A 72,089-nucleotide genomic window follows, 5' to 3' on the forward strand; every position below is an offset into this window, starting at 1 on the left:
ATTAATAAATGAACAAATATTAGATGATATTTTTAGGTCAAGTTAAATTTTTTTGCGTGTCGAATAATTATCTACTTATTTGTCTATTTCCTATCTACTATAACACCATCTACTTGTTTGTCTATAACTTATCCAGCCTACGACCATCTACTTAAAACTCGCTTATGTTCATAGGTCTCCAAGTCTAGGTTATGTCTTGCGCAATATTTTATTCAAGCTCCCTTCCTAACAATTAACCTTTGTCTCTTGAGTTACTGATAGTGAACATTATCGTTTGTTGCAGCAATTAATTTATCTGTATTTTGTTGTGCCAGAAAAAGATTTTTAAACAGTTTTTGATGAAATAATTTTTTAGATATTTTAGGACATTTCAAATATTTTTTGTGTCTTTACTCTACAGGTAAAAAAACGCTTAAAAAATGACCCAAAAAAATAGGTAGCATAATAAAAATTCAATTTAATTCGAAATTTATCTTTTATAAATACAGAGAAACTTTATACTGAGCAACTGATAGAAAAATGTCCTTGTCCATCCGATCTGATGGGGAAAATAATCATCAAAGTTTGTTCACGTTCATTATTTATTTCTTAAATATAATGTTATACCAACTAACTGAATGCAAAAAGCAAATTAAGTACAATTGAATAAGCTTATTATGTATGCTATCACAAAATTACCACCGTCAATCGCTGATCATTTAAAATATATATTTTGTTATATGACCATTCCAGGGGGCCAACCTCTTGTAATCATTCACCAAATTTTTCAGCTCTCACTTTAATGCATTACAAGTTTTTACTTATATATATATATATATATATATATATATATATATATATATATATATATATATATATATTACATTTCTCAATACTTCTAAGCAAATTCTTGACGTCATTATTTATTTTATTAAAATTAGAATAATATACAGTTTTCCAATTCATTCGCGTGTGTATAGGACCTATTTCGATCATCTTCAGCACTTGTATATATTTACAAAAAGAACAACAATAAAATATACTGATAAAACCAATGGTATCGATGAAGACACTGAAAAAAGTAACACCGACCAAAGTGTATCAAGTAAATGATACCAATAAAATTTGCAAAATAAAACATTACACCGAAGCAATAAAACATAACATTCAAAGCAATTAGTAAAGAAGATAGTAAAATTATTAAAGTCACTTATGACAATAAATGCTAATCACAGGAACATAGGTCTGGGTTATACAAATTCCCTATCCTATATAAACTGCAAAAAATACTGATGATGATCGAAAAATCAAAATAAATCCTACACACTCGAGAATGAATTGGAAGACTATATATTATTCACTTTAATAAAATAAATAATGACGACAAGAATTTGGTTGGAAATATTGAGAAATGTAACAAAAAACTATCCAACGCTAAAAATTCGGTACATTTCATAAATTACTGCATTAATTATGGTCTTTTACCAGTATATATATATATATGTATTATATATATATTATATATATATATAAATATATATATATATATATATATTGGATTAAGACTGTCAGAAATGCAATAATTGATAAAAATCACAGCATTTCGGCGTTAGTTAACTTCCAATCTAACGTTTCGATTTTTCTGACGGTTGATCGTAAATCATTTTCAAGTTTCTTTAGTTCAAAACCAAAGTTTTTGTTTTATGATATTATATTATGACTTAATATTATGTTGAATATATTGGTATGACGACGACCAACTGGCGCTATAAAGAATCACATGAAAGAGAAACACAAAACTAAAATTACTAGACAAATCTTAGACCACAATGTTGAAATCTTACATTACAATAATAACCATTATAATTTACGACTAGCAGAATCCAATACTCATAGAACAAAGACTTCCGATTATAAATATTCAGCAACGGGCAACTGGAATTCTTTCTATCAATAAATTTAGAAACAGGAATTATCAATAATAAAACGAATTATAATAAAATAATTATAATATAATAATAAAACAATTATAATTAACGATGTCGAAGATTGGAAAGCTAAGTATTCACTTTAAACAAACAAGGAATCAACAAAGTATAGTAGAGGCAAATATATATATATATTTGAGCATCTGGGCACAAACACAACATATCAATTTGAACACAGAAGATGGTATAGGAATACCGAAAAAAGCTTTTCTGTTCTATCATGCATAAAATAAACAAAAATTTTAATTTTAAACTAAAGAAACTTGAGAGTGATTTACGATCAACCGTTAAAAAAATCGAAAAGTTAAATTGGAAGTTAACGCCGAACATGCTGTAATTTTCATCAATAATTGTGTGTGTGTGTGTGTGTGTATATATATATATATATATATATATATATATATATATATATATATATATATATATATATATATGTATATATATATATATATATATCAAATCAAATATTGTATTTATATAGCGCCAATTATAATTGCTTCTCATCAGCGTTCTCCTCGTATGAAGCATGTTGAAAGCGAAGCCATCATTGGTTGAGATCACTAGGAGTTATCAAATAGGTATGTCTTTAGACGTTTTCTAAACTCAGCTAATGATAACCCGGATATACGTAGTTCGATAGGTAGGCTGTTCTAAAAAATAGGCCCAGCAACTGCAAAATCTGCTGTTTTCAGATTCCGATCTCTAACATACAGCGTGTTTGAATCAGTAGACCTTAGACGCCCAAGTGATGACATAGTTGAAACTCGAATACACTTATCTTCTAAATATTTCGGAGCCAGACCATTCAAAATATTTTAAATACCATTACACCCAACTTGAACATGATTCTTTGTTTAACACGCAGCTAATGCAGCTCCTTTAAAATTGGTGATGCATGATCAAATTTTAATTTGCGATATATCATTCTAGCAGCCTGATTCTGAACCATCTGAAGTTTAGACAACAGTTTATCAGCTATGCCATATAGAAGACTGTTACAACAATCCAATCTATAGTTGACGAAAGCATGTACTAATAGAGTCATTGTATCTCTATCTACCGATTTTGTGACTTGACGTAATTGACATAGTTGGAACATACATTTTTTAACCAATAGACTGACTTGTGGACCCATTGTCATATGGTAGTCCATCACAATTTCCAAATTGGTAATCGTTTTACTATATATATATTACGGAAATTTATATACAGCGTTTTTTAGTTGTTGAAACTCAAAAGCGCTACTGAATCATAGACAAATAAGACGGACGTTCATTGTGCAAAGAAATAAGTTTTAAGCTGACTTCGAAATTGTAAATATGGTAGGTTAGGGTCACGTAAGTAAGGAGGTAAGCTATTCCAAACAACCAGGCCAAGAACCACAAAGTTACGGGAACTGGTCGCTAACTTTGTAGTCAGGATAATAATAAGTTGTGCTCAGTTGATTGAAAAGAATATTTTGAAAAATGAGATTTGTATGATTCCAATCTATCAATGAGATAGGGAGGTGCTGCATTATTGACACATTTAAACATCAAAACTGCTAACTTGTAGGAAACACGTTTCTCAACCCTCAACCAGTGCAAATTTTTCAACATGATCGAACCACGAGCCACCCAAAACCAGCTCGGCCGCACGATTCTGTATTGACTGGAGCTTTGAAAAAGACCTTTTGGTGACACCATATAAAAGGCCATTGCAACAGTCTGGAAAAAACGAAAGAGGAAATCAAACTTTGAAAAACAGACATGTTTAGTGATTTTTTGACATTGCGTAATAAACGCAGTTGGTTCGAGCAGACCCTCACTAAATTATTAATATGTAAATCCATCTTTAGGTTTGAGTCAATAACAACTCCAAGACTACGGACAGATGTGGAAAATTCAATGGTGTCATTGCCAATACAGATTGGTGAAATTTTGACCTTTGACAGCTGTTGCCATAAACCAACCGTTAATATTTGTGTCTTAGATTGATTTAACTTTAACTGTTTCATACTCATCCAAGAGTTAATTTCGATAAGACAATCAATCAGTCTATTCAGAGAAGCGTCAATCGAATCAACATTACAAGATACCAATAACTGAATATCATTAGAAAAGGCGTGGGAGCTGAACTCATATTTTTGAATAATATCAAAAACATCAGCAATGTACATAAGAAACAACAGTGGTCCTAACACAGATCCCTGGGGGACACCAAAAGATAGTTTGTTTACGTCAGAGAGAGTGTTGTAAGAAACCAGCTGAGTGCGGCCTAAAAGATAGGAAGAGAACCATGATAAGACTGAATCAGAGAGAAAAAAATTTGTGGAGAGTTTATACATGAGACGTGTATGATCGACACAATCAAATGATCAAATGCAGCACCCATATCAAGTAATGCCAAAAAAGAAACGCATTGACTGTCAATTGAAGAAAACAACTGGGAGAAAATATCAATGAGTGCAGCTTCTGTGGAAAAATATTGGCGATAGCCGGATTGGTTCTTTGGTAACAAATTGTTTTTGTTTAAATGCTGTATCAATTGTTTGATAACAACTCGTGTAATGACTTTAGAAATGATTGAAAGATTAGAGATAGGACGGTAATTTGATAAAACGTTGTCGTCCAAATATATATATATATATATATATATATATATATATATATATAGTGTGTGTGTGTTTGTGAGTTTGTGTGTGTGTGTGTTTCTAACCAATGATGGACTTGGCATGTTTATTGATCTCAGAAAAGCTTTTAATCTTATTGATCACACTCTTCTCTAACGTAAACTTGAAGCGCTTGGATTTCGTGGTAAATCCCACACATTATGTCTTATCTACTCAATAGATACCAGTATATAAGAGTTAATGATATAAATTCCCAAGAAATCTTGGTACCTAAAGGTGTCCCACAAGGGCTCTTGCTTTTTTATATTAATGACTTGTTCTCTATTAAAACCATATTTAAAATTATTCTTTATGCTGATGACGCTAGCTTTTTTAATCAACTAAATCACTCCTGAAGGATATGGATTTACTCAATTATAATCTAAAACTTATTGCTTACCGGTTTTATACTAATAAACTAAAAATTAATTATCAAAAATGTAACTACATGTTTATTGGTCCGAGAATCCTAACCAATACTTATGGTCCCTTAAACCTTCGTTTGAATAATTATTTAATGGAGAGGACTTTCAGTACTAAATTTTTGGGTTTAATTATCTTAGGTAACTTTTCTTGGGCTGAACGTATTGATTCTATTTCTTCTAAAATAAACAAAACTTTAGGTTTCCTTTACATAATAAGATACATACTTTATAAAACTATTTTAATTTTGCTGTACAATGCATTTGTTTTTCCACTTTCATTTGATTAATGCCAACCGGTAGAATTCATACAATACCGTCCCCTGTATTTATATATATACATATGTTTAGTTCATTCTTGATGTTGATTGCAATATATACATATATGTATATAAATATTTATATATAAGTGTTGATAAATATCACTGCATTTTTGGCTTGGATCAGTTTCTGGTTCAATTATATATATATATATATATATATATATATATATTAATATATATATATATATACATATATATATGTGGGCAGATTGCATATGTGTTAGTGACCAGTTAGTGACGCATAAGATAAACGTCATATGTTGTCTACCAACGTTCAAAATGGCAACGATTTGAATTTTGGAACTACGAGGTCACCGTGGTTTAATGCTCGCAGCCGACCTCTGTATTGAGTTTCTGAAACAGGTTGGATCTTATTCCTCAGATAGTTTAGATCATCTCCGGCCAAACAATCAAACGAGTAAAGCTAACTTGAATGTTATTCTTTCTTGCATATGGATCCAGTATAGCTCATCTTTGATGTATTAAAATATTGGATCGAATTTCGAGAGGGATCGAACATCATCTTGCAGCGACGGGTTGATTCCATACATCATAACATTGCAGAATCGATCCTATTGCAGACGAAGCTGCAGACAAGAGCTTTTGCTGACACAGCTGTCAGATATCGTCTTACAGCCCTTAGTCTGTGTAGTTGGAAAAAACATCGCCTGCAAAGTTGATTTACTTTTGGTTTCATCAAGAAATCTGGATTCAACACAACACCGAGACTCGTTACTGGATTTTATTAATCATCTACCTAACCAACCAAATGTACTAAGTTTATTTAATTTAGTTTAAATTTATTGGCTGTCATCCATTGGCCAACTGCATTAACTGTATTTGTGACGACTGTGGACAGATGATAAGATGAAATTATTATTAATAGAATAAAATATAAATTTTCTAAAAATATCTGTCTCCCTTTACAACACTGTTGTTCAATCTTATTATTTATAGTACGCAACAGTCCTTCCACGCATATGCAGGTTATCGAGAAAATTCAAAAACATCGTATCAGAATTCTGCTGAGATTAAAAAATTCGATAAAACCATTTATCTTTTCAGTCTAACTGAAGCAAAAAATATAGATCACAAATTTTTCAATATTATCAGCTAACAGCAGCCTATTCTTTGATAATCCAGCGCAATTTTAAGCTTCAACAAAATCATCCAACATCACGTGAATCCTACTGAAAAACTTTAATGAAGCTTCCATTGTTTTTATTTTTCTAATGTCAGAACTAACATAAATTTTAATAGTTCTTTGAGGAATATTTTGAAACTTTCTAACAAATTACTATAAGGAATCATGCCATAAAATAATCTTAGATATTTTAAAAAGCGATTAACAGTTTTTATCAATAATTTATGACTGACTACTTTCAAAGGACACTTCACGTACATTGTAATGCAAGCATGTTTTTTTTTTTCTGTATTGTTATTTAACTGATTCTGTTTTTTAACCGTTTGTATTTCTTATATGATCTCATTTGCATATTATTTTTGATTTTTGTAGCTCTACGCACGCGTGTATGCTCTTCAGTCTTTAATAAAATTTAAATTGAATGGAATAATCTATATTGTCGACTCCATTTCGTATATTTTGGTCCGTAAATTATGAGAAAATAAGTTATAAGGTTGAAAAAGAAAATAAATTACCAGAAAAAAAATATTAGAAAGTAATTTGTAAGTAAAAAAAAACAGTGCTTATTTTTTTCAAGCTATTACAACGTTTGGCAAATGAAAGAATTTGTATGTCTAATTTTATCAATGCTTTTGTGAATTTAAATGTCCGTTTAGCATGTTTAATGTTCCTTTTTTGTCATGCAAACTTATTTGGTCATAAAACGAAAAATTCCCTATTTAATTAGCACTTTTTTAGTGATTAGGAGAAAATGAGTGTAAATCGCCATATTGAACAAGTACAAAAAACACGAAGCCTTTGTTAAAACTGGACTATACCGTACGCGATAACTAATACATTGAGCAATTCAAAAGCGGATTGCACGGATGTTCAATTTTAACAAGCAGCCTAATATCACTTTTATTTAAAATTTACTTCTTTTCTGTAAACGTTACTGTGTATTTTACATTTCTACTAGTCATTTTTTGCAAGAAATTGATCATAGTTTATTTAGTTTACCATTCTCTGCGAACTGATCAGATTAAACTGATAATGTTAATATTTTTTAATAATTTCCTCTCCAACTTCATAATCTCCGGCCCAACTAATTATTTTCATATTTTACTTTATTCTTTTATTTTAAACCTGCCAGTATACTTGTGTTACTTTATAATTTATGGTTTTCAATGTTAACTTATCACAAAATCATATCATATTGTGTAAGGTATAATTTTTTTCTATTCTATCGTTTTTAGTGTAAAAAAAACATTGCGAAGGAAGCGTCAGAAGATATGTTCGATGATTCTGAATTTGATTTCAATTCTGCGAACGTACCCTCCAAAGGAAATGCATCAAAAATTTCAGCTGAGTTATCTGATTTAGTTACCATATGTCAGTCAACGAGCTTCACCAGTTTCAACCATTCTGCTTCCCACCGTAAATTTGTGATTTGCATGTTATCAAATATTATTTCCATGAAAATAATTAAATTTATTTTTAAAGATTCTTTCCAAAATATTTGTTCTTTTGATGAAAACAAAGCTTTGGAACTGGCTCAAACTGATCTGAACGGTTTTATAAAGCACAATATGACAGTGATGTCGAGGACCTATCCGTCGGGCACCAGGTTGAAGTCCAGTAATTATGATCCAATGCCGCTCTGGATGGCTGGTTGCCACATAGGTTTTTAAAATGTAATTTCATTAGAAACTAATTAAAAGTTTTGTTAATGAAAAACACATCAGTTTCGTTGAACTATCAAACGCCTTCTCAGCCTATGTATATTAACAAAGGCATGTTCAATGATAATGGCAACTGCGGTTTTCTTCTGAAGCCTCAATTTTTAAGGAAAGGTTTGTCAAGGCACATTTTAAAATTATTATGGTTTAAACTTATATACAGGAATTACTGTTTTTATGATTTACTTACCTTTTCCATCGATTTATATTTCTACATTTTATATATTATTTTAATTTTCATCCGTCAGAAGAGGAACTAGTTAACGTTGTGAATATTTTTCGAAGTTCGTCAACTAACATAGAGATCATGGTAAGTATTGGGTTGTTCAATAGAAACATGATATTTATTTTTCTAGGCTTTTGCAATGATTCCAAATCAACAACCTTATTTGTAGAAATACTCTTTTTAGACATTAGTTACTTTGAGCCGTTCGAACATAGAGCTTTGTCATAAATCTAATAAAGGAAATAAATAAATGAACGTTAAGATATAGCATCGTTTTGTTACCATAACTAACTAATTATAACAATATTTTGTTATAGTTTAATTATTTTAACAATTTTGATCAACTCATCTCAGACACAATTGGATTTTATTTTTGTTAACAATTAAATGTTGAATCATAATTATTGACTTTCGGTATAACACCTAGATGATGGTTGCTATTAGTTGTTTTTACATAGCCAGCCGGATCTGCCGAAAGCCTTTTTTTAGATTCAGGTGACGCCTCGGCCTCGACTTGAATATATCTTGTTACAGTTTGGTAAGATGCGCTAAATATCTAAGATTCGTACTAAATCACCAATTCTAAAAACTACAACTACCTACTGTGGATTGCAACTGATGTACTAAAAATTTCTGATTTACAGTATTTTCGATCTCAACAACGGGAATTAAATTTTTCAGTGCCAATACCAATTTCGATCATTGGTACTAAATTATTTTTCGAGTCCCAATAATTTTTTTATATGTTCTATGCAAATATTTTTCATTCATCTATTGTCATATGTATCACGTGTGTGTCATCTATTATCATGCGTTTTATGTAATCGTGTGTGCGTGTTTGTGTGTGTTTGTGTGAGTGTGTGAACCACCGAAGCACCTTTCCACACACTCACAGGCAAGCCATACATGCAAATTGGCGGTTTAACCGTGGGCTTCTTGTTCAGACCTCAACAGAAACTTCGGAGTTTAAGAAACTTCATTCCTTGTCAGCTAAAGTGACATATCCCTTGCACGGGTTTCAAACAATTTGAATAACAAAATAATTGGCTTTCCTATTAGTGGCTGCGTAGCTGAAATCTTGTCTCTGCCTGCAAGACTTGGTGAACACAACTTAGAATCACTGAAACAATGAGATTCAAAACACGCAACCACCTAAAACAATTGAAAACTATAAAATAAGATGCCTTTAGCGACAATCATCTTTCAACTACAGCATAATTGACAATGCATTAAATAACGCAGACTCCCTGAAGGCAGCGATGGTTAACACAAAAAACAAACGAATAGAAACATTACAGCCATGTTGAAGCGCTTCAAAATCAAGAGGTATTAATCAAATCAATTAAAAAACACATACAAGCCTTTCAAATTTGTCGATGGTCGATTTCACTAGAAGAGATCTTCTCTCTGATTAACTTGAAAGTATCTAATTCAACAGCTAACAACTAACTTAAACCTTTTTAGATGGGATGAAGTAAAAAGCCAATTGTGTCCTCTTTGTAAAGCCAATCTGACCAATAAACATGTTTTATCCAATTGTGGATCAGTTGCAGCTTTGGCTCGATATACGAAGAGGCATAAAAATTTGTTAACGTTAATTGTTATTTCATTAAAGCTTCATGAATAACCAGATTGCGTTATTTATGCTGATGTGAACATTGAAGTCGAACTTAACGTTCAATATCAACTATATTTGACAGCGCCAAGAAGTTGCCATCGTATACGGAAATACCTCGAGGTTCTTGAATCAAACCAATTTGGCCAATTCAAAGGCTTACAAGGTCAACAAATATGAAGACACTCTTAGGGCAAGCCTTAATGATAGCTTCAAACAACGTAATCTATTTATAAAAACTTTGAAATATCGCCAATTGGTCATTTTAATAAATTCATTTTGTATTTTTTAAATATTTCATGGGCAGATTCTTCTATAAAAGAGTTAATTTTGTCAGCAATAACTTCATCATACAATATATACTAAGACGTTTGAGTTGATTTGGGCTTTTTTGAACCCTTTATACTTGTCTTTATTAATGAGTAAAGAGTTTTAATTGCTATCATTGACAATGGCACATTATTTTTGTTGTTATTAATATTATTTTATTGTTCTAAAAATTTATTACTTTTTCACTTAACATTTTATTAACTCTATATTATTGATTTTATTATTGACAATTTTTATTTCTTTCATTGTGTTTTATGATATTTGATTGAATAAAAGAAGTTTTCCCATCAGTATTGTTATGACCGTGCTACCGAACGTACTAGATTTTAGCGTATTCTAGAATGTTCTAGTGACTGGAGCATTCTAGAGTATGCTAGAATCGGACCATCTAGAAGAATCTAGAAACGACGCTTGCGAAGAGTATATAAGCGCACGTCGCAAGAAGATTAGCGATTAGTGAAATTCGTGATTTTGTAAATTCGTGACTCTGTGATTTTGTGAATAGCGATTCGGTGAATTATTTAAAGCGATATTTGATTTGTTTTGTTGACGTTGTCATAGCGATAGATTTTGAACAATTTAAAAGTTAATTGTTGTGTTAATTTGAATTTGCTAGAAATAAACGATTAGTTGATTTCTTCTGTAAATAAAGTTTAATAACTAATAACTGTTTGGAGTATTTTATTCAATCGAAGATTTGAACCCGTCGCATCGTAAATCGGTTACAACAGCGAGTATTATAATATTGGTGTCAGAAGTGGGATCTTCGACTAGCGAATTACTACTCATAGAAAAAGAACACGATGTCCAAACTGTGTGGTTTGAACGTAGTTCAGCTACGAGAAGAACTACAGAAACGAAGCCTTGTCACAAGTGGCAACAAAGAAGTACTAGTAGCACGTCTGAAAGAAGCTCTCATTGACGAAGGTCAGAACCCAGACGAATTCAAGTTTGATGGTGCTGACGAAGACAATGAAATTAGCACAGGCACGTTTACAACCGCTAAAATGTTGGAACTTCTGCTTAGTATGTCAACTGAAATAAAACAACAGTCCGAACGACAGACAGAGGAGTTAAAACAGATCAAAGAACAGTCCGAACAACAGTCCGAACGACAGACAGAGGAGTTAAAACAAATCAAAGAACAGTCCGAACGACAGTCCGAACGACAGACAGAAGAGTTAAAACAGCAGATCAAGGAACAGTCCGAACGACAGACAGAGGAGTTAAAACAGATCAAGGACCAGCTAAAACTCGTAAAATTGGAAGTGGCAGAACAGATTGAAGAACAGTCAACAAGAATAGAAATGATCGAGCAGAAACTTGATCGTCAGACCGTTGAGGTCGATCATAAGATAGACAAATTGAAGCGAGAATTGGAGCAATCCAAAAAAATGGCCATGCCGTTAGATCACGCATCCAGAAGAACTTTGAAGGTACCAGAATTTGACGGAGAGATGTCCTGGAACGTTTATAAAACCTAGTTCGAAGCAGCGGCAACTAGTAACTGTTGGAACGGAAAAGAACGAGCAACAGCACTGATACTGGCCCTGCGAGGTTCAGCAGCAGAGGTTCTTCAGACGATTCCGGCGGAGAACCACTTCAACTATGAAGTTCTGATTAGCGCGTTGGATTTACGTTATGGTGAAGAACACATGAAACAGATTTATCGGTTTCAGCTTAGAAACAGAACGCAACGATCTGGTGAATCCATTCAGCAGCTGGCACAAGATATCGAACGATTGACATTGCTGTCGTATCCGACATCAGATCCCGAGCATAGAGACGAAACTGCCCTGGATACGTTTATCAAAGTCCTTTGTGATTCGGAACTCAAGCAATCCCTTCTCTTGTCAGATAAACGAAAACTCAAGGATGCCGTTGCGCACAGTCTTACTTTTGAATCGGCAAAGCAGGTATCAAAAAGTGACGTACGTCTACGCCAAGTACATGAAGAATGCTCTTGCCAGAAGGTGGTTGTGAAACGCGAACCTCAACAGCATGGTGTACCCCAATGCTGGATTTGTGGTGAAAAAGGCCATCTACGTCGTGATTGTAAACACCGCCTAGAAGATAACTACTGCCGAAATTGCGCGACAAGATGGCGCAAAAGAAGAGAAGATGATCCTGTATCACGATCGGGGCGGAAAAGCTAATAAGAGCCAACTTTGTGGGGCAGAGGTTGGCTAGTAGAATTGACGCCCCCAGTACCGTAATTAACGTTTCCAGACTACATCGAAATCGAAACGACCTATGGCTGAACGGAAAAGTTGATCAACGAGAATGTGTAATTACAGTCGACACCGGAGCAACAAAATCGATTGTAAGATCTGATTTGGTACCCAATCTGAAGAAAGAGACTTCTAACAAATACATCCTTCGAACAGCTACCGGAGGAACAGCACCAGTCTATGGAAAGATTCTCCGTACTGTTCAGCTAGGCGACTTGTTATTCGAAGGTTCATTCTTAGTCGCGGATATCATCGACGAATGCAAAATAGGTGTCGACTTTCTGACAAAATGTGGGTTCAAAATTGACTTAGATAAACGCATTCTTAGATGGAGAAATACAGAAGTGATAATGGGGATAGCGACGAAAAATGCATTCGAGTGACAGTCGATTGTGACATAGAACTACCTCAATCATCTGAAAACATCGTATGGGGCAAGTTGAATTGCGATCCGAGGGGCCACCAGTTCTATTTGATGGAGCCAACCTCAACGACAAATGTACAGAACGCGGTCATTGGAAAATGCCTGTAGAAGCGAACAAAAATGGTCTTATCCCTGTCAGAATAATGAATACCGCTAAACACACTATTAAAATTAAAAAAGGCGAGGAAATAGGTAATTGCCAATCAATAAATTTGGTGAAATCATTAGATATGGAGCAACAGGAAAAGGTTCTACCAACTGACAAAGGTAGACTCAAAGAACTTACCAAAAATCTACTGGATGAACTCAATTTGTATCAAGAAGACCGTCTAAAAGCCGAGGCGTTGATTGCTGATTTTACAGAATACGTGGATAATCTTCGACAGCGATTAAACCATATCCACCGTTACGTACGCCTTAAAATTATGAAAAACACGGAGGCGGCCAAAACCAGATACGACTTGGAAGGAAGCAGTGGCGGTTTTGCTGTCGACGAGTTAGTTTGGCTGTACAACCCACAGCGAAAGAAAGGACGTTCTCCAAAGCTCCAGCGAGGGTGGAAAGGACCTTATCAAGTCATCACCCGCTTGAATGACGTCGACTACCGTATTCAGGAATATCAGAAGCCGAGAGCAAGAATGAAGATAGTTCATTTGGATAGACTGGCTCCGTACCATGCGGACACTGGAACGAAAGCTGTTCGGGACGAACAGAACTAAGAAGGGGGTAATGTTATAACCGTGCTACCGAACGTACTAGATTTTAGCGTATTCTAGAATGTTCTAGTGACTGGAGCATTCTAGAGTATGCTAGAATCGGACCATCTAGAAGAATCTAGAAACGACGCTTGCGAAGAGTATATAAGCGCACGTCGCAAGAAGATTAGCGATTAGTGAAATTCGTGATTTTGTAAATTCGTGACTCTGTGATTTTGTGAATAGCGATTCGGTGAATTATTTAAAGCGATATTTGATTTGTTTTGTTGACGTTGTCATAGCGATAGATTTTGAACAATTTAAAAGTTAATTGTTGTGTTAATTTGAATTTGCTAGAAATAAACGATTAGTTGATTTCTTCTGTAAATAAAGTTTAATAACTAATAACTGTTTGGAGTATTTTATTCAATCGAAGATTTGAACCCGTCGCATCGTAAATCGGTTACAACAGCGAGTATTATAACAGTATCATTGTTAATGTCATTATTTTTTTTTTATTTATTATTTTAATGATACTGTTGACAATTAGGAAGTAGCATGAATAACGTCGGTTTAACGTCGAAATAGATCTATCTTCAATAATTTTAATAAAATGTTTGTTAATAAAAATAAAGTTTCAATTTTAAAATTTTAAACAGGAATATAAGTTGATAAACACCAATAAATCTGTGGAATTTATTTTATATTGTCAATAATTCGGTCTTCTACCAGCATGCATTATATATAATATTTGTTTGTGATTTTTCTAAATTTTATTAGTTTTCGTACTTTAAAATTGTTTTGCATTGAAATCAAAATTCTCTCGTTGCGGTATTTTGCAAATATAAAAAATATTTAATATTCATGAAGCATATTTTTCATTAATAATAAAATTAATAATTACTAATTTTAGATTCTAGATGGTTATATGTTGCCTAAAAAACCCAAGGACTCAGAAAATAGCATACTCGATCCTTATGTTCAGGTGAAGGTCGTTGGCACACCCGAGGATTGTTCTTGCCAGAAAACACCGATCATCATGAATAACGGCAAGTTTCAGTATTGGTATAATGATTGATTTTATTTTAATTGCCATCACTGACATTACTAGGTTTCAATCCCACATGGAATTTCAAAATGAAATTTCAAATAATGTGTCCTGAATTAGCAATGTTCTTGTTTGAAGTATACGATTATGAAAATTTAGGCAAAGATGTCCTTGTAGCTCAATATTCAATACGTCTAACGAACATCGCTCGTGGTATGGCTTATTTTTTTCGAAACTTTGTGCATTTTTACAAAAATGTATTTTTACATATAACCAAAATTAAACGAAAATTATAGATTTTTCAAACTAGCCAAATTATTATTTTTTCTTTATTACCTTTTACATACGCAAAAATGTTTATATATCGTACTATTGTACTATCGCGTATTGTTATGTTCGCGCAATTGATTGTCATGATTGTTAATGATGGGTTTTGGACAGAGAGCATTCGGACCACGCCATCCTGTTACATGGTACTTCTACCACCTGAGCTAACCCGCACTTGTTAACGAAGAGAAAGGCAATTATCGAATGATGTTGAAGATGATGACGAAGACGTAAATGAAGGTTTTGAAAATATTAGAGAAGTTGGCTACGACAAAGAAACTTTTGACAGGCAATGGGACTACTACTCAGATTCTGATGCCAGCTACTCGCCTGCTTTCATTTCTAATGCTTTTCATTACTATCGTAATGGTGAAGATGATGGCGAAGTGGACGGTGAAGATTTTGAGAATAGTATAGAAGTTGGCAGTGACAAAGACATGGAAACTTTTGATATGCAGTGGGACTCGGATCTTTCTGCTAACTCGCCTGTATTCGCGTGTGTGTTGGCGACGTGATGAATGAGGTTGAATTGCCGGGAATTGCTGTGTTGTTGTATCGAAGAAAAATTCGCTTTAGAGTGGGAACTCTCGTTGCTTGTTTCTTCGATCACGTCGGGGTCACCAATTTGTTGCGTAATTTCTTTCAATGCAAGAAACAACAAGTAAAATGTTTATAATGCATTTTATTGACGTAATACTAAAATAAACAAAAACATGTCCGGCTATACGAATTGACAAAGAGAGGTTCGGTTGTAAAACATAGCGAGAAGGGAAGTTGCTTTTTATTTTCAAGGTACATATAGCAAGTCGTCACATGCTTAAAATATGGATATGCGGTTCAACAATATCAACCACTGCTTCATTGCTAATGAGGATGAAATTTTCATCGCTGCATCACTGATCTACAGGAAGGATGTCAACGACTAATCTTACAACATGCCTCTAAGTATCATAAATTCAATAGAAAAAAAGCACTTGCTTCAACTGCCCATACTTCTGGTAACACTATTGATTTTATTATAGCTTCATCTTTTTCTAAGCCTATTAATATCTCTGCTAGCTCTGTTCCTTATTCTGATCACCTTCTTATTGAATCGGTATTTTCTTTAGATTTTCTTCCTTCTAATTTACCTATGTCTATTTCTAAAAGACGCTGGTCTTCTCTTAATAAAGATATTTGTCTTCAATCTTTTACTGAAACTATTTTTGATACCTTATTTTCTGATATTGATGATTTTGTCTATGCTTTTAATATCTGCATTTCTTCTATTCATGATGAGCTTGTTCCTCTTAAATCTTTTACTTATGGGCTCTATTCTTGTAAGGCTTCTTGGTTCGAATATGCTTGTGTGTTAGCTAAGAAAAGTCTTAAAAGACTGGAGAAATCTATGAATCTGAATTAATTAATTATAAATATCTACTATTCTCTAAACATTCTACTTTTTTTTAGAAATTCTATAACATTTGCCTCAACAGCTAAAAATAGGTGGTCTGTTCTATCTAAACTTCTTCATAAGAAATCCTCTCACTCGTCTTTAGTCTCTTAACAGTTTCATGACTTTTTTGTAATAAAATTACTTCTTTAAGAACATCTAATTTAAATTTTTTTTCTCATAACTTTACTAAACTTACTACTGAATCTTTTTCTGTATTTACTCCAATAAATCTTCTAAAACTTACTAAAATTATTAATTCTATGTCATCTACAACTTGTTCTCTAGATCTACTTCTTTCTAATTTACTTGAAGAATTTTTTTCAATATTTTATACTATCATTGTCAAATTAGTTAATTTTTCTCTTTCCACCTCCAAATTTCCTACTTTTTATAAGAATTCTATTGTTATTCCTATTCTTAAAAACTCATCCTTAGATCATACCTCTTTATCTAATTATAAACCTGTTACTCATATTACTTTCATCTCTTAAATGATAGAAAAAGTAGCTTATTTAAACTCTAATTCTTTGCTACCTGTATCTCAATCTGGTTTCAGACCTGCTCACATTACTGGAACCTCTTTACTCAAAATACATAATGATATCCTTCTCTCTAGTGATAATAGTAATCTTACAATTCTTCTTGCTCTTGACTTTTCCCCTGCTTTTGATACTGTTGATCATACTATTCTCTTGAGGCTGCTAGATCTTTCTTTTAATATTACTGATTCTTGTCTACCTTGGTTTTTTATCTCTGTAATCGTTTTTCTTCTGTCGTTCTCAATAATTTTACTTCTAACTCCTCTACTCTTACTTTCGGTGTACCTCAGGGTTCTATCCTTGGCCCTCTTCTATTTATACTCCATACTTTTGAACTACCTCGTATTATTAATAACTTTCCTTTCACTAGTCAACTATATGCTGACGATTTTTATATTTATACTTCTTTTCCCCTATCTAATCTCAATAGTGTTCTTCATAATCTATCTCTATGTTTTTCTTCAATAATCGCTTGGTCTGACTCTATGTGTCTCAAACTTAATCCTTCTAAATTTGAATTAATTTGTTTTACTGTTACTATTACTATTCCTCTTATTATCTTACCTGATTCTAAAACTCTTGATGTTTCTTACAAGTTTCGTAGTCTAGGCTTTATCTTTGATTTTAGTATGTCTCTTTCTTTTCAGATTAATAGTGTTGTTAGAAGTTTTTACTTTCATCTACGTAGAATAAAAAAACTTTTGCATTTTCTTGACGATCCTACTCTTCTCCTTCTTGTTACTTCGTTAGTCTTATCTAGGATTGATTATGTAACTCGCTCTACTATGGTCTTCCTGATTCTACACTTTATCCTTTTTTAAAGTAAAGCTTTTAACTCTGCTGCTCGTGCCCCTTTCTTTTCTCATATATCTCCATATCTTGTTCTTTTGCACTGGCTACCTATAAAATATAGAATAATTTTTAAAATTTACACATTTATGTACAAGTCTCAATCTAAATAAACCGATCATATTGAACTTGCTCAATGCGCACGGCAACGTTTTAACTGATGTACAGAAATAAGTGAACACCACGTTACGCTGCAAAACTAATAGTTACACGGTGACCAGTGATATGCGCGTCGATATTGATAGCGAAAAATGGTTGACGAACGTATATCTGATTACAACAACAAAGGTAATTTTAGTGAAAACTATGTTGATAAATTTTTAACAATGCGATGTAAAATGAAAAAAACGACCTACTCCTGTTCTTTTTCAGAGATAAATACTCAACAGAACTAGCGATAGTAAAGTTGATTCGGAAAATTGGTTTCCATGCCGAATGTAAGAAATATATAATCGGCACATGCTTGTTTCTATCCAAAGCATTTGATTGCAGCAGCCACAACATCATGTTGAACAAGCTTGAAAAGTATGGCTTCAGAAGCACGACACTCCAATGGCTACGAAGTTATTTGACCGGCAGAAAACAATTTGTTTGTGTAAATAACGAAACGTCTGGCATGCTCAACAACAACCATGGTGTCCCTCAAGATAGCATCCTTGGTCCGTTGTTGTTCATCCTCTACGTGAACGATTTACCAACTGCATCAACGTTTTTTGATTACATCATTTACGCGGATGATACAAACGTCTTCAGTAGCGGCAAATCAATCAACGAGCTCATTGAAAACACAAACGAAGAGTTGAAAAATATTGTCTGTTGGTTTGAAGCCAACAAACTCACGATCAATTCATCAAAAAGCCAGGTAATGATATTTGGGCCAGTTCATTACCTCAACTACAAAGAACCCTACAAAATCAAGATAGGTGATGATACAATTGAGGAAACAAAACGCTTGAAATTTTTATGCGTTTATTTTGAGTCAAAACTTTCGTTCAAACATCACACAAAATATATTGCAAATAAGTTATCAAAGACAATAGGAATGATAAATAAAGTAAAATCATTCCTTCCTAGGAAATGTTTGAACTTGCTGTACAATTCTCTGTGCACGCCGTTGATAATTTACTGTAACACAATCTGGGCGTCATCGTATCACGCAACCACGATGCCAATAGAACGTTTGATGAAACGAGCAGTTAGAATTGTGACAGGATCAAAACGAAAGGACCACAGTCAACCGCTCTTCAACATAACGCGAAATTTGAATTTTTCGAAGTTGAACATATATTTTGAGATGATCTTCGTGTACAAACAATTGACGAACAGATTGCCAGAGTTGTTTCAAGATTATTACAGTATGAAAAAGCAATCTCGAAAACCCAACAATCTCGTCTCCAACAAATCGAAAACGAATATCATGTTTTCACACATTTTCTGTAAAGGGCCAAGAACTTGGAACGAAATCGTAAACAGCGGTTTCGATGTTGATTTCAATTCATTGCATAGTTTAAAATAAAACTGAAGAACATACGTGACTGTCATAACCTTACTCACAAATACTATATTTTATCCTGACATCGAAAACATAAAACTTTTTTGTTAAAAACTGCCAATTTTTACTTATTTCTGTTGTTCTATTTATACTACTAAATAATTTTTGATAGATATGATTCATGAAATAGAATTATTATTTTATTTACTGAACATTTTCGTTTATACACGGAACATTTCTGATTAGGTGGCCATACCAGATGAATTTCTATACAAATTCTATTATGGTCTTCCTGCTTTCTTATTATTTTTGAATATTTAGAAGCAAATAAAATTTCGTTTCGTTTTGTTTATTGGTTAAATATGGTTGAAATTGGTTAAATTCAGACCATCTACAGATAAAACGTCTAAAAATACTGTCGACACACGCTCACCCAACCAGTTTTAAATTCCTGCCAGTAAAGTTTTGATTTTAACAAAAATATTTAATCTGTCAAACGTTTCAAAATGCTTTTATTTGGGTATTGTTGATCACCTTGAGTCAATCAATGTCTAGGTATTATCATACTACCCGGTGTTCAAAAAGGCAGATGGCAAAATCTAGCTGGATGAGACACACCCATCAACTTTGTTCTGGCTGTGTAGTGATGCTGATGTAACTGAAGGAGTCAGTTCTTGGCCCGATTATGTTCTGGCCAGAAAATGGATATTTAACAACAACGCTATAGCTGCTGCTAACAACAATGCTGTTGAATATATATACGTTTGAGAAAATGGCTATTTTTGAATTATTGAAAGAGTGACAATAATATTGACCATGATCAATTTTTTATGTATTTTCTATTTGACACGATTATTTGCAACTTGAATTATGTCATTTATGTAAATTTATCCGCTATTATTGTACCATAATGTGTTTGAATAGTAAAAAGCGCTGTATACATTTTTCTTAATAATAATAAACAAGATCAATGATTTAGACTTTCTTTCTAGATTTTGAAATAATAGCGTCAACTAAAATGTTGGTGCGGACAAGGTACATTGCTGAATTCATCTCTTTCAAATGATTTCAAAATTTGATTGAAATACAGAGACGACCACGTGCTCTATGAAATTATTTTTCTATCAACATTGTTATGCACAGAAGACATGATAAAAAATTTGTCAGAAATTTGTGAAAATGTGAGACTAAATGGATTCGTGTCGGTGTTTTTTATTTTTTAGAATTAGAAATAGACACGTATGGAAGATGTTCCAAAAGCTGCAAAGCTCACTCGCATTAAATGATTCGGTGTTCAACTTGAATACACAATGTGCCTTTGAACAAGCAATTTTTAGTGGTTGTCAGCGCAATCAAACATTTTCACAAAAATCTTTCTGGGCAGAAATTTCCCAGACCAATCGTGCAGCACCTAGATTATTACTCAACTCCATAGATTTAGAAGAAAAAATGGCTGAAACAACTACCAAGGAAATGACTCATAACGTTGACGCCCTTTCTTGCCAACTTTGTTCACTATGAGGCAAACATTGCTGTTGACAATAAGAAAAAATAAAAAGGGAAGACAACCAAAATCAAAGAAACGGAAGATTACGGATGGTCATTACTCGCTACTACTCTGTTTCCAGAAAAGAAAATGGGAGTCTGGAAGTGGATTCATACAACGAATACAAATTGTAATACATGGAAGCGAAACTGGCGAAATTCTGAAATAAATGCATGGTAGACTGTCAGGAAGACATCTAAGAGTGAATAAAACTCTAGATAGAATACGCAAAAAATTATATTGGTTCCATCTTCGAGAAAAAGTTGAAAGCCGTGCCGAAAATATAACACGTGCGCAGCGATAAAAAGAACCCAGAAAGAAACTCGGAAAAGCAATGCATGTTTATTGTAGGCGGGCCCTTTGAGAGAATCGCTATTGACATTGCTGGACCATTCTCTGAATTAAATAATTGGAAACATTTAATTTTGATCGTAGCTAACAAAAAAGCAACGTTCAAATTAATAACAAATTCGCAATAATTAATTCGCAATAACTGCGTCTTTTTCACTTATTCAGCCGACGTCTAGCAATTTGAGGTGTTTTTCAAAATAATTAACAAAAAGCAAGTAAAAATAAATGTTATAATTATTTTAAATTATTTTTTAATTGTTAAAACTAAAAATGGTCGCATGGTATGTTTGGTAGCATCTGTTATCAGTATATGATTAGTATTAGATTAGATAATTAATACGCATACATCTTCTAAAAAATAAAATTACTTTTAGAATACAATTACAAATTTTTCAAATACTTGACATTTGGCGGTGTCAGGCGAAAAACATCCGACTACGGCCTCTAAAAATTACTTACTTGGGCGAAAGTCTCCTACTTCTACTTCGACATTTTGGTTTTGACTAGAAAGTTTTCAAAGTTTTATTAAATGTTTTTAGTTTAGTTAAACTATATTTTAAAATTTAGGGTTATTTTTTAAATGAACTAACTATTTTTAGCTTAAACTCGTTTAAGTTTAACTTGATAAAATTAGTTTGGTTCTCATCACTGCCGATAAAGAGGCATTGTTTAAGCAATTTATTTTGCAAATACAATTATATTTAACGGATTTTTATCAAAGGCATTTTTAATGAGATTATTTTTATTTAGGTTTTTATAGACGCTGAGTGAATGTTCGGCCCGGCCAAATATTCGGCCAAAAATTAACATTCGGCTTCTGCCATTTTCAGGCCTAATAGCCAAGTGTTGCAATTTTCGTTTAAACCATTTTTGGATTCCAGAACAAATGTTGATTATTTAGCGAAAATTTTTTTGTCATCATAGCTGTTGAAGTATCTGAATTTGAACTAGAGAAGAAATTGAACATTATCTCGATAAAGAATTGTGGAATGAACACGATTCGCCTGCTTTTTTGTTCAATAACTTCTTTCTCATTCGATTTTATTTCCAAATTTGCAAGTTTTATATTACTTAGTCTTCGACTGGCCAAATAATGAATAAACTATTCGGCTTTTGGCCAAATTTACTATTCGATGCATTTCTAGTTTTTTTTATAGATTAACTTTCATTTTGGCATTAAAATTTGGTTTGTTTTTCATTGCTGTTGATTGGTTGTAATTTTGATTTATTCTCATCAAATTTTATTTTTCATTAAATTCTAAACGCTTTGTTTATGATACGTTTTGAAGGTTATAGAATTCTACATCTGAATAACAGATATGGAGAAAAATTGAATTCAAACTTGTTTGTACACTTCAAAGAAGTTGATTAGAATCCTCATCATGAATTATATCAAATTTTTTACGCTTATCCACTTAGATTTATTTCCTATCAGCCTCAGATATTCCATACACTATATTTTTTCTTGTTTTTTTTTTTATAGATCATGTTAAATATGCTATTTTCTATATTTCAAATTGATTTTTTTTAATTTTTAAAGCAAAAACGGGTTTTAAAAAACTGTGCAAATAATCTCTGTTCTATCATTTACAAATACCTTCGTTTTCTTCAGTTGCAGTTATAGTTTTATGAATAAGACATGACGAGATGAAGTAAAGCCACATCGAAGTTATCTACTGTGAAACTTGTATCATTATTTTAAGTTTTTGTCAAAGTGAGTTAGTTGATTAGGTCGACAAGTTAGCTTAGATGAGGAGAGATGCCTAATCCTGATTAAATTATGGTACTTAATGTTGAACATTTTATATATCTGGGCAGTATATAAAATAATGACAATAATTGTTCGAAAAAAATTGATAGAAGAATAGCAATCGCGAGAGGAATGTTTGCATCTTTGAAAGTAATATTGAAAAACGGTAATGTATCTACAAAAACAAAGTTAAAGATCGTTGAAGCGTGTGTGTTTTCTACATTGATGTATGCATGTGAGGCTTGGACGTTGAAGAAAAGAGACAAAGACAAACTGGAAGCATTCAAGATGCATTGTAATAGAAAGCTGCTGGGAATCAGTTGGAGACAAAAAATAAGAAACGATGCCATAAGAAAACAACTTGGAAGACAAAAAACTGTGTATGAAAGTGTCAAGGAAAGAAAGCTGGGTATCTTTGGGCACATCTGCAGAATGACAGACGACAGACTGATCAAAAAAGTAATGTTGAGAAAGATGGACTGGAAGAAAAAAGTTGGAAAACCTATGAGGAAGTGGATGGATGATATCACGGAATGGACGGGGGTTGGAACATTGGGCTCAATGAAGATGGCGAGGGAAAGAAAAGGATTTTGGAGAGATAGAAGAATACCATCGGCCTCGACGGTCCCTTAAGGGGTTACATAGGATCAATGAATGAATGAATGAATGTTGAACATTTACACGAGAAAGAGATTTTAAAAAATTATATTCCTTTTTTTGCTCTGACGAGTCACAAAAAATGATTCAATTTCTAGACGGCTATCCATTTCCTTTCACGAATTATAATAATATGCAACGTCTTTCGTTGCTGAATGAGGGGAAACTTGAAAAGAAAGCGTCTGCTCCTGATGGTCAGTTTTTATATAAGCATTTCAAACAATTCATAATAAATGATATAAAACAAATAATATTGTGTGAACGATAAATAGCAGTAAATGAAAATCTGTAAAAATGATTACCAAACTGGAAACAAATGAAAAAGAATAGGACAAAGGAAACAAATTTTAGTTATATATCTCTGTCAAAACGTTAGTTTCGAATTGTTATTTGCGATTGCGAATTGACTCAATAAAACGGTTGTTGAGATTTTGAAAGAAGACTCTGATAGTACTTACAGCCTTGAGGCACAAAGGTTTAGTAACAAGTATCGAATGACGAAAGCAGCACTGCGTTTGACAATTGAATTAAAAAACGAGGTGGCGACATATATGATATATAATTTTAAAATTTTCACATTTTTGTAGTTTATTAATAAATAATTATTCATTTTTTAAAGATTTTATTAATTTTAATTATTTTCTAATTATTTTTACTGAAAACATTTAAGTAAATGTAAAAATTAAAATGAAAACACTAAATAAATGAAAACATTAAAAACAAGTGAAAAGAATAATTGTAAATTATTATACCTCTGTAGTTAAAAGAAATATATGAATTTCGTTCTAAAACTAGGAAAGGAAATGTAGTACAATGTCTGAAAGAAAGATACAAATCAATTCAAGCTAAATAAAATGAAATAAAAAATATAAAAGAAATGCTGCAGGCTGACAAATACAAAAATAAAATGATCAAAATTTAATCCGGTGAATTAAAAAACCAAAAATGCGCAGACACAACCATATAACTTTTAAGGCACATGTAAAATTTTAATAAAACTTAAAAACAGAATATAAAATCCAAAAATATGTTAAATAAAAATAATTAAGATAACCATTGTAGAAAATTTTTAATGGGCGGTAAACCATACAAGTTGTTATAGATATTGGTAGTTTATTCTATTTAATTAGACCGTAAAAACCTATATTTATATTAAATTAAGAAATTGGTTTTTATCATCTACATCCGCCATCATCCCTCTTACTTCCACAATAACATCTTTCCTTAAAAATAATAATTATGTTCATCTTATTGCTCTCGACTTCTCTAAAGTTTTTAACATTCTCAATCACTTCTCACTTTCAAATAAGTTAGCCTCTCTTCCTCTACCTGACAACATTTACAATATTATAATGAATTTTCTTTATAATAAGAGTCATTCTACTTTCTTTAGCTCTACTCTTTCATCTACCTATTAATTCCAGCTTCTACTCTCTAAACTTTTCATAGCTCTAATAGTCTAATCACATCATCAAATACGCTGACGACATCTACCTTATCATCCCATCATCTAACTCAAACACCATCCAATCAGAACTCGACTCATTAACTACATAGTCAAAACGATGCAATCTGTCATTTATTCTCAATAAATCATTCGAACTCATCATTCAAACTCATCATTCACAATAGCCATAAGAAAATAAAATTACCTCCAGAACTCACATCAATTATTACTTGCACAAGTCAATTAAAAATATTAGGCATCACATTCACCTCCACACTTAATATAACACCTCATATCAACCACATCATCGCAAAAGGCTTTCAAACATTACACGCACTCAAAACACTCCGCTCACATGGTCTCAGTGGCATCAAATTATTTGACATCACCGAATCACTCATAATCTCACGCATCAAATATGCAGCCTCCTTCTGGCCTGGTTTTGATTAACAACAACAACTTCAGCAACTACAATCTCTCATCAAAAAACTAATCCGCTTCAACTATTTACCTGCATCATATCCTACCGTCACTCAGATATCCAACATACCCGATTCAAGACTGTTCAAGAAAGTAGAAAATACAAAAAACCACGCCATCCATCCTCTACTACCACCAATTAAAACTAGAACACACAACCTTTGTCAGCGCAAACATAACTATCAACTCGCCACCCATTCTGCATAGCGGGAAAAGACTTTCATCACAAGACACCTCAAACATATTAACACTCAATAAAACTTCATCATTCACACAACTAGTTTTTAATTAATAAAACTTTATCATTCGCACAAGAAGTTTTTATTTATCGATCACCTCACTAACTCACCAAGTCATCATCTAGTCTGTTAATTAGCGTTTTTATGCCATTACTTCATTTTATTGTCAATTTATTTTCTTTTATTTATGTTATTATTATTATTTAGTTTATTCTATTTTGTTTTATTTTTCATGTTTAATTTTTTTTCTCCGTTTATTTATTTGTTTAATTTTGTACTACTGCCTTGCATGATGTAACAGTTTCTGCGTCTGTCAGATCCTGATTTTTAAATAATAATAATAATAAAGTATTATTACTATTAGTAAGACTATTATTATTATTGTTATTTATAATATTATCAAAATTAATAGTATTATTATTAAAAACTGCTGGTAGAGTGTTTTTGGTGGTGGTGATATTGAAGTCGATGTTGTTGAGATATTGAAGGCAGCAGGGTTGTTATTAGTGGAATAGCGATAGCGGCGCGCTACTTTTTCAGTATCGATAGCGGTAGTAACGACATCGGTAGCGACGCTACCTTTAAGGGCAAAATAAAATCGCTACCGCTACTTTTGATTAAAATAAAAAATTTGGTTTAAAAACACGTTTTTTTAACGTTTACAACTAGCTCTCGAATGTGACACAAATAATTAAATCTTTTAAATTATAGAGTCTTTGGTTAAGTAAAATGCTAAGTCCGTTTTTAGCTTGCTTTCTTTCTTTGGTTGTTCTCGTTGTGTGTAGATCTCGTGTTTGCTAATTTCCTAAAAATGAACAAAAAGAATGACTTTAATGCCGGTGTTCATATTCCGGAAAGTTTTTCTAACTATTTGGGTCCAGCTGAAAAGACTGGAAATTCTCTTTACCAATGTGTTCTTTGTCCACTTAGTTTCCTATAATGATTGGACTGCATTGGACATCCATCATGGTGACCATGGCTATGGTTATTTATTACCAACATTATGTCTTATAAAGAAAAAAATAGAAAACATAATTGAAGGATCAAATAATCCTCTTTTGTTGTGTGAACCTCTAGCCAAAGCCATACTTAATGTCGTTAACATGAGATTTTCAAACATATTTAACGATGACAAAGCTAAAATGGCGGCATCCAAAATTCAAATCTGACTGGGTAGATTATTCTGTTCAAAAAATAAAATTATACGAGCCACAGAAGAATTTAATTTGTAATGATTCGGACTAGCGGTAGCGGTAGTGTCGCTCCTTTTTATGAGTAGCGTTAACAACCCTGAAGGCAAGCACTACTCTGTGAAGGGTGACGACGGCCAAATGAGAAGTGAGATTAAATATTTTCTCCGTGATACCAACGCAATTAAAATGACATCTTTTACCGCATATTTTACAACTTATTAATTCTTTGGTTGGTACAATTTTATCGCAGTCAATACATGGTGAGCATTGGTATTTATTTAATAAAACGTAATGCCTGTGGATATGAGTGTATAGCTTGGAGAGGTAATACAGCTAAACACGAAGCCTGTAGACGAACGAATCAATATGACATAAATAAGAAAGAAAGAAACAGGCCGGTTTTAATATAAAATAATCGAAAAATTTCAATCAAACCGTAATGAACGGCGTAAATAGATTAAAATTGTTATTTTAACAACGATTTTCGTCATGTTTAAGTGGATTGCTAAAATCGTACATTAGCTTACTGGGGAAGGAAGCTAGGCGTTAGGGGCTACTGGGTTTCACATTATGTTATTTTGTTTAAATATCGAGATAAATAAATTAACATATCCATTCTAAATTTATGTTTCGTCATTTTGATTGAAAATATTGTTTATTGACTGAAGTTATAGGTTGGCTTTTTTTGGAGTAATTTTATAGTAAATTCAGTGGTCTACCAAGTCTCATAAAACTTTTATTAGTACGTTATTTTTGTTCAAATATTGTAATAAATTAATCAAATTATTTATTTAACAATTACTTTTGTCTATTTAAACATGCTTTTTTTACGAATTTCGCTATTAGTAAATCAACGTCTTTCGTTTCACATTTGTTATTTTATCAAATTGATTGAAAGTTTGCTAATCGACGCAATATTAATGTGGCGTACTGAAGCCATTCATTGGCATATTAGAGAAAGAAAGTGACTTACCGGGTCTTATAAACTTTATTGTATTTCTTTCTTTTTTTATATAAAATAAACGGCATAAATAGATCAAAATTGATACTTCAAAAGCTTCTTTCATCATGGTCTATAAATATTTTACATTCTGGTGTTCATAAAATGTGAATTGGAAGAACGATGCGTTGGCTAACAGTCTCATGAAACTTTATGACAGCAGTTGTTTGTGCATATATTGCTTTAAAATTTTAAATAAATTGGCATAGCCATTTAACAATTGTTTTTGTTAATTTAAATTTAAAAATTGCTTTATCTGAAAAACACTGTGGCTTACTGAAGCCATAGGTTGGCTAATCGGATACTGATATCCATCTTTTCAGTGTTTCACTGCGTTTCATAGTAGTTTATTGAAACGTTCTTTCGCTCAAATGTTGATATAAATAAATTAACATACACGTTTTACATTGATTTTAGTCAATTTGAATATAAAAATTTTGCTTATTATTCTGAAAAGTATGTGGCTTACTAGGATTGAATTATATTCATTTATCGTCTGGCTCAACATAACATAACAGGGTTTAAAGAGGTTCAGTGGACTAGAATCTGTGTGAGAACCACTGCGAGATAAGTGTCCTAATATCCTAACTTTCCGAGCTTGATCTTGAAGTTGTTGATTGATTCCACGGAAACCGTCTCATCAATCAATCACTCCACGTGTTTACCACACTACTGTTGAAGAATCTTTGCTTGACGGCACTTTTTATTTTTTGGAGAGCTTGTATTTGTGGCCACGTAATCCAATTATATTCTCCAGGTGAAAAAATCTGTTGAAAAAGTTGACATTTACAAAAATTGGTGAAAGCACAAACTGTATAAACAGTCTGGAAAAACAAAATTAAACAAAATCTCTGACTCCAAATGCAGGGTTAAAAAATTTGGGCTTACAATTCTCGAATGTAAACAGTGCACCTGGATTATGTGCAACTACAACTAAGATTGTATATACGTATGTGTTTTATATTAATATTTATTATGTATCAATTTGAGTAGAAATTACTGAAAATAATTTAGAAAAAGAGCTTTTAATGGAAAATATAACAACTACCATGAACTACACAACAATTTTCCGACTAGGTAATCCAAATTCCTATAAAAAATTGCAAATGCAACGTTTATAACATTATAAAACAACTATAGTACTGCACAACATGTACTGTACTATTATGTTATGTATGCACATTTACTCTACAAGCTCCTCAGCATACGGCATAAATACAGCATACAAGTTAATTGAAAGTAAAGCATTGTGTTTGCCATCAATAAGAACTTTGATAAAAGTTACTAGAAGAGTTAATGTTAATTGTAAACTGGACAATGCAGATTACTTACAATGAATTGTTCCAAAAAAAGAAGAAACGTTTATTTCAAATTTAAAATGACCAATGATTTGAAAGTTTTGATAAAGCAAAAGCATGTAATTTGGAGGTTGATCTATAGATATGGAGAAGATGAAATTCAAGAATTCCGAACAATTAGAGACAAAATTAAAAAACATACAAAGTTGATGAAATTTCAGTCGCAAGAAAAAATTGCTCGTGTGATGAGGTTGCTAGTTCATTGACTGAAGATGGAAGGGTAATAACTGATTCTAAGGTGAAAGCTGATGCATTTGCTAATTTCTTCTACTCTGTGTACAGAGAGGATACTCCTTTTGATGGACGGATCTACTTTGACTCCACTGATGTATTATCCCCAATGGCTGATTTGCTTATTGACGAAAGCATGGTATTATCAAAACTTGAAAAGATAAATACAGGCAAATTAGCAGGTAATTGAGGTATCCTGTTGCGAGTTTTTTTAGATATAAGAAACAACAAGTAAGAATGTTTATAACGTATTTATTTATGTAATACAAAATAAATGAAAACGTGTTCGGCAATGCAATTAGACAAAGAGAAATTCGATCGTAAAATGTCGCAAGAAGAAGGGCTGTTGTCTTTGTGTTGAAGCTATATAGAGTAAGTCGTCACATGCTTAGATAAGGGATGTGCGGTTCAACAATCCAGTTTTGACTTAAACATTATTATGTCAAACTTAAACTCACTGTCTTGCAAATTTGAGGAGTTGTGTTTAATTCTGTTGTTGTTAATAATAGGGTTGTAATAAATGAGGATATGAATGAAAATATGAATTTTATTTTAAATGCTACTAAGTTTATTGATGTGAGTGTTAGTCCCAGCATACATATGAATGCTGATGTGAGTGTTGGTGCGGACATTGTTATGAATAATGCAATGGTACTTGATGTATGTAATGGTACAAACACTAATATAAATGATAATGTGAATGTGGATATAAATGAGGATATGAATTTTGCTATAGATAATGACACAAATGTGGATGTGAATGATGAAATGAACCTTATTACAAATAATGTCATAAATGATGGCTCCATCACTAACATGAATGATGTGACCTATGTTGCTGGGAAGATCTCTAATTCAATGAATGTGCTTACTTATAGATCTTGTACATTGAATAATTTTGGTGATATTGATACAATAATTAATCGTGACTTTTATTATTCGGATGGGTTTGATCATTATTTTAGCTTCTCTGATCTTGTTAAATCAATATGTAATGCAATTAACATAAAATTCAATTAGTTTTTAATGCATGTTATGTTAATATTAGAAGTCTGGCCTCTCATGCTGGTAATCTATCCTTGTTAATTAACAATCTGCAGGTAAATGCTAAAATCCCTTTGATAATTGCCTTGAGTGAAACATGGATGAATAATAACACTTCTTATGGTCCCATACTTTCATATTTCCCTAATCATAATTTAATCCTAAATAATAGAGAAAGTAAAAGGGGTGGAGGTACTTTTTTAATTGATACTCATCGTGATTTAAATTTCAATTTTTCTCATAATTTAGGGGTTTTTGAATGGTCAGGCTTCTGGTTACACTATGTTAACAAAAAATATATTTTCTTGTGCATTTATAGACCACTCAATGGCAAGCTTGCTGTTTTTTTGATGTATTCTATGAATTTCTTTATAACCTCTTTAATTGTCATTCCAGAAATATTAATTTTAAACGATTAACTATAAAAATTTTTTTTGAAAATAGATTAAATAATAATCCTGATTAAAAAAGTAAATGAAGAATCATAAATAAGATATTAGGTTCCACTTCTAATGCACCTAGTAATAAATTATTTCCAAAGGATGCAAATGAATCTACTAAATTAGCAAAGGTGAATGAGTTGAATAAATTTTTTGTTGAAATAGGCATTAATACCAGCAAAATGACGGACATCCGCCTAATGCTGATCTTACTCTCTTACGAATTAAGGATGATCCAACATTTGTTCCACGTGAATTAACATCTGAAGAGGTTATAACTGTAGTCAACCAATTAAAGTTAAAAAATAGTTTTGATGGTAATTTCTTGTCAACCAAGATTTTGAGAAGCACTGTTTGTCAGATAGCTGGTCACATCTCTTTTTTGTTTAATGAGTCTGTTAGAACGGGTATATTTCCGTCTTTTTTAAAAATAGCCAAGGTTTTACCAATTTTCAAAAGTGGCGATCCGACTATGTTTGGTAATTACCGACCAATTTCAATATTACCGGTATTTTCTAAAATATTTGAAAAATTAATGTTAAGTAGAATGTGGAGTTTTTTAATCGAGCATAATCGGAAATAAATATAATAATATTTATGAAATGTGGGATTCTGCCCAGGTCAAACAAGCGATCCAAGTAGTCAAAGTAATAAAAGACTTGGGTGTGTTTGTTGATGATAAACTCACTTTTAGAGATCATATATATAGTAAAGTTAAGTTAGCCAACACAATGTTGGGCATCATAAACAGGCATTTTAGACTTATTGATGAAGAAGCTTACCTATGTTTCTACAAAGGCTTGGTCATACCACATCTAGAGTATGCGGTACAGGTTTGGTGCCCACATCACATAAACCTAATACAAAAGATTGAAAAAGTTCAAAGAAGAACTACTAGATCTATCCGTTCTTGTTATGGTTTAGAGTATATTGATAGATTAAAAAAATTGAACTTGCATTCTTTGAAATATCGAAGAACTAGAGCGGACCTGATTTTTTTATATAAAATGTTGGTGGCCAATCCAGATACTGATCATTCGTTCATGTTGCTCAATAATGATGGGAGAACTAGAGGACATCATAAGAAGTTGTCAACAGGTTTATCTCACAAGGATGTTAGAAAATATTTTTTTTGTAACAGAGTGGTCGCGGACTGGAATAGACTCCCACAATCTGTTGTTGACTCTCCAAATACAAGTGTTTTTAAATCTCGTTTGGATTTGTTTTGGGGTGATGCTAAATTTTGATGATACTTTTAAACTGATGGTTCAATTGGATGTGTGTGTTGATAAGTAGGAATGGTTTGAGATTTTTAATCTATTAGTATGATTGAATAAGAATTTTTCATGGATGGATGGGAGTGGATTAATGAGAGAATTACTTATGCAACATTTATAATACTCATTATCATGAGGTTAATGTAATAATTATCATATGGTAAAAATATGAGCATAAATATAGATAAAAATATGTACTTGTTTTATTTTTTATCAGTAATGACTGGGAAGATGTATGATTGACTTGGATTGATTATTTCATTACCCATTTTATGGTTGAATGCATGTGCGTATTTCATTTATAAATTTTTTGGTTAATTATATTTTGTATTGATTTCATAACTTTCTTATTATTATTATTGTTTTTCATATGATTGTTTGGTTTTTTTTTATTGATTGGTAAATAGTTAAAGAAATTTCTAGGTTCTAATATAATTATCTGATATAATAATTAATGATTCATGAGTAGGTGGGTATATGAGTTGGTATATGGGTAGGGGAGGTTAAGGAAATTAGATGGATGCATGAATGTTTGTTTATTTTTTCTATTGCATGGGAAATGTGTAGTTAATTTTATGCTATTCAGGTGTAGGATGGGATTAATGGGGTTAGATGGATAAAGTATTTTATTATATCTTGGTTTATAAGTTTGCATTTATGGTGACACTCAAGACACTGTTAGTGTTAATTTATTGTTTTTGGAAATTATTTTCAATCTGCCATGGTATAATGCATTATCTTCGTGGTTATACTTGTGAAGCAATTGTACGAATGTATCGTGGTATGCATGTATAATACTATGTATTTTTTTCCTGTAAATTCGGTAATGGGCAATAGCCCGTGCTTTGTTCAAATAAATAAAAATAAATAAATAATGTGATTAATAAACACCAAAACGGTTTTGTTACGAAGTCCTCTACTGAGAAAGCCATTGCAGAGTTGCACTTGTTTCTTTTGGAGAACTTTGATAAAGGTAATTTCAGCTTAGGTGTTTTTATCGACCTGAAAAAGGCTTTTGATGTGATTGACCATGAAATTTTGCTTCAAAAATTGTTTAAATATGGGTTTCGTGAAATTGTTCTTGATTGGTTCAGATCTTACTTAACTGATCGTAGTCAGTATGTTTCTGTTGACAATGTTGTGTCATCCCCTTTAAGGATTCTAACAGGTGTCCCTCAGGGTTCCATATTGGGACCTTTGTTGTTTATAATATTTGTGAAAGATATCTTTTCTGTATTCGATAGATGCACTGTGATGTTATTTGCTGACGATACCAGTATTTTTTCTGATCGTAGTCAGTATGTTTCTATTGACAATGTTGTGTCATCCCCTTTAAGGATTCTAACAGGTGTCCCTCAGGGTTCCATATTGGGACCTTTGTTGTTTATAATATTTGTGAACGATATCTTTTCTGTATCCGATAGATGCACTGTGATGTTATTTGCTGACGATATACAGTATTTTTTTGTCAGGTAAGAGCCTGCTGGACTTATTCACAGAGATGAATAGCCAGGTTAGTTTGATTTATGATTGGTTTTTGTCCAATGGGCTGACAGTGAACATATCCAAGTCTTGTTATGTCATCTTTGGTCTCTCGATAAAAACGAATAAGGTGCCCCTGAGTGGCTTGGAGCTAATTATCCAGGGCATATCTCTTCCACGGGTTCATTCGGTAAAGTTTTTGGGAATTGTTATACAAAGTGATCTGAAACGGAATGAGCACATCGACATGATCGTCCATAGGCTGTACCGTGCGGTTGGGATTCTATTTAGAGTGAGAGACAGGTTGAATGTCAAGTCAATGATCTTACTTTATTATTCTTTTTTTATCCACATTTGTTATATGGAAATGTGTTTTGGGGATCCGCCAGTAAATATTGGATCAATAAAGTTTTAGTGATGCAAAAACGTTTAATGCGAATAATTTTTTCTTTGAACTTTCGCGATCCTACTGATGACGTGTTTCGTAACCATCAAATTCTTAGAATAGAACAATTACATAATTTTATTTTGCTGGTGTTTGTTTATAAAATACTTATTAATAAAGATTATTAGCAGTTGAATTTCTTTGATAGGGTTCAGACAACTACCAGGCAACGTGGTCAATTGTTGTTAAAAAATTTAAAACTTCCACCTACCAACGTAGCTGGATAATAAGGGGTCCAAAATTATGGAATGATTTGGCCATGGATGGTCAAACACATCTGTCTTTGAAGAGATTTAAGCTATGTGCAAAAGACGCTGTGATGACATACGGGCGTGCTAATTGACTGTGTTTATTTATGTATGACCTTCATTTGTTGAGCAATACAGTACTCTTTTTTTACTTTTTTATGCAATGTATTTGTTTTTTAACATGGCTGCTAAATGTATTTAACTAATTTTATGAATGTATTTTCTGTTTCTTTTTCTTTTTACTAATGTCTATTATTGTAATTTTTTGTTTGATTTTAGTCATGGGTGGTCTTCGCAAGTACTTTTGTTACTTTTTTGATCTCCTGACTTTTTTTTGTCAAATAAATTTGGAAAAAAAAAATTGTATCTGTTTTATTTTGATGTGTTGACTTGTGTATTATTATTTATATATATAAGATAAGTTTATTATGTACATTACCTATTTTATTTATTCATGGTTTATATTTTCGAATTTCTATATTTTTGTTTGGCAAGGGGCTCTGCCCGTGCTGTTTTAAGTAATAATAATACACACATTATAAACAAATATATATATATATATATATATATATATATATATATATATAGTTTGGGACAATGCCTTCGTTGATGCATATTTCATTAAATTTTCATTCCCACTCTGCGTTCAAAAGTTTATTGATAAGAACTTCAACACTACGTAATTTTTTGAATTCGTATTTATTTAAAACATCCATAAAATTTGTCAGCTGACAGCGCTGTCTCGGCTATTTAGCCATCATCGGAGCTGAATATTATTGTAAATAATAATGTTATAATACTCGCTGTCGTAACCGATTTACGATGCGACGGGTTCAAATCTTCGATTGAATAAAATACTCCAAACAGTTATTAGTTATTAAACTTTATTTACAGAAGATATCAACTAATCGTTTATTTCTAGCAAATTCAAATTAACGCAACAATTAACTTTTAAATTGTTTAAAATCTATCGCTATGACAACGTCAACAAACAAATCAAATATCGCTTTAAATAATTCACCGAATCGCTATTCACGAAATCACAAAATCACGAATTTCACTAATCACGAATCTTCTTGCGACGTGCGCTTTTATACTCTTTGCAAGCGTCGTTTCTAGATTCTTCTAGATGGTCCGATTCTAGCATACTCTAGTCTAGAATGCTCCAGTCACTAGAACATTCTAGAATACGCTAGAATCTAGTACGTTCGGTAGCACGGTTATAACAATATTAAAATATTAAAATCATTGAAATGAGATAAATTAGGAAGATATAAAATAATATTAAGATGAACTTAAATTATATATTTAATGTTGATAATAATAGTGTAATAATGTAACGTACCTTTAAAATATGGTTAAACATAAAATTGAACATAAAATTAAATAATCAAACATATTTATAGTTAAATTGATCGTCTAATTTGGCGCAAAAAGTTGATGGCAAAGAAAACAACGTCCTACCTCGGGAAACCGGGTCTCTGGACGCAAAACAAAGATTGATTGATTGATTGATTGATTTATAGTTAAATTTTTAATATCAACAATTTTTTATAAAATTTTAAAACCAATAGAGACAGGTGTGTATCAAAAGAAGTTGGTATATAACGCTAATATTGCGTTTATATTGTGTTATAGCGTAAATATCGTAGAGAGTTAGCGTGTACAAATATTTTAGTACAATATATATTAATACGTGAATAATTGTCAAAATATTATATCTGCATACATAAATGGGCACATGGAAGGGCTAAACATCAGTATCAAACAAGGCCGCCAACGACGTCACTACGGATGTCGGTAGTCTATAAGTGACACCATTAGCCTGATTGACTTAAGGTGAGCCGAATCTAGGCAAGTAGCTATGTCGTTGTGTTGTGCCATCATTCAATGCGGGCCACATTCATTATAATATTGAGAGAACAGCTAAAGAGTATAGTCAAAGCTATTAGTTTGTTTATTGAGGGTTGGTTTGTTCTATGTATATATATGGCTTCTTTTATTTTCAGCCTTATTGGATGTGGTTCGTAATCAATTATCTTAGTACCAGCTACCAGTGTAGCACGGGTAAGATCTTGGCCATGCTCATTCAACATGTGGTCCTTGATTGCACCGTTCTGTTTATGCATTGTGAGTTTTCTTGAAAGAGTTGTTCGAGTGTGTCCAATATAAGATTCCACAACACTGTGTGGCAAAGGGCATATAAATTGGTACACCACGTTCGTTCTCTGAAGACTGTCGCTAGTGTGGTTGTTGTGGTTTAGAATGATCAGGCATGACGTACGGTTAGCATGACGTACGGTTTGTAGTATATTATTAGTTTAAGCTTGTGGTTTTGGTTGACGGTAGTGATGTTAGACATGATGATGTTTTTTAGTTGAGTTTCGTTTATTTTATAATTGTCGTGCATTGGATACTGGTAGTATAACGTTACAGTTGTAGCTGTTGGTTGTGCTGGAGTTTGTTGTGCTGGATTACTGATCTTATCTCGGTACTTTTTAGTTACAGTATCTATTATTTTATTAGGGTAATTGTTGTTAACTAGGAGTTGTTTGATGCGTGTGAGTTCATTGTTAAATATTTTATTATCTGACGAAATTTTATATGCACGATAAATTAGGTTGTATATGACGTTGTTTTTATATTTATCTGGACAGTCTGAGATATAATTTAACACCTGACCTGAGTTATATATATATTTTGGCTATTGTGCTTTGTTTTTTTTCCACGTCTATTTTTCAAATTTTGCTGAATTTTACGAAGAAGTTTTTGGCAATTTTTGACTTTTTTTGGAAGATTTTTGTTTGTGATCATCAGGAAAGCGTTAGTGTTTAAGTTTTTGTGGTTTTTTGTTGGTTTTGGGATATTTGGTTCTGTTGAAAATCTTTTTTTTTAGTTATCACCTGCCGAGTATTTAATTACTGGCTGTGATTATAATATTTAATTCGTCCTATTTTTAACACAGCTCATTGGCACATTGATATTTTATACTCTAACTAGTTTTCGTTTCTAAGTATCTCATTGGCTCAAAGTTTTGGCTGTGAGATTTATAATCCTTGTACAACCTGTGTTGTACTACTCGTTCTAGTTATTTGCAGTTATTGCTGTGTTGGCATTGATTCATTGTTGGTTCATTCATTGTTAATTGGTTTTCTCAGTTTGTTGATTTGTCAGTTTGTTTTTCGTTCGTTTATTCATTCGTTATGTCAAAGTGTTGTAAGTATCCTCCTAAGGGTAGCAAAACAATTACCAATTCCGCTGTCACACAATGTTCGACTTGTGGTTGTACTTTGCATGCCACTTGTTATGGTATCAAAGATGATTTTTTGGCATTTATGAATGGCTGTCATAATATAATGATTTTTTGTGATTTTTGTTTACCGCTTTTCAAAAGTCTTGACAAATTAGAGGATGTTGATAAAATTAGTGGGAACATTAATAGGATCTTAAAAGATGATTTTTTGTGATTCTTGTTTACCACTTTTTAAACGTCTTGACAAATTAGAGGATGTTGATAAAATTAGTTGGAATATTAATAGGATCTTAAAAGATCATCAGTCCATGCAATCTGATATTGCATCTATCAAAAAGACCTTAGATAACATTGGTTCCAATGTTGTTTTTGATGTAGGTATCCAGAATAAAATTGATTCATTCAGTAATGCCATCAATGGTGAAATTTCATCTGTCAAGAATATTTTGTCTAATATTATTTCTACGATTTAAGATAAACCAAATTTCAATGATGATATCAATTAAATATTAACAATGTCATTCAAAATGAAATAGGGTCTATTAAAGATTCACTTACTGAGGTTAGCTTACATGCTCTTTCAGGATCAAAGGTTGACGATGAACTTACTTCCCTAAAAAATGATATAAAAAAAGCTGGTCAAGCTTGTTCAAAAATGAAATTGATAGTAGTATTAAGTTGATTTGCACTGAAGTTAAACAAGTGGTCATGATGCTGAGCTTAAAAAGCGCGCTAACAACATTGTTATTTTTAATTTCAGGGAAAACTGTTTTTTGGTCTTCTGATATATGCTAAATGAGCATACATATGTTAATGAAATTATTATTGATGGATTGGATATTCTGGTTCTAACTGAGACGTAGCATCGTGCGTCTGATGACCCATCCATTAGACTAGCTTTGCCACTCAATTATTCTTATATTGATTTTTTGAGATATCGGTATCATGGTGGTATTATTGTTTTTTTTTAAAGTTCTTTTAGAGCCAAAAAAAGTTGAGTTAGCTGTTTTTCATACATTTGAGGTTGGTTTTATCAAATTTGTCTTTAGAAATACATCAGTCATTTTTCTGGCAATATATCGCCCTGGGTCTAGGGCTATTTCATCATTATTTTTTGATAAATTATCATTGTTGCTTGATGACATTTTTCTTTTGGCTGACAATATCATTACTGCCGGTGATTTCAACATACATGTTGAGAAATGTGATGATCTAAATACTGTCAAGTTTTTTGATATTTTTTCTTCATTTAATTTAGACAATAGAATTAATTCACCCACCCATAAATTAGGGGGTATATTAGATTTGGTGGTATCTTCTGACTGCTTAAAGCCATTGTCATGTGATATTGATCCAGTGGGCGTAATTTCAGATCATGGTTTTATTAAAATATCATTCCCTCTTTGTAGTAATCAGCATTTTTTGTGAATAAAATGGTTCGCTCATGGCACCACATTGACGGAGTCAAATTTTCTTCACTTATCGTTAATTCATCGTTTCTTCACTTATCGGAAAGTTTGAATGTAAATCAATCATTGCAAATATTCACTAACGAGTTTCTTAAAATTGCTGATCGAGCAGCTCCTCTTAGGCTTCTTCATTATCGTTTTGTTCCTGCGGTCCCATGAAATTTAAAAATTAAGTGTCGGCAAATTGAGAGATCACTTAAGAGTCAGTCTGATAAACATTTATTGATACTGGCGTTTACTGAGAAATCAAAGTTATTTGCTACAAAAGAAAAATGATTATTGGTCTAATCAGGTTTGTCTGCATTTGAATCAGTCAAAAAAACTGGTCCTTTGTTAACAAAAATGATTATTGGTCTAATCAGGTTTGTCTGCATTTGAATCAGCCAAAAAAACTGGTCCACTGTTAACAAAATTTTTTGTAAAAAGTCTGTTGTGAATTCTGCGGTGTCTGGCGTTGATGTTTCGGTTCATGATTTGTCTAAATTCTTTTACAACAAAATTTCTTTCATGAGGGATTCAATGCAATCTGTTCTTTGCTTGATTTGGTGCCACCCCATGTTTTTAAGAAATATATTGACTTATTCATTCCATTTTTATTGCATATTGTCAATCTATCCCTTAGCTCTGGCTAGTTTCCCTCCTTACTGAAAATGCTGTGGTCATCCCAACTCTGAAAAAACCTAGCCTTGATAAAAGCACATTGGCTAACTATCGCCCGGTCTCTAACCTACCGTTTTTGGTTAAAATTATTGAGAAAATTTTCAACAAGCAGTTGCTTTGCTATTTGGTAATGGTCTTCTTCCGTCTTGCCAATCTGGTTATCGGCGATTCCATTCGACTGAAACTGCACTCATCAATTTGGCTTCAGAATTGTTTATGGCAATTAATGAACAAAAGATTTTGCTCCTTGTTCTGCTTGAAGTGCGGCTTTTGATTGTGTCGATCATGTGATTTTAATTGATAAATTACAGCATTTATTTGGTTTTTTGGATATCGTCCTTTCTTGTTTGAAATCTTACTTGTGTGATCGTACTCAGCAATTTTTGTTCAGTAGTGAAGTATCTGATGTTGAAAGATTGTCGTTTGGTGTTCCTCATGGATCTGTGTTGGGTCCGTTGCTGTTCTTGTTGTATGTGTCTGATCTTTTTGAAGTTGTTAATAGGCATGGTTTTAAATGTCAAGCTTTTTCTGATGATGTCTAAATATTAGCTAGTTGTTCTCATTCTGGTTTTGCTGAGTTGTTGGATAATCTTGTTCTTTGCTTGTCAGATGTTAGTAAATGGATGTCATCTAATCGCTTGAAATTAAATAATAGTGAAACACAAATTTTGCCCATTGGCACATGGCAGTAGTTGTCTAGAATTGTAATTAAGGGTTTATTTTTGGAAGGGATACGTATTGATTTTTGTATGAGTGCTAGTAATCTGGGTATGATATTTGACACAAATATGTCTATGGAGCCACATATTAAGCGTCTTGCTAAAAAATGTTCAAATCAACTAAGGTTGTTGAATTCAGTAAAACATTTACTTGATGTTCATACACTGAGTTGTTTGGTCCATGCTTTTATACATTCTAAAGTGGATTATTGTAATAGCCTATTCTATGGACTGTCACAGAGTTATTCAGATGTTGCAGTCCATTCAGAATAGAGCTGCTAAACTTGGTTCTGGACGTTCTAGGTCTTCTGGTCATGTCAGCCCCATTTTGAGCAACTTACACTGGCTGCCTGTTAGAAAACGTATTACTTTTAAAATTGCTATGCTTATGTTCAAATGCTTGAATGGTATTGCACCTGGCTTCCTAATTGATAGGTGCCCTGCACGCCTTGTTCCAGAGCATTCCTACAAGTTGCGTTCTAATGATCGTGACTTACTTTTTGTGGCACCAACAAATCTTGTTACAGGTTCAAGAAATTTTTCAGTCGTTGGGCCATCTGTATGGAATAGCCTGCTTTTGGAACTGCGTGCTTCGGGGCATTCAATTTTATCTTTCAGGAGGGAGCTAAAAACATTTCTGTTTGCGCAATGAGCGCCTTTGTTGTTGTTTCCTTGTGATTTGTTTCAGCGCCTTTGAGATTTGATGAAAGGGCCTATATAAATCTACCTAATAATAATAATATATAAATATCTATATGTATGTAAATATACATATATATTTTTAAATATAATATATATATATATATATATACATGTTTATATATACACAAAGTTAAATATATATAAATTTATATATATATATATATATGCATATTTATATATAATATAAAATATATATATATACAAAATATATATATATATTTATATATAAATTTATATCTAACTTTATATATATATACACGTGTATAAATATGTATATATTGTTCGATTGTTAGATTATATGTATATATATATATATATATATATATATATATATATATATATATATATATATATATATGTGTATAATTGAGTTCGGCATATAACAACTAAATAGAGAAACGATTTTATTATTAAAAAATAATAAATTAATTAAATCAATTTAGCCTTAATTAAGTAAATGTCGTACCTGAAAAAGAGAAACAACAATTAAAGCATAATAACCAATATTAACTAAGAGCTAGAAGAAATATTCAAAATATCCAAATAATTTCAACTCAAACAAAACTTAAATTTAATCTGTCAAACGTAAAACTTAAGAAATATTCAAAATATCCAAATAATTTCAACTCAAACAAAAACTTAAATTTAATCTGTCAGAGGTTTAAAGTATAAACAAAGATTGGTCCGAGAACCGAGCTCTGTGGAACACCAAATCTTATCGTTTGAACCGAAGAGGTTTTATTTTTGTAGATTACTTGCTGAGTTCTGTCTGTTAAGTATGACCGAAACCATTGTTCGACAGAACCAGTTATTCCAAATCTATGATTAAGACGTTTCAGAAGAATGCAATGGTCCACACAGTCAAATGCCGAACTCATATCTAAGAATACAAGAAGAGATGGTTTGCTGTAGTTTATATTTTTTAAAACTTAGATAACACATGCAACAAAACAGTTTCGGTAGAATGATGTCTTCTATAACCTGATTGATATACCGGTAACAAATTGTTTTTATCTAAGTGTTTCATCTCTCTCAAACTTGTTCAAATGAGCTGTAAATTTACCAATTTAATTATTGTACCCAAGAGACACTTTTCAGAGGGTGAGACATCAACTATTTTTAAAAAAATTTTCGTGCATTTCTGGGACACCCTACTTCTTAGAAACTAATCTTTCAATTTTGACAAGAACGACAGATTTGAAACCGGTCTATAATTATTATGATCAGAATTGTCTAATTTTTCCTTTTTCAAAAAGGAGAAATTGTAGCATGCTTTAACATAGCCGGAAACTCACCGGTACGTAAACATAAGTTTATAAAATCAATCAAATATTTTGAAAACAATCCTACATATTTTTTGAAAAAGTGTGAAGGAACACAATTCAGTGAACATGTTTTAGATGGAGAGTTCAAAACTGCTTCAACAATTTCACTTTTACCATAAACAGGAAAAACTGAAAACAAGTTGCTGCAGCAGACACCAGATGAATGATTAAACTTCTCATCATACACCATCGATTCTCGTACATTTTTAATTTTGTCATAAAAGAATGTAGCACAATCGTTCGCTTCAAAATTGGTAGATGAATTTGAAGAAGTTTTTTCCTTGTTTATTTATCACAGTCCAAATTTTTTTAGGATTTCTGTTATTTTCAAAAATGATTTTTTTCCAAAACAAATTTTTTTCTGGGCGAATAAAATATTTTTTTTATCGCAGAGCATTTTTCCCGTGTTCTGGAGCTATTATGTCTGCAATTCTCCTCAGTTCATTTACAAAAATCTCTAACAGCGTTTCTATATTATCATCTTGGCATGGCCCTCCAATCGGGGATTTCGAAATTAACAATGCAAGATTTTCTTTATTTATGCGTCGCCAGGGTCGAACCATTTTTTTACTTCTCGTACCTATAACTTGATTGATTGACAAACAAACCTGGATTAATCCATGATCTGATAACACTCCACTGGGAAAAATCAAACTATTAAAGATAGGAAAAGAGCGAGAAGCAACGATCAAGTCCAAAACACCACCTAATTCATGCGTTGGTTCGTTAATTCTGTTAACCAACTGAAAATAATCGAAAACATCATTCAATGAGACTGTGTTTGGATCATCTTTCCTTTCCATATGAACATTAAAATCTCCCGCAACAACGATTTTACCACATAACAGCGATAAAATTTCTAAAACATTCGCTAGCTCTGAAAAGAACGATGGTGAAGGAGGAACCGATCCAGGTCTATAAATTGATAACAAAATAAAATCAGATTTGTTTACTCTCAATTTAATTGCAACAGCTTCAAAAGTTATCACGGCGGGTAATTCAACAGGTTTATAAATAAAATAGATTATAATTATAATTTCTTGAAATAAATTATAATTCCGCCATGATATGGATCGTGAGGTCTAACGTAATCTACAAACTTATAACCCCCCCTCATCGCGCATCGAACAGCAAACTCATCTGACAACCCATACCAAGTTTCGCTTAATACAAGGATATCCAATACTCCACAAATTATATCACAGACCATTTCATACTTTGACATTATAGATCTTATGTTGAGGAGCCCCAGGCCAATTTTTAAATCATTGTAATTTTTCATGGTTAATTTTTGAGCTGTAGCATGAATCATCTTCCGACTGGCCCTCCCGTCAACAACACCCTCATCAGTTAATTTCTGAACTTCACAACCTGCCATCTTCCCACAGAACCTCTGACTCTGTATAAAAAATTGTCTTTGCTTGCCGTTCTATCGATTTTGCATCAGCTACCAGTTTCTTTAATTCACTTCTCTGCCCAGATGTCAGGTCATTGCTAATCCAGACTTTACTCAGTTCAACCGACATTAATTTCAATTTGTGTGCATTTCTCATCAGAGTCTCTTTAGACATCAAACTATCCAACACTATCAATATTGGACACATGGATGATTCATTTTTCTTTCCAAGTCATATAACATATTTTATATGGGAATCTTTCATATCATCAGACAATTTTAGCAAAATATTTTTAACACGAATTTTATCATCTTCACCTTCTTGTAAATTGTAAATTATTATATTTCTTTCTCTGTCTTTTATATCGATTGACTCATTTAATTTTCTTTTAACCGTTTTAACTTCCAGATTGACACACTCAATGTTTTTCTTCACTTCTTGGCCAACAACAGTAGCAAAGAAGATTTCAAATCACTTTTGAATGTGCTGATCTCGGCAGATAACTTGCTATCAGGCCTATCAAGGTTATCTAATTTTGCACTGTTATTGTTCAACATCTCTTTTATCAATTTAAGTTCATTTTTTAGCAAACCGTTCATTTCATTTTTTTCGACTTTTAAGTTGATTTCATCATTGTTGTCACTGACCATTTTAGAGAGTGTTTTAACTTTGCATAACTTCTTCAGACAAATATTACAAAACCATTTAAAACTATCGAAACTACGTGTCACTTCAATAGCTTCATCACTCAAACCAAACCATTTTATGTGAAAACTATTTTCACACTGAAAACATTGAATGCATTGCAAATATTCTTTACCTGATTTCACACATTTTGTTTTTGTACATTTTGAAGCCATATTAATTTGATTGTTGTGTTTGTTCATTGTCCAAGTGAGCTTGAAACAGAAAACAACAACTATCTCAACTAGAAACAACTCTTTAGCGTATGTATATACAGATTGTATATGTAAGAATGTCACGTGACAATACAACTTTTCAACAAATTTTCAAACAAACCAATAAATAACGAAAATTAACAAATATTTGAAACTAAAATTATATTAAATACAATCCTGAAAATAAACTAAAACAAATTTTAAACTTCCGAAACGAAAAAACAGCAAAAAACAGCTTTAAATTAAACTTTTAAACGGAGAAAATATAATGCAGCAAGAATTAGAGAAGCGTAAAGCGTATATATCAATATATATATATATATATATATATATATATATATATATATATATATATATATATATATATTGTATGTGTGTGTGTGTGTGTGTGTGTGTGTGTGTGTGTGTGTGTGTGTGTGTGTGTGTGTGTGTGTGTAGTTTGGCACAAGGTTTGTTTTCGTTATAACAAATTTGGTTGAATGTTCTTGCCCATTCTGTATTAATTAATTTCTTTTGGGTTTGTTCAATAAGACGCAATTGTTGTAACTCAATTTTATAAACTCGTCAAGCATTTCGAACGGCTGACGACGTCGTTTCGACAGTGTATGTCATCATCAGAGCCTACGTTTAAATTATTAAATATGAATTGAATATTTAAAATTGTAAAATCAAGAAGAATAAACGAACCAAATTGGGAAAATATAAGCGTAAAATGATTAAGGAAATTAAATTAAAATTAAGGTAAAAAGTATACGAAATTTGAGTAAAGGTACTTAACTTGCCAATGAAATAAATTAAATGTTAAGATAACTGATAATAAAATATACAATATACAAATGAATTTCAAAAGTTAAATACTGGAAGTGAAGGTAGAAGTACGAATATCGATATTGCAAATTTGGAATGACAACGAAACGTGTGCGGAGTGGTCGGATGGTACGAGTGTATATGAATAAATATATTATGCTAACGTGTGAATAGGTGGAATAGTAATGCAAGTGATGTTAATTATTGATTGTAAATGAAGCAAGGCATGGATATTAATTATCACATAAGGTAGTGAGTGACGCGACGACGTAGGATTTACGACGATTAGTGACAAACTGCGTATTGGCAGGTTGGAGTTTGTCGATTGTGGAACGATATTCGTATCGTTGTGGTACCGTCACCTGCTGTGGATTGTTTCTGACGGGGAACGTCGGCGTCGAATCACTATATTGGGAGAATAGCTGGAGAGTGTGGTCGAATCTATTGGTTTGTTTGTTCATGGCTGGTTTACATTTGTTTATGTGCAGGGCCTCACGGATTTTCAACCTACCCGGGTGGGTTTCTGTGTCGAGTATCTTGGTATTCGCATCAAGTATGGCTCGCGTGAGGTTCGTACGGTGCGCATTAAACATATGGTTCTTAATGCCACCGTCCTGTACATGTAAGGTGAGCCTGCGGGAGAGAGTAGTACGAGTGTGACCGATGTAGTTATCCACAACGCAGTGTGGCACAGGACACGTAAAACGGTACACAACGTTTGTCCTCTCCAACGCAGGTAATGGTGGGTTATTGTTGTTTTTTATAACGATGTTTGATGAGCGATTTGTGTTATAATAAATGATGAGTTGTAGACGCTTGTTGTTATCACAGACGGTAATATTGTTTTGAATGATGCGTTTAATTTGCGATTCATCGACTCTATAGTTATAATATGTAATATAATGGTAGAACTATTTTAGTTAATACTTCTTGAGATTTTTGCGTGAGTGGATTACTGTTGACTTTTAGGAGATATTTTTTGATTGTGTCGTCGACTATTTTGTTTGGGTAGTTGTTGATCAGAAATTGTTTGATGCGGGCTAATTCGACGTTAAAAATATCGTTGTCTGAAGAAATTTTGTATGCCCTGTGAATGAAGTTGTAAACAACGTTGTTTTTGTAACGTGTAGGGCAGTCGGATGTGTTGTTTAGGACCTGACCAGAGTTGGAAGGTTTGACGTACACTTTGGTGAGTAACTGTCTGTTCTACCAAACAGTCAAGGAACGCAAGACGTTTGTCAACACTCAATTCTATTGTAAATTTTAGGTGAGAATTATTTTGAAATATATTTTGTAGATTGTATATATAGGTGATGGTTAGAGAGATGATGAAGATGTCGTCTACGTAGCGCGCATATATTGATGGTTTATTTGTCAAGTCGTTAAATATCTTAACCTCGAGGTCGGGCATATAGAACTCAGCAAAAAGGGGTCCAAGAGGAGAGCCCATGGCAACGCCATCGACCTGAAAGTAAAGAGAGCCGTCTGGAGCGACGAAAGGGCTTTCGACGGTACATGACTTCAGAAGTTCGACCAATAAACTGGAGGGATATCGAGTTGTGGAAGTGTGGGATGGTTATACACGTTCTTGCAAATGATGTCGATTGTATATTCTATGGGAACGTTAATAAATAGGCTCCCAACATCCAACGAAGCCATATGACCTGTGCACCGCTTGTTATCGTTAATAATCTCGATGAATTCGAAGCTTGATTTACGGAGAAGGTACGAGGGACATATGGCTGAAGAAGTTTGTTGAGCGACTTCGCTAACTGATATGTTGGTGTGGGACACAGTGATATGATGGGTCGCAGTGGGTTATTTGGTTTGTGAGTCTTTACGTTGCCGTAGATATAACCAGGGTTGTAATCACCCACTATTGGAGTGAGCTTAAGCGAGACTGATTGTAGGTTAACTTGGGCAATAAGTTTATTGGTAGATGTTTTAATGGATGTTGTTGATCTTTACTAATACGCTTGAATTTTGTTGTGTCAGACAGCATGTTGTGAATTTGGGTGTTGTAGTCAGTTCGGTTCTTATTAGATTTATCGGATTTACAGATGACGATGTCGCTGTTATTTAGCAGCGGAGAATAAATCATTAGATAAAGCTATTTTACGACAGGCGTTGCAGTAAATATATATATATATATTTTGGTAACAGACTGTTGTTAACGCAACATTTCAAAAATTTAACACTACTTTCAACATTGTTCAACTTTTTACATTTTTTTTTAATTTATTAATGTCAGAAAAATTAGACATTTTATTGTTTTAAAAATTTTATTAAATTTTTCTGACATTAATAAATAAAAAAAAATATAAAAAAGTTGAATAAATAAATTTAATAAATATATTAAATAAATAAATATTTAATAAAATTTTTAAAACAATAAAATGTCTAATTTTTCTGACAATAATAAATTAAAAAGAAATATAAAATGAACAATGTTGAAAGTAGTGTTGAATTTTTGAAATATATATATATATTGTCGGAAATTTGAACTGGAAGTGAGGTAATCTCTTCCTCTATCTTTCTCAGGGAATTTTTTTTATGGTCCGACAATAATTTTTTGTATATTTTTATCGTGAGTTCGACCAGTTCTGTGTGGCACTGGGCTTTTTCGAATTATATGATTTTACTGAGTAACACACGAACGCGAAAAATATTCCATAACAATTTTATTAATCGACGGAAGTAAATGAAAAGGAATTGAACTAACTGAACTCGAGAATAATGTTAAAAATAATGTCAATGAACAAACTGGAATACAGGAATTAGAACTTCTTGTTGGGTCGGGCAACTTGGAATATGTTTCTTGCCGTTCAATCGTACAACCTCGACGTGTGTGACCGATGGTGGTGTCGATACAACTCCGAGAAATAAATAAAATGAATGCAGAAAAATTACAAAAATCGGAGCCTATGGAAATTCCAAGCTGCGTGCGAAACTATACCAATGAGTATAGAATCCAGCAAAGAACCCCAGGTCCACAAATAGCACAAGAAAAACAAAACAACGAGGCGGATTCGTTTTCACAGAATCCAAGGCCTGTTTTCACTGGGCCTGTCAGTCAGTAGGTCGGCTTTCGCACAACCCTGGCCTGTTTTCACTGGGCCGTCGAGTCTGGCTGGTTTTCGCACAACCAAGGGCCTGTTTTCACTGGGCCTGTCAGTCAGTCGGTCGGCTTTCGCACAACCCTGGCCTGTTTTCACTGGGCCGTCGAGTCTGGTTGGCTTTTGCACAACCAACACAAAACAACAAGAGTCAGAACAACACTGGAAACAAATTGTGTGACTTTAGTACGCGTGCGAAACTATGCCAATGAGCATGGAGTCTCGTACCAAATCCACTTTTGAGAACTTAAGACGTTTCTGAAACTATGCCAATGAGCATAGAATCACGAATTAAGTTTCTTAGATACCAGAATAGGCACCGATTACTCGAAGCTGCCTAACTGGTGAACCCAAGGCGAAGACGTTTCCGTGCCAATGAGCATAGAATATCAAATTAAGTCTCTTAGAGACCAGAATAGGCACCGACTACTCAAGGCTGCCTAACTAGTCAACCCAGTGCGTACTCCCTCCTTCCTCCAAAACTTAAAAATAAAGAAACTCTATATCAAAGCAATATTAGATTTTGTTTCGGGTGTTTTTAAACATAAAAATTTCCAAGGTATGTCCAATTAATTAAAAAAAACTACTAATTAAATTTTAAAATAATTTGTAATAATTTGTGACGTCATCTAAATTGCAAAACAAATAAAAAATCGTCGAGTAAATTAACTTGCAGCCCCCCTATCGAGTGAATTACTTTGGATCAAGCTACCTATCGAGTGAATTAATTTTGCATTGAAGGACTTTGAAGTATTTTTAGTCAGTATTATTTCATAATTCTGACACTTTCCACACCCCCCTCTTTCTGGTTAAAAAAAAATAAAAACGAAAATAAAAAAATAAACGAAAAAAAATAAAATAAAAAATAAATAAAAAAATATAACAAAACGAAAAAAAAATTGCGCGCATGATTATAGGAAAGGAATGCCATAACCAATGAATAGAAGGCACGCATTTCGTCCGCTTGCAAAAATCATGTTTTGTTTTTCTTCTGTATGAATAAAATATGAATCAAGAAAAAAAACAAAACCCCAGTGACAAAAAAAATATGCGAGTGTGGATTTGTGGCGCAAAGGCCTAGGCATCTGCTTAGATATAAGAAATACAATTGTATGGGGAGGAGGGCTAATAAAGCAGACATGCCAGCACAGAACGAAAGTGCGAGGCCAAGCGCAGAAGATCAGAGGGTCGTCCCCAATCTCAACAACGACGTTGTGGAAGAACTCATCACTCTCGAGTTGGACAAGACAGATGTGCAGGCGCTAATCCGGGAACTTGGAGACATTCCTACTTTTGAATTTTTTTAATTTATTTAAAAAAGACTGTTTACTACTTCATTTCCAATAAAAGTTTTTAAAATTTAATATGGCGTCTGTTTTATTTTTACTAACGAAAGATAGTTTAGTAAGTAAGACGAGTATATAAACGTAATAATGATTCATTGTATGATGTACCATTGAATGATGTATTTGCAATCCGACACCAATTTTATACGTTGTGTGCCAGTTGCCGAAAAATTGTACATGTTAAATAATAAGTCTCTATATAATGGCATATGCATACAACAAAACAAACAGAATTAAATTAAAATTAAACAAAACACAGGAAACAAAAACATTGTTTTTATACATGCTTCAATTTATTTATGTGTACGACAATGGTTTTATAACCATTACACTTCTTAATCTCAAAATTTACATCACTTATTTTCTTTGAAATCATGTCATATAATGTCATTGTCCACTTAGGATACTTATTTTTAGTGCGCTTTGGATTATAATAATAAACCATTTGTCCTTCTAAAAATTGTTTATTCTTTACTCTTAAGTCATAATTATGCTTAGTTATTTCTACTGATCTCTTTAAATGATCTCGCACTAATTCAAATGCTTGTGTTAAATTTTCTTTCTGTTCCTTTACAAATTCGTACATTTGCTTTGGTGATGACTTCTCCGTGTTATACGCCAAATCAATCGGTATTGTCGCTTCTCTACCATGCATTAGGAAAAAAGGTGAAAATCCAGTACTACTCTGCACTGTTGTTCGGTATGCAAACATTACGTATGGAAGAATCTCGTCCCAATCTCGATGATTCTTATTTATCACTTTTCCTATCATTTTATTGAGTGTTCCATGGAATCTTTCTACCAGACCATTCGTTGAGGGTTTATAGGTAGTGGTACGGATTTTATCTACGCCAAGTTGTTCACAGATATCTTTAAATAACTGAGATTCAAAATTCTTACCTTGATCAGTTAGTATCTGTTTTGGTAGTCCGTATCTACAAAATACATTTTGAATTAATTTATGAGCAACATAAGATGCATCTACGCGTTTCAAAGGAATAGCTTCTGTCCACTTCGTGAAATAATCGATGACAATTAAGATGTATTTATGCTTCTTACTTGACTCTGGGTGTGGCCCTGTTATGTCGACTCCTAATCTTTCCCACGGCTCACCGACCAACATTGGCTGTAATTCACTTTGTTTAAAATGTTTTTGTCGGTTAAATTTGCTACATTGTTCACCTAATTTGTGGGTTAATTCAAAGTCCTTCCTCCATCCAGGCCAATAAAATCTTCTTTCAAATTGCCATGTTAGCTTTTTGATTCCTAGGTGGGCTCCATTCATCCCACTGTGCAAATCTCTAAGTACTTCTTGCCGCATTGTGTAGGGAACAACTATCTGATCAAAATTGTTAATTCGTCTCTTCAATACACCTTTATCTGTTAAAAACAAGTTGTCATACTGTGCAAGTAATATTTTAACATCTTTTCCTTTATCAACAAATTGACTCAAATCTGGTACTACTGAATGTTTGATGACGTCTTTAATAAAGGATAGGTCTTTGTCTTTCTCTTGTTCTGCAACTCAATCAACACAGTTATCTACTTTATTTTCTGTTATAACACCACATACTGCTCTCGACTATCCATCAGCGTTTGTATGTTTATTTTTGTATGGTACCGCCATGACAAACAAAAGTGGTCTTATTTCTATCTTTAGGATGAACTTCAACCTGATGATATTCTGATCTTAAATCAAATGAACTGAACCATTGGGATCCAGACAACAAATCGAGACATGAGTCTATTCGAGGAAGTGGATACACATCTTTAATCGTTATTTCATTTAACTTTCTATAATCTACACAGAATCTGTAGGAATTATCTTTCTTTTTAACTAATACTAAATTAGAAGCCGACAAGGTTCTATAACTTTTTGCTGTAACATCTCTTCTAACAAATTGTCAATGATTGGTAGATGTGCTCTAGGTTGCGGTCTTAAAGCTTGGCGAAATGATCTGTTTGCTCCGGTATCAATTTTATGTTGCGTTATATTAGTTCTTCCTAAATCAAACTCGCTTAATGAAAGAATATTTTTATACTTCAACAACAACTTTCTCAAGTTACTAAGAATATTATCTGGAACACTGGAATGTACCTCATCAACTATTGTGTTTATAGTCTCATCATATTCTTTGGTAGGTTTGTTATTTGATTCTTGAATTTTATCATCAACTACAACAACTTCATGTAATTTGGTGATTACTTGATCCTTAGGTATTTCAACTTTTTCATCTGATATGTTACATACTCTAATATACGTAGACGGTTTATTGACATCAATTAATGATCTTGCAGTTATCAAATTGGTTTTGATTTTATTTATGCTAGTTGACCATGCTGTATCCTGTCCTAAAGGCTTCAAATTTGATTTTTCTATAAACGTCTGAATGAACATTTCACTGCGGGGTGGAATAACAGCCGTAACTTTCGAAATGTATCTTATATCTGTTTCTTGTCTAGATTTTACGAGGTTGTAACTTTTTCCGTTTATTACAATACTACTTCTTCCAAAATTCCAAATGCAATTGTTATCATATAACCAATTCTTCCCTAAAATTATACGATCAACGTTTGGTGACACATAGAAAGTTGTAAAAATCTTCTGATACTTAAGTTCTAATGGCAGTGTAATTGTTCCGTTTACTATTAACTCCATGTTATTAACTGCATACAATTCCTTATAACTTTTCAAAATTTTCAAATCATCAACAAACTTCTTTGGACAAAGATTCACATCTGCACCACTATCTAGTAGACATTTTAACTGTTTAGTTCTAAATACAGCTTCTACATGAACTAATGCTTCCTTATCATGGTTACATTTGGAGGGTGTTCTTACTGTTTGTACGTTTCGATTTAATCTTGTCGTATTTTTAAAACTACCAACTTTTTGCCTGAAGTTATTAGTGTTCGCTTGACTGAAGTTTCTATTATTTTGCTGGTAACTACTTTTTCTTTGGTCAATCGCACTGTTGTTTCTGATGAAATTATTATTTCCAAACTTATTGTTAAAATCTTTTCTCTGACTGTTATTTCTGTTTTCAAACTTATCTCGTTTAATCTCATCAATCATGCTGAACAATTTTTCTATTCTGTTATTCATATTTGTAATTGGATCATCTTGTTTAACAACATTGGATTTCTTGTCATCAAACTCGTCATTATCTTGAACTATCTGAACTAAAGATCTCGAATGATTTCTCTTGCCATCATCTGATAAAACTTTATATTTCTCATATAGCTGACATACTTCATCTAATGCTCTTGGTTCTTTGTCTTTTACATAGAACATGATGTCTTTATTACCAATAGCATTAATTAAATGTTTTACTGCAAACTTTTCTCTCATGTCATTACTTAACTCTGGATAGGATAGTCTTGATAGTCTTTTAACTTCCTGAGACACATCTCGAATGTTCTAATCTTTTTGTAATCTAAGCTGCGATAAACTATACTCGTGTGTTTCTGAATAGTTTGATGGTCCAAATCGTTTAAACAACAGCTCTTTAATCTCGTTATACGTGATTGTATCAATATCTGGCAATTCGTGAAATATACCTCTTGCTTTCCCATCTAGTGCGTGCAAAAGGGATAGTGCTTTTTCTTGTGATGTCCATTTATTAACTTTTGCGGTGATTTCAAATTGACAAAAATACTCAGTTATATCCTCTGAGCCATTAAATCTACTAACTTTCCAATCTTTAGTTTTACTGAAAATTCCATTATTTACATTTGCTTCCTCATCTGGCATCTCACTTTGCCTAGGATGTGTTTTGCGATTTGGCATAGTGCAACTCAAATACAAATCTTAATACTATCTCAAAATATCAAATGTGTGCAATTACTCAATAATGTAATAGAAATGCAAAAAACAAGAAAAATTGTTATATTTTACAACCAGTTACTCAGTAAATCAATCGTAAAAAAAACTCGATACTTCCAAAACTGAAGTAATAATTAAAAGTAAAATGGAAACCTCGATAACTTGAAAAATTGTTATTCGAGGCCCCACGTTGGGCGCCAATTGTCGGAAATTGAAATTGGAAGTGAGGTAATCTCTTCCTCTATCTTTCTCAGGAAATTTTTTTTATGGTCCGACAATAATTTTTTGTATATTTTTATCGTGAGTTCGGCCAGTCCTGTGTGGCACTGGGCTTTTTCGAATTATATGATTTTACTGAGTAACACACGAACGCGTAAAATATTCGATAACAATTTTATTAATCGACGGAAGTAAATGAAAAGGAATTGAACTAACTGAACTCGAGAATAATGTTAAAAATAATGTCAATGAACAAACTGGAATACAGGAATTAGAACTTCTTCTTGTTGGGTCGGGCAACTTGGAATATGTTTCTTGCCGTTCAATCGTACAACCTCGACGTGTGTGACCGATGGTGGTGTCGATACAACTCCGAGAAATAAATAAAATGAATGCAGAAAAATTACAAAAATCGGAGCCTATGGAAATTCCAAGCTGCGTGCGAAACTATACCAATGAGTATAGAATCCAGCAAAGAACCCCAGGTCCACAAATAGCACAAGAAAAACAAAACAACGAGGCGGATTCGTTTTCACAGAATCCAAGGCCTGTTTTCACTGGGCCTGTCAGTCAGTCGGTCGGCTTTCGCACAACCCTGGCCTGTTTTCACTTTATATCAAAGCAAAATTAGATTTTGGTTTGGGTGTTTTTAAACATAAAAATTTCCAAGATATGTCCAATTAATTAAAAAAAACTACTAATTAAATTTTAAAATAACACACTCAATCACTATTAGCCATGAAATTCTCGACAGCAACACTAAAGTAATATACCAGAACAGCAATTACACGCATCTTAAAATTGCAGAAGCAGTCCTAATTGACATCAATAAACTAAAAATAAATATACAACAAAAAACGGCAACCTCACTCCCAATCCGGCGCTTAATCAACAATGAAAACAAAGAAGTAATAAAAACTAGCATTGTAAATAGTGACAAAGAAGAATATGATGCCATCGATGAAGAAAAGGAAACCAACAAAGATGGACCAGCCAATAAAGACACCTGACACCAAATTTCCATCTAAGTTCACTTTGAAAAAGTGAATATTTCCCTATATTAACTAAATGGCACTGATGATGATTCATTCGGAATCGAAATATGGCCTTATTTGCAGCATGAATTCGGAAAACAAGTTTATTTTGAATTTTAATAAACTAAACTTTCACCAAAAAACTCAAGTGAGAAAAATCGAAAAAACGAACTACAAACATATTAACGCCAAACATTCGGTAGTATTTATAGAATATTGTAAAAAAAATTATATATATATATATATATTTATCTATATATTTATATATCTATATATATATCTCATATAAAAAAAATTTATAAGTAGGAATTTGTCTATAAGCCTATTATAAACATTTTACATCTATGTCTGTGCTAAAATATACTTTACGTGTATGCATGTGTACAATATTTCACATAGTTGTCTGTGCGAAATATATTTTACGCTTTCTCTCTTTTCTGCCGTGTCTCACTGTGCATATATACTTACTGTGGCTTGTTGCAATCTTCAATCCCGTTATTTATGATATTCAAACGGTCGTAAATATTTACTTCACGGTTGTTAAAGTAGGGTTTTTGTTTAGATTTATAATGAAATTTTAAAAAAAATACTTCTTTCACGGTGCAACTAAAAGTTATACTAACTAATAAAAGCAAAGTTGTAAGTTGGTAAAATGAAGTTGTTTTCTCAAAAGTCAAAATATATTTGTTGGTTAGCTTTCACTTTACGTTGGTTTATTGACAATGTTGTATGCCAGTCCTAATCGGCTAATACAGATTTTCAACGCAGGAAGTTGTCTGCAATGTAAATAAAAAGTATAATAATTTTTTAAAATTTATTAAAATGTCTGGATGCCTACCTGGAAATATGTATATTGCCTGGAAATGTGTATCTTTCGTCAGATGAAGTAATCGTAATGACTACTAAGGCAGCCATTGTACAGGAGAGTTGGCAATTGGTGATGCTGAAAGCAATGGAGTGGTTAGCTCGGAGACACCTTTTGAAGAATATTTTATTGTGTAGCATATGTAATGGTTCATTCAAATTGAAAGCTTGCAGCAGTCTCACAGATGGGAAGCAGTGGGCCTGTTAAGATTGTCGGTACTACCGCAGTATTCGAGTAGGGTCATTTTTCAAAAGAGCCATCTGTCCTTTGAACAAATTTTGATGCTAGTCTATTGTTGGTGCAGAGACAGGCCACAGGATGTTGCTGCTCACAAGCCATCTGTTGGTAGAGCACAAATTGTTGTAGGCTGGTATAATTTCTGTCGAGCGCTTCATACCTACAACAACAAACACCTGTGGAGTTGGGCGGCTTCAATGAAAAGAGTGAATCCATCATTGTCAAGGTAGACAAAAGCAGGCACTTTCACAGAAAATATCACCGTGCGGGTTTAGTGAAGGCCACTGCGTATTTGGTGCAATTGAGCAGGGATTGGGTAATTGTATTTTGAAAGCCATTGTTAACCGGTCAGCTGCTACTTTGGAGCCTCTGATACGTCAAAATGTTCTACCTAGAAGCCACATCATATTTGACGGATGGCAATTTAGTAAACATTGGCAATGGCATTTACCATCATTCAGCTGTAAACCATGGACAAAATTTTGTTGACCCTGGGATTCCTGATGTCCATATGAATAACATTGACATTCTGTAGATGTGGATAAGAGCAGGCCGTAAATATTGAATCATCAGTTTGGTACATGTAGGAAACTCTTTCCAATGTACCTCACAGAATTTCAATATCGTTGTTCATGCGGCAAGAACAACGTCTTCACCCACTTCTTCTAGCCAACAACTATTCACTTTTTCACATAATTTGTGTCCAATGATCTTTTCTGTTTAAATAAATGGTGATTTGAATGCATTGAAGATATACCAACGTAAAGTAAAAGATTACCATATATTTTAAAAAGAAGATTGAACTACATTAACCTAAATTAAAAATAAAATGAAATTGTAAACAAGCAGGTATTTTTAATTTAAAATTATTACTTAGATTCCTATATTAATAATCCTATAAACAACATCCTCTTGAACCTCTGTAGCACTGGTCATGCTTTAAGGTGCAATGTCATGCATCATATAAGTTTTTGCTCCCAACAGATAATGCTGGGCACACAATATGGCACAAATTAAGTTGATTGCATAGCACATTTTTTTAGTAATACTCATTTAGGCCTTTTTGCCATTGTGGATAGTCATATCCTATTACACATATATTTTCTAAGAAACATGAGCATGTAAAGTAATATTTATATTTATTGAAGTGAAATATCAATACTTATTCTGAAATCAGAAAAAATTTGGACTATGGCTTATGGTTCTAACTTCTTCAAAATCTGAGTGTGCCTCCTAGGACAATTTTATTTATATAATGCTCTTTAAAATGTTTTGACGTCATTGAATATTAAATGAAACCTATTGGTTTAATTTTTAATCGGCTGGCAATAAATGTGAATTGAATATAACATTTGTATTTCTCAATCACCTGTTTTTAATATGAACAAAATATCTTGAAATGGAAATATTTTATTGAGAATGTTTGAAAAACTGTTGTAAAACTGTTGTAAAACAGCTGAACTTTTATTGATTGAATTGAATTGATTGAGTTGTTATTATTGTTATTTTGATTTTTTTTTATTAAGCCAGTTTATGCACTATTATGATTGTCAAATTAGATGGCATCTGTTTATCTTCTTTGCTAAGAAAAATGGCTCAATCTATTGCAGATTCTGTAAGTATAATATAATAATCACTGTTTTTAATTAAAATTATTAAAACATTTAAACAAAATAAATAGATGACTGACTTATTTCATTTGGTAATAAAATTATTATGAAATAACAGTAAAACATCATGTATATAAAATCTAGTTTTAATATAATTTTAGTATATCTTTTTTATCTTATATATCATATTTTTTAATTTACCCATTCTGGTATTTAAAAGTGCTTGAACATTATGAAAACATTTTAACATTTTGCTTTTCATTTTGCAAAAAGGTAAAATTTATTTTTTTTATTTTCATATGTATTAATGGCATTTCAGCACAGACTACTTACTTTTGCACACTCAATTTTTGTATTGGTTTTTTTTTATTTTGATACCTGATTTGGCTTTGATACATTGTATATGGGGTAGAAACTTTCTTGCAATGGATTGTATAGCTCCATATATTTTTATTGTTTTCTTTTTTATTTGCATTTTCACTTCTTTGCATATGGGACCTATCTGTATTTATCTGCTTGTCACAGTTTTTTCTACTTTTGATTTTTTGTATCTTTCTTTGTTAATCTACTTTTTTCTCTTTTCTGTTAACTAGGCAATTGTGTTATGTGTTGCAAATATGTGTTATTTGTTGCAAATGAAATTGAATTGATTTAAATGAATTGATCTAAATACTAATTTTATAGCCGTCTTTTCTAAAGATTTCGGACATTTTGCTAACTGTCTTGAGTTCTTCAAATATATCATCAATCTTGGCAATAAAATATTCGAATGCCAACATTAATAGAAACACTAAATTGTTCACTAATCTAAGTAACTAAATAAATCAAAACTTTAACTTTGCTTCAAATCTTGCTATTGACTTCTCTACAAAACTTGCTTTTAACCTCGCTACTCACTCTGCCTTATATGCAGAAATTTATAGTCTACTGTTCTATAAAAACAACGAATAATCAAGATAATAATAATTAATTGAAATTAATCATATATTTCAATTGGATCATTTCAGCGATTATAATAATATATTGAACTATTATTGTCTTCTGTGTTCGAATGCTGATTTTACTATTATCTTGTCTGACCACACTACCACTTCGCTATTTCCATGTTCTATCTGACCTAAGTGCATTATTTTATGCTCATTAACGGTTTTCAGATAACTGTGCCAGACACGTGTCCATTTGGAACCTTCCTATTCCTGTTGTAGGATTTGTACCTTTCATAAATTTAGCATGCTCCGTACGTTCCATGCACAGATTTTCTTTGTCTGATTTTAATCTTGGATACTCCAGTCACCAATTTTAAAATATGATCTTGGTTGTCCAACGGGAAACGTAGATCTTGTTTCGCCAAGCTGCCATGCAAAAAGGCATAATTATGTTTTGTGGATGAAAAAACAATACTGTTTATTTAACATGACCGATAACAAGGTTGTTTTGTTTTGGTTTTTTTATAACTTGTCTTCTCTTGTAACAACACAACAACACACGTTTAGACGGCATTTTCCCCGAGATCGGGGGTTGCCATTTGGCTACCTATGATGAAACCGAAATACCCCTCCTGTCTGTCACTCCACATCTGTCACTCGCCTCAGTATCACGCAACCCCGCTTTTACCCTGTCTCACCTGCTCTCTCATCCAATCGCGGACGACCCCTTCCTACCACTCCTTCAACCTCGAACTCCAACGCTCGCCTAATCCCGACCCTTTCATCCCTTCTCAACACATGTCCATACCACCGCAATCTCGATCTCCTTATCAATGTCACAATGTCCTCATTCAGTCCCATCATTGACATCAGCTCTGTACTACTCCTCCTATCCTTCACTTTAACCCCACACATCATCCTCACCATAGCTCTTTCAGCCCTCTGCAGTACACTTTCCTCCTCTCTCCTCAACACCCAAGTTTCACCACCATATACCATCGCTGTTCTCACACATGCTTTATATACCCTTCCTTTCATCTTCACTGACCATTTCTTTCCACACAATACCCCACCCAGTTCTCTAAATTTCATCCATCCCACACGAACTCTAGCCGTAACTGCGCTCAAACATCCTCCATCCGCATTCAGCTTATCCCCTAAGTAAACAAAGCTTTCCACTCTTTCAATACCACCTCTCAACCCCGTCCTTGCGTCCGTCCTATTAATCACACCATGAACATATTTCTTACATTTGAACGTGCCTTCCACCTTTTTCAGTGCCCCCCTCACACCACTACATCTCTTATGCACCCATTTCTGACATCCTATACACAATACCGAGTTAGCCTTCACTCTCCTATCACATACCCCACAGGGGTCTATTTTACTTATCACTCGCTCCCCACCTTCCCCACTCACCATTACCTTCGTCTTACCAATATTAACTTTTAACCCTTTCTTTTCAATAACACTTTTCCATCTGTCAAATTTTAACTGCAATTCTTCCATGCTATCAGCCATCAAGACTAAATCATCTGCATACAAAATCTCAAATAAAAACCCCTCCATTATGTTTCCACACACAACATCCATCACAATTGCAAACAGAAACGGTGATAACACTGATCCTTGATGCACTCCTATCTTAACACTAAAAGCGTCTTGTCTTGTCTTCTCTTGTAACCATGTAATAACGCTTTACCGTATTTAAAGTAGATTTCAAGTTTTGAGAATTTTTGTTTTTAATGTAAAGTTTACTTTGATAACACATATTATAAAATATTTATATTCTTTGAAAATTTAATTTTGGATGTCTTGTTTTTTTTAGAAAGAACCTTTTGCTTTTTCATTTTGGAAATCATATATCATATTTCAGTTTCGGATCAATCAATCAATCAATTTTCGTTAAGCGTCCAGAGACCCAGTTCCCCGAGGTCGGACGTTGATTTCTTTGCCATCAATTTTTTGCGCCAAATTAGACGATCAGTTGTATCCATTTCATTTAAATTTAGGGCTTTCATGTTTTGCTCGATTGTTTGCGACCCGAACTTTTTTGGACGGCCTTTGGGACGTGTGCCAGGTACTTCAACATCTGCAAGAGAAGTTATGGCACTGTTTCCACATCGTTTGACATGACCAAACCACCGCAAACGGTGTTGCCGGCATTCGTCCTTTATATCATCTAAACCAGCACTACGCAGGATTTCGGTAGATTTGATGTGGTCCTTCAGGCTAATTCGTTGCATCCATCGGAGCATTTTTATATCGGTTTTTGTATCGGTTTTTATATGCAAGTTGTTGTTCCAGTTTGGTTGTCGTTGGTTATGTTTCGGCAACATATAAGGGGTGCGTAAGGGATCAGTTCTGGACAACCTTCCGTTTTTGGTATATGTATCTGGTTTGCATGATATGGTTCACGATCTAGGGGTTTCGATGCACATGTACACTAATAACGTTCAAATATATTGTGCTGGCCAGCTTGACAAAGAGAAATTGATCTCATTAAAAATCGTTACTTGTGTTATGAGAATCAACGATTGGCTCCTGTCTAATCAATTTGGCCGACAGATTTTTTTTATTCTTTAAAAATCAGGATCTTACAGAACCAGAAACTGTTACAGTATGCAAGGCAGTAGTACAAAGTTAAACAAATAAGTAAATAAATAAATACAAAAACTGTGAAAAAAAATGTTTAAACATGAAAAATAAAATAAAATAGAATAAAATAAATAATAATAATTAAATAAAAAAAAGAAAAAAACTTGGCAATAAAATATAAAATGAAGTAATGGCATAAAAATGCAAATTAATAAACTAGATGATGACTTAGTGAGTTAATGAGGTGATCGATAAATAAAAACTAGTTCTGTGAATGATAAAGTTTTAATGAGTAATAATATTTTTGAGGTGTTTTTTTTTGATGAAAGTCTTTTCTTGGTATGTAGATTGGGTGGCGACTTGATAGTTATGCTTGCGCTGACGAAGGTTGTGTGTTGTAGTTTTAATTGGTGGTAGTAGAGGATGGATCAATCAATCAATCTTCGTTTTGCGTCCAGAGACCCGGTTTCCCGAGGTAGGACGTTGTTTTCTTTGCCATCAACTTTTTGCGCCAAATTAGACGATCAGTTGTATCCATTTTATTTAAATTTAGAGCTTTCATGCCTTGCTCGATTGTTTGCGACCAGGACTTTTTTGGACGGCCTTTGGGACGTGTGCCAGGTACTTCAACATCTGCAAGAGAAGTTATGGCACTGTTTCCACTTCGTTTGACATGACCAAACCACCGTAAACGGTGTTGCCGGCATTTGTCCTTTATATCATCTAAACCAGCACGACGCAGGATTTCGGTAGATTTGATGTGGTCCTTCAGACTAATTCGTTGCATCCATCGGAGCATTTTCATGTCGGTTCGTTGAAGTTGTTGTTCCAGTTTGGTTGTCATTGGCCATGTTTCTGCACCATATAACAAGACCGGACGTATCACAGATTTATAAAGTCTTGATCGTAGTGGTAGTGGGATGTCACGCCGCATCAATATAGAGGCAAGGAGATGCCATTTATTCCAAGCTGCACGTATGCGTGCTCGAACGGCAGCTTCAGCTGTTCCAGTACAATCCAGAACATCCCCTAGATATTGAAACGATGTGACTTTCTCTATTTTAATGGCTTCAAAAACAGTGCTATTTCGAATTTGTTGTTGTGGATTGATGCAAGCAGGACAAACAAAATTGGACACTTTAGATAAAGTACCAATTATTTTTGAACAACGTTTGTGACACCACTGGTTACACTGCTGACACTTGATTGAATTGTTACCTACACCAGCTTTACAAACTGAACAGGGCCATCGTCCAGTAGCTGTGGATTGGATGGGTTCACCAGTGTTCATTGCTTTGGTTTTGCTGATGTTGACTTTGAATCCATGATCGGCGAGTCTGGTGTTCCAATCTTCAAACATCTGTGCTGCATTCTGCTCAGACGTGGCTGTTAAAACGATATCATCAGCATATACTAACTAGATTCAAACTGTCACCAGTGCGTATCGGTTTTGTGATTTCTTCCATAACCGTTATAAATAACAGTGGACTGAGAATCGGGCTTTGGTGAACTCCAACGCCGATGTCAAATGCATCTGTGTTTCCAACCGTTGTGCTGACAAGAGTCTGAAAGAGTCTGAGAGGATGGATGACGTGGTTGTTGTTATTTTCTACTTTCTTGAACAGTCTTGAGTCAAGTGTGTTGAATATCTGAGTGACGGTAGGATATGATGCAGGAAGATAGTTGAAGCGGATTAGTTTTTTGATGAGAGATTGTAGTTGCTGACGTTGTTGTTGTGTAGCAAAACTAGACCAGGAGAGAGCTGCATATTTGATTCGTGAGATTATGAGTGATTCAGTGATGTCAAATAATTTGATGCCTCTAAGACCATTTGAGAGGAGTGTTTTGAGTGCGTGAAATGTTTGAAAGCTTTTTGTGATGATGTGGTTGATATGAGGTGCTATATTAAGTGTGGAGGTGAATGTGATGCCTAATTTTTTTAATTGACTTGTGCGAGTGATTAGAAAGAAAATTTATTATAATATTGTAAATGTTGTCAGGTAGAGGAAGAGAGGCTAACTTATTTGAAAGTGAAAAGCGATTGAGAGTGTCAAAAGCTTTAGAAAAGTTGAGAGCAATAAGATGAACATAATTATTATTTTTAAGGAAAGATGTTATTGTGGAAGTTAGAGAGATTGAACCTGTAGGGCGAAATGCAAACTGATCTTGTAATAGTGGTTTGATGGATGGATGGTTGAAACATGGATAGATGAATGACCTAACGATGAATTTTTCTAGAATAAGTGAAAGTATGGGGGTGATAAACATTGGGCGATAATCTATTGGTGATGATGGGTATTTTGTTTTAGGAATTGGATGAATTGTGCTGGATTTCCATTGTGATGGGATAAATGAATGCATTAAGCAGTGATTGTAGAGTGAACATAAGGTGCTGGAGATGAATGCAGCGATGATTTGTAGAAACCATGCTGGTAGACTGTCTGGACCTGTACCGGATAGGCAGGCCTTCGTTAGCATGTAGAGGACTGAGTATAGGGTAATTTGTTGATGTTGACGACTATTGGTTGTTGTTGCTTTTGTTGGTGGAGTTTTGTAGGACGGGTCGGTTGACATGGAAGCAAATGGGTGTTGGTATGTTAGCATCAATATGCTGTAAGGTTGACGTGTTGGATGATTTTTCAGAGCCTCTAATCTTGTTGACTTGGTCCCACATGGCTTTGCTTCCACGCTTACTGTTAGTGGAAGGTTTTAAGTTGAAGTTGATAATTAGTATATTGATGTATTTGGTGATCGCTGTGGCTTTGAGGATGGATCCTAATCTCATGAATTTTTTTTTTTTGCGAAGTAGAAATTTGATGAATGGGCTGATAAATGGAGTGTCTGATGATCTGATCGTGATGTTTAATGCTGGGTAGTACCTATTGTAAGTTGAGTTGATGATTTTATAAAATTTATCAAAACAGTGTTTCAAAAAATTGTCAATAGAGTTAGTTATGATCGTATTATCGTTAATATTGTTATTATTATTATTATCATTGGCACCATTGTTAATATTATTTTTATTGTTACAAGTATTATTACTCTTAGTAAGACTATTATTATCATGGTTATTTTTAGTATTATTAAAATTAATTGTATTATTATAAAAATTGCTGGCAGAAAATTGTTTGTGGTGGTAATGTTGAAGTCGAAGATATCATTGAAGTCGATGTTGTTGAGATGTTGAAGGCAGGCACTACTTTGTGAAGGATGACGGCGGCGAAATGAGGTGACATTTCTAGTGGTGTTGTGTCTCGATGTTGAGTTGGTGGAGGTGGAGGAGTAGAAACCACCCCAAGATGATGCGTTGAAACTTGTGACCTCTAAGTGTAAGTAATGTCCAGGTTTACATTAATCCCATATATTCTGTCATGGTTGTGACCTTGGTGGGTGGGACCCCAGAATATAGGGTGTAGACCTGTTTGAATGATGGTCGAGTTGATTGAAATCACCAATGATGAGTTTTGAGCCGCTCCCCAACGCAGTGTTAGAAAGTTCATCGATGTAACCCATTAAGGAGGAGACTTTGTATTATGGATATGATTTGGTGGATGATAGATGGCACAGATGAAGTATGGTTCACTGTTAATAATGCACTTGAGACAAAGGGTTTCTAGTGCACGAGGTGAAACGATGTGAATTTAAGATGAGATGGATGACTTCAAATAGATAACAACGCCTCCTCCACGCCGCCTGCCAGGGCGGTCTTTTCTGAAGAGTGTAGCCATCTATTGCGATCAAACCATCAGGGTGATCATGCCTAAGCCATGACTCGGTGATGATGATGATGTCAGGGTGTAGATGATATACATCACATCTCAAATGCTCAATAGCATGTGGCTTGACTTTGCTAGTGACATTCAAAATTTAGATGGTGGGAGGATGATGACATGGGGGGATTTTGGTTGGGTTGTAAGTCGGAGTGAATTTTATGTTGATAAGATTGGGATGATTAGGTGAGGAGCGTCGACTGGGGTGGTTGCTTCTTTTACGGATTGATGAAACTACTACTGGTATTGCTGACGATGAATTAGTGCTAGGTAGATGGACTGGGGGTGTTGATGTTGAAGTTGTTGTAGATTGCTGTAGCGATTGAGGTAGATAGCCCGGGGGTGTTGATATTGAAGTTGTTGTAGAGTGCTGTTGCGATTGAGGTAGATAGCCCGGGGGTGTTGATATTGAAGTTGTTGTAGATTGCTGTTGCTATTGAAGAAAAGAGGAAAGGTTTTGATGTTGGTGATGATCTGGGTTTCAAATTTTGTTGAGGAAAAGAGTTTCTCTTAGCTGTCTTTTGATGGCGAATTTGTCCGGTAGAAAATCAAGCAGTTGTTGGCGTGTGTATTGGATCATTCGATTGAGGGTGTGAGCGATAATTAGTAACGGAAATGTATTACAGCAACGAAAACTTTCGCAAATTTTTAAAACGTTGTCAGAAAAAATTATTGTTTTATTGAAAAAAAAAAATAAGGAAAAAACTTTAGCTTATAACGGAAAATTTAGAGATTGAAAATCCACAACACGATGTCGAGTAAACCATAGACATCGCAAACAAAACCGATTTTCTTTGCTTTGGAACAAGACAGGCATTGGCTGTTCTTGATGACTCGCCTCTGGAGATTCTTGGTGGTGATTTGGTGCCTGGAAATATGGTAAAGAATCTGGAGCTGGTGTTTGACAATTGCTTCACATTAAAAAAGCACGCCTTTAATCTCTCCAGGGGTTGTTTCATGCATATCAGAAAATTGCGCATGGTCAAAAAGGTTTCAACCATATGATGTGTTCCATTCTCTGGTGGTAAGCCTTGTTTTGTCCTGCCTCGACTATGGTAATGGTTTGTTGTATGGGGCACATGGGGTGGTGTTAAACGTATTGCAGCAGCTACAGAATGCGGCTGTCTGATTAGTATGTTGTTTGTAAAGGAGGGATCACGTCTTAAATGAAATGATGAATTTACATTGGCTGCCTATCCGATAGTGCATTATCTTCAAGATTGTTGCCCTGGACTTCAACTGCATCAACGGTAGTAAAGCGTGTGTCCCTATCAGTTCTATTTCAGGAAGGTCTCAATTGCGGTAGATGGTAAACTATTGGTCCCCATTACGAGAACAACATATGATGACCGTCGTTTTTTCGTCGCTGCTCCTTCTGTTTAGAACTTACTGTTTCTGAATGTCCGTTGGGCTGGCTCCATTGGGGTGGTTAGGAGACGTCTAAAGTGTCATGTGTTCAAAGAAGCATATAGATGTTCTGTGACATTTGATTGATGATACATTGTGTGTTTGAGATATTGTTGGTACTTCTATCATCCTGGTTGGTTGTTGGTTGTTGGGTAGTTGATTGATTGATTGAATGAAAATTCTTACTTGTACATTCTTTATAAATTTCAGTTGAAAAACTGAAACTAAATAAATTTATTTACTCTACTATACTGTGATCTTAGTTAAATAGTTTAATTAATCTAAAAAATGTACTGCATCAACGGTTTATAACTTTTTTGATCATAAACGAAATTAAAAGATTCATTCATCAATTACCAAGTAATTGTTTTATTAAATTCAGGAGGGATTTCTAATAGGAGAAGTTGTTGATAGAAAATTTTTTGCAATCAGTGATTCATCTTCTAATGTTGAGGAACATGATGTGGTCATAGGTAAATTTCACAATTCACATCTTTTTCATAATATATATATATATATATATATATATATATATATATATATATATATATATATATATATATATATATATGACCACATGATGTGGTCATAGGTAAATTTCACAATTCACATCTTTTTCATAATATATATATATATATACAATTATTTATTAAGATCACTGCGTTTTCGGTATTATTCAATTGACAATTAACTCATTAACAATGATTAAAACAATTTATCTCAAAAGAACGTTTCATTTATCGAAAGTCTTTAACAGCTTTTTAAAATTCTTGACGGAAAGACCAGAGAGAAAGACTATTTCATACTTCTGTGCCAGCAATAGAAAAATTTCTTGAACTAATCTTTAGACGTGATGCTGGATGGTCCACCAATTTTTTATTGTCACGACGTAAGTTGTATGGTTTTGAAAACGTCGCCTTAGAAGTGCATTAAATCAACTAAATATTTAGTCAATATATAAATATATATGTAATGAAGGATTTCCACTTCATTATGAATTGAGTTATGGTGTACAACGTTATTGTGTAAAATTGTGAAACGTTTGACAGATTAAATTTAAGTCTTTGTTTGAGTTGAAATTATTTGGATATTTTGAATATTTCTTCTAGCTCTTAGTTAATATTGGTTATTATATATAATAGCTTTAATTGTTGTTTCTCTTTTTCAGGTACGACATTTACTTAATTAAGGCTAAATTGATTTAATTAATTTATTATTTTTTATTAATAAAATCGTTTCTGAGAAACTTCTCTCTGCCGTGCAAGTTGTTACAAGTAATGTCAAAAAAAGCATTAAACATTGAAAATTTCTAAAAACATTTTCTGTTTAGATTTGCATAGATTTGCATTTCATTAGATAAATAACATCTTGTATACTTTGGATTTCCTTTTTTGAATTACTACAATCATGGGAGATGATGTCTCGAAACGTTTTCAGGTGTAGAATAAGACGATCTTCATCTATATCATTTTCGTAATATTCTTTTATATCCTGATCTTGCAATTTAAAGCACTTAGAACTAAGTTTTCAATGTTTTGTGCAATAAGAAATCTTTTGGACTTGAATCTTGTTTTCAGACATTCAAGTGCGGCATCCATGGCTTGAATATAAATTCTTTTAAAATACTCCTTTGGATCAGAAGGTATATAAGGTTGTGCACCCTCGTCCATTTTTTGGGTCACGTCTTATGCGCGGCAATGATGGATTACTTCTTAGAAATTCACTGCTTTTAGCACCAATTTCTCCTAAATCAAAAAAATTTGTTTATTGAATTCACGAAATGTATTACATAAGCAAAAAATCAAATTATCAATAATTAATAATAAAATATTATTATGAAGATTATAGATTAACATTAACATAATTAACATAAATTACAGATATTAGACTAGTTGTAAACTAAACTAAAAATAATTTAATTAATGCTCTCATTGTTCATCTAGTTGGACACAGAGGTCTGGGAGAAGTGCTATCTTTAGTTTGTAATGTAGAAAACCATGACAGCCGTTTTTGTTATCTCTGATGAAATTGATAAAATCTTTAACAAGATTTATTGCATCTCTACATTCCTTAATTTGATTTAGGGCATCTTGAAATGATAAACTTAAAGAATGAACCAAACAATGAGTATGAAAATCCTTTGGCTGTATATCTCGAATTTGCTTTTAAAAACTTCTTATTTTCTCATCCTTATTAGCAGCTCCATCAAAACGTTGTCCTCGGCACTTGTGAAAACTTATATTGAATCTGGAAAGAACGTTTTTTATGATCTGTAAAAGAGTTTCAGCAGTAGTCGATACAGTTTCATAAAATCTCAAAAAGTTCTCATGAATAGTAAAATCATCTGATACATGATGAAAACATATGCTTATTTGTTTTTTCATACTGGGATCTGCAGGTTCATCAATCATTATTGAGAAAAATGAAGCAGAAGACAGTTAAAACTGAAAATGCCAACATTTCAAGGATTTCATTCTGGATTTCATGTGAATTCCATCTGTATCTGCTTCTTGTCAGCCAAGAGCTCAATTTTTTGCTATCTTCGCAACATATTTATAACAACTTATTAAAGGTGGCAGTATTGTCCTTCCTACCCTTTATTGCAAGCCCCTGTTAGCATAAGTACTGCAAAGATGTAACAATTTTAAAAAAAAAACATTTCTAGCTTTTACCATAAAAGAGTTCTGTCTTGATTTACATTATTTATTTTCAAAACTGCTTTCTGATGGCTGAGTGATTTTTCGTGATTTGTTGAATCTTTTTCTGGTAAATGCATGATCCTATTTACTTGAAAATTGAAAGAGATTAAGGTCATCACATTGCTGGCATATTTCACAATATATCTTGCCTTCAACAGGCTCATATTTTAACCAAGTATGTTTCTTCTTCCAAGAAGAATGAAAATTTCTTTCCTTTTTCTCTGATTTCTAACTTAAAATTTCTAGATGTTTTTGTATTGTTTTGTTACAATTATCTCTTCTGTGATTTCATTGTCATCTATATTTCTTGAAGAACTTGCAAACTTAGAAAAATCAATTGTAGTTTGTCGACGTTTCATTTTAAACCAATTAAAAAACGATTTTTAATTTATTTAAAAATGATTTTAAATTTTACTCCGCTTATCAAGCACACACAATGAAAAGTTACCTTAAATGAAAGATAGAAGAAAGATAGCAAAGCTATTTCACTTTTTGCTTAAATTACGGTATACAAATCTCAAGAACTAAATATGAAAATTAGTATGGAAAGTTTAGAAAATATTTAAAATTATATTTAAAAAAATATTCAATTTTTATAACAAAACATCGGGGGGACTGAACATTGGGTGGGGGCTCGAGCCCTTCTAAGCCCCATGGAGTCGGCGCCTGTACTGACGTATGATGTAGATCGCATCGATAGTGAATCTTCCTGCCACAAAGCCGTATACTCTGATAAGGAAAACATTTCAAAGGATCACCTTTGCCTTCGTATAACGGCACTGTTGTGCTAGTGTTCTATTCGATCAGCATAAACGATTCCTTCTACATCTCCAGACAGATGTGTAACAGAGCCCGAAAACCTGCTCCACCGGATGCCTTAATGATATCGCTTGCGAGTCCAGACGGGCCAACCGCTTTCGATTTATCATGAAATTTAGAGGAAACTTTTGAACTCTCCAGAAAAATATTCAGTTAAAGAATTTAATTTCTAGAGGAGCTTTTGCATTAGATTTTTTGAAGTTTTAATCTTATTGAATACCATTTTCTTAATTCTTCATAAATAATTTTTCAGCAATACATGATTGCATACCTTCTTTGGAACTAAGCCACTGGTATATTGGAAATACTGATCTTTGTCATAAAAAATTAAATCTTGTTTCTAAAGAGAAAAGTTTTAAGGTTCGAAATTATGCTATTTTCATTTTTTTAATTTTTCATGTAGTATAAAATGAAAATATAAGAATTTAAAAATTAATTTTATTGATTCATTATCGTAACAGTTTTATCTAAAATTCGCATAAAATAACGTTTATATCTTTATATCATTGTAGTGCATTGTTGGATGGTATAAAATAAGAAAGGAATCGTCAGCTCATGTTTCACTAAAAGAAAGATTACTTCACAAAAAGTTTTTGAATTATTTTTCATCAGATCGCTTCCTTTATTTGTTATCAACTACACCAAATTCTTCAGTGGCTGGCTCATTTTCATCTATTCTCAAGTTCACGTATCAACAACATAAGTTAGTTCTTATCAATCTACTTATCAATAGCTAGATTTTTAAAATTTGCTTCAATCTTCCTCAGTATAATATATATATATATATATATATATATATATATATATATATATATATATATATATATCATTATAATGTTCGTTGATGTTAGGGTTCTCTCTCTATGTTACATTGTTCGCTGTTGTTATAATACTTTTCAATTTGTTTGTTGGTTAAACCAATTTTACTTGCTTTGCTTATTATTGTCTTTAATCTTCCATAATTATTATAGGATGATGCGAATGGATGTTAGTTAATCATTACATTAACATACTTTAGATTTGTGACTTACGTGTGTTATTATAAAAGTTTTATTGTACATAAGTTACATAGAAAATGACTCACTCATTTTTTATATCTTCTTTTTAGCCAAGGATTACTATTTGCGATAATTGAGGCTAATTTTCTTCTTTCCAAATGTAGAAATATGATTGTAAAAATCATTTTCCCACTTGTTATGAATAATTTTTTTTACATTGTCCTGGTTATGACATTAAACTGACCCTCACTGCCTTGTGAGTGATTTTGGATCTTCAAAGGCTAGGCCCATCGCTTATAACTGGTTTCGTATGGAAGGGCGTACTGCGTAAAAATTAGCCAAAAAAAATTACTAGTGATGACAGAAGTGACAATGGCCCTCAGTATCCGGTAGAAGAGGGTGTGAAGAATCCCCGGAGACCCAGTCCATGGGGTTGCGGTGCAAGGCCCTGTGGATGGTCTGGCTACTGGCACCCCACTCTAGTGTTGCGGTGCAAGGCACTCTGGATGGAAGGATTACTTGTAGACCAAGGGGTTGGAGGTTTGGTACCTGGAATGTAGACACGTTGACAGGAAGGAGTTTGGAAGTGGTGGAGGAATTGCAGAGGAGAATGGTTGACGTGGCTGCATTACAGGAGATCAGATGGAAGGGAGAGGGTACAAGGTTTGTGGGGGCTAAAGGTGGAAGATATAAGTTGTGGTGGAAGGGGGATGATGGTGCGGGAGGAGTTGGTGTGATGGTAAGAGAAGAGTTGGTGGAGAAGGT

At 33.1% G+C, this 72,089-nt stretch overlaps 8 protein-coding genes across 8 annotated transcripts in view; 4 read left to right on the forward strand and 4 right to left on the reverse strand.

Annotated features, from left to right (window-relative positions):
• Window positions 1–15,089, forward strand: part of HELRODRAFT_62499 (hypothetical protein) — a gene marked incomplete at both ends in the record, with an annotated part of 21,158 nt that extends 6,069 nt beyond the window's left edge. Inside the window, 7 exons of the mRNA XM_009010554.1 lie at window positions 489–562; window positions 1,389–1,424; window positions 7,742–7,922; window positions 7,989–8,168; window positions 8,231–8,338; window positions 11,539–11,724; window positions 14,857–15,089. Coding sequence (XP_009008802.1) covers window positions 489–562; window positions 1,389–1,424; window positions 7,742–7,922; window positions 7,989–8,168; window positions 8,231–8,338; window positions 11,539–11,724; window positions 14,857–15,089 — 998 coding nt within the window. The remainder of the gene's footprint in view (window positions 1–488; window positions 563–1,388; window positions 1,425–7,741; window positions 7,923–7,988; window positions 8,169–8,230; window positions 8,339–11,538; window positions 11,725–14,856) is intronic.
• Window positions 15,090–18,194: 3,105 nt separating this feature from the next.
• On the forward strand, window positions 18,195–19,459 carry HELRODRAFT_158504 (hypothetical protein; the record flags this gene model as incomplete). The annotated part of the gene is made up of 2 exons (XM_009010555.1): window positions 18,195–18,231; window positions 19,119–19,459. 2 exons carry the CDS (start codon window positions 18,195–18,197, stop codon window positions 19,457–19,459), a joined length of 378 nt encoding a protein of 125 aa, XP_009008803.1.
• A 24,322-nt stretch (window positions 19,460–43,781) lies between these two features.
• HELRODRAFT_158505 (hypothetical protein) lies at window positions 43,782–44,355 on the reverse strand (the record flags this gene model as incomplete). Its single annotated transcript, XM_009010556.1, has 2 exons — window positions 43,782–44,150; window positions 44,203–44,355. 2 exons carry the CDS (start codon window positions 44,353–44,355, stop codon window positions 43,782–43,784), a joined length of 522 nt encoding a protein of 173 aa, XP_009008804.1.
• Window positions 44,356–44,579: 224 nt separating this feature from the next.
• HELRODRAFT_158506 (hypothetical protein) lies at window positions 44,580–45,008 on the reverse strand (the record flags this gene model as incomplete). The annotated part of the gene is made up of 1 exon (XM_009010557.1): window positions 44,580–45,008. The coding sequence occupies one exon, from the start codon at window positions 45,006–45,008 to the stop codon at window positions 44,580–44,582; it is 429 nt and encodes a 142-aa protein (XP_009008805.1).
• Window positions 45,009–45,417: 409 nt separating this feature from the next.
• On the forward strand, window positions 45,418–50,277 carry HELRODRAFT_158507 (hypothetical protein; the record flags this gene model as incomplete). Its single annotated transcript, XM_009010558.1, has 6 exons — window positions 45,418–45,496; window positions 46,165–46,283; window positions 46,343–46,423; window positions 48,629–48,698; window positions 48,756–48,926; window positions 50,006–50,277. The coding sequence occupies 6 exons, from the start codon at window positions 45,418–45,420 to the stop codon at window positions 50,275–50,277; spliced, it is 792 nt and encodes a 263-aa protein (XP_009008806.1).
• A 316-nt stretch (window positions 50,278–50,593) lies between these two features.
• On the reverse strand, window positions 50,594–54,106 carry HELRODRAFT_158508 (hypothetical protein; the record flags this gene model as incomplete). Its single annotated transcript, XM_009010559.1, has 3 exons — window positions 50,594–50,884; window positions 52,190–53,716; window positions 54,011–54,106. The coding sequence occupies 3 exons, from the start codon at window positions 54,104–54,106 to the stop codon at window positions 50,594–50,596; spliced, it is 1,914 nt and encodes a 637-aa protein (XP_009008807.1).
• A 2,394-nt stretch (window positions 54,107–56,500) lies between these two features.
• On the reverse strand, window positions 56,501–57,080 carry HELRODRAFT_158509 (hypothetical protein; the record flags this gene model as incomplete). Its single annotated transcript, XM_009010560.1, has 2 exons — window positions 56,501–56,689; window positions 56,967–57,080. 2 exons carry the CDS (start codon window positions 57,078–57,080, stop codon window positions 56,501–56,503), a joined length of 303 nt encoding a protein of 100 aa, XP_009008808.1.
• Window positions 57,081–71,751: 14,671 nt separating this feature from the next.
• HELRODRAFT_158511 (hypothetical protein) overlaps window positions 71,752–72,089 on the forward strand; it is a gene marked incomplete at both ends in the record, with an annotated part of 4,927 nt that continues 4,589 nt past the window's right edge. The window contains one exon of the mRNA XM_009010561.1: window positions 71,752–72,089. This exon is cut by the window's right edge and continues 123 nt beyond it. Within this exon, the coding sequence (XP_009008809.1) occupies window positions 71,752–72,089 (338 nt within the window).

This window comes from Helobdella robusta, assembly GCF_000326865.2.
Source record: "Helobdella robusta unplaced genomic scaffold HELROscaffold_1, whole genome shotgun sequence".
Lineage (NCBI taxonomy): Eukaryota > Metazoa > Annelida > Clitellata > Rhynchobdellida > Glossiphoniidae > Helobdella > Helobdella robusta.